Here is a 72,089-nt window from a genome sequence, read left to right as displayed (position 1 = left end):
TCTTCCATCCCTGCATTCTTTACAATAAAAGAAAATTGTACAGCAAATTAATACCTTGTTTCATATGTTTTTGTACTTTCATCCAATTATATACTCTAAATTTAAACTTTTCACAGTCATAACTTGATTTCAATCATTTTCAAATCTCAATACTGAAGCATATTTTTCCCAAAACTTAGCAAATTCTCAACTTTCATATAACTTATAATGTTTTTGTAGATAGTCCTTAAATTTTTTCCAATCCTCTTCCACTGCCTCTTCTCCCAGGTCTCGGATTCTGCCAGTCATTTCAGCTAATTCCATATAGTCCATCAGTTGCGTATGCCACTCTTCCAGCGTGGGTAACTCCTGTGCCTTCCAATATTTAGCTATAAGAATTCTTGCTGCTGTAGTTGCATACAAAAAGAAAGTTCTGTCTTTCTTTGACACTCTCTGGCCCACAATGCCCAGGAGGAAGGCCTCTGGTTTCTTATGAAAGGTATACCTAAATACCTTTTTCAACTCGTTATAAATCATTTCCCAAAAGGCCTTCACCCTCGGGCATGTCCACCAGAGGTGAAAGAATGTTCCTTCAGCCTCCTTACATTTCCAACATTTATTGTCTGACAAATGGTATATCTTTGCAAGTTTGACTGGGGTCATGTACCACCTGTACATCATTTTCATAATGTTTTCTTTTAAGGCACTACATGCCGTAAATTTCATACCTGTGGTCCATAACCTTTCCCAGTCTTCAAACATAATGTTGTACCCAATATCTTGTGCCCATTTTATCATGGCTGATTTAACCATCTCATCTTGAGTATTCCATTTTAGCAACAAGTTATACATTCTTGAAAGCACTTTCGTCTTAGGTTCAAGTAATTCCAACTCTAATTTTGATTTTTCCACCTGGAAACCAATTTTTTTGTCCTTTTTAAAAATCTCTAAAATTTGGGCATAATGAAACCAGTCTCGCACCTTTCCTTTCAATTTTTCAAAACTCTGCAACCTCCAAGTGTCACCCTCTCTTTCTATTATTTCACAATATTTTGCCCAGCCACCCCCCATATTAAGTATTTTTGTGGCCTTAGCCTCCATCGGTGATAACCACCTCGGAGTCTTGTTTTCAAGTAAGTCCTTGTATTTAGTCCAGACGGTAAACAAAGATTTCCTGACAATATGGTTTTTAAACAACTTATGAAACTTTACCTTGTCGTACCACAAATATGCATGCCACCCAAAAACATTGTTAAACCCTTCCAGATCTAGGACATCAGTGTTTTCTAACAAAAACCAATCTTTCATCCAGCAGAAGGATGCAGCTTCATAATACAACCTTAAGTCCGGCAGGGCAAATCCCCCTCTTTCCTTTGCATCTGTTAGTATTTTAAATTTTATTCTGGGCTTTTTGCCCTGCCAGACAAACTTCATAATGTCCCTCTGCCACTTTCCAAAACACTCCACTCTGTCCACGATCTGCAGGGCCTGAAACAGAAACAGCATTCTTGGCAATACATTCATCTTAACTGCAGCTATTCTTCCCAACAAGGAAAGTTTCAATCTTGACCAAATTTCTAAGTCCTTTTTGATTTCAGACCAGCATTTTTCATAATTGTCTTTAAATAGATTCAAATTTTTCCCGGTCAAGTTAACCCCCAGGTATTTCACTTTTTTAACCACATTTAATTCTGTTTCCTTTTGGAACCCATCTATTTCTGAAGGTGTCAAATTTTTTGCCAAAACCTTAGTTTTTTGTTTGTTTAACCTAAATCCCGCCACCCGACCAAACTCAGAAATTAGTTCTAAAGCTCTTTTTGTACTGGGTTCTGGCTCCTGTAATGTCAAAACCAAATCGTCTGCAAAAGCCTTCAGTTTATATTGTTTTCCTCCGACCTGTATTCCTTCCACCCGCTGGTCCTTCCTAATCAAGTTAAGTAACACCTCCAGGACAGATATAAATAGCAAGGGTGATAAGGGGCACCCCTGTCGTGTTCCTTTTTCAATTTTGAACTCCTCTGTCACCACATTGTTTACTATCAATTTAGCTTTTTGCTCTGAATAGATTACTTCAATACCATTTTGGAACGCCCTTCCCACTCCCATCCCTTCCAAATTTTTCTTCATAAATTTCCAAGATATGTTATCAAAGGCCTTCTCCGCGTCTATAAAAATCAAAGCTGCTTTTGTGTTCAAATTTGTCTGCAATAACTCCAAAACATCAACAATATTCCTGGTGTTGTCAGACAAATGCCTGCCAGGGAGAAAGCCTGCTTGGTCTTTATGAATTACTTCGTTTAAAACTTTTTTCAGTCTATTTGCCAAGATATCAGCAAAAATTTTATAATCCACGTTTAGGAGTGAGATGGGACGGTAGTTCTTAAGTTGAGTCTTTTCAGATTCCAATTTTGGTATCAAAGTGATGAATGCCTCTTTCCACGATTCTGGTGCCCCCTTCCCTTCCATAATTTGATTACATACCTCCATTAGTGGTTGAGCCAAATATTCCTTCAATGTCTTATAATATTTGGAGGTAAGTCCATCTGGGCCTGGGGATTTGCCTAATTGCATGTTCTGAATGGCACTTTCAATTTCCTGTTGTGATATTTTGTAATTCAGGGCTGTTTGTTTATCTTGTGTTAGTTTTTGCAGGCCATGACTTTTTAAGAATTTGTTTATCTCAGTCTCCACTTGGGGTCCTTGAGTAAACAATTTTTTAAAGTATCTCTGGAAACACTTTCTAATTTCTTCCGGTTTCTGAATACATTCTCCTTCAACCTCTAGATTGGTAACAAAGTTCAATTTTTGTCTCTTTTTCAGCTGCCATGCCAGCAGCTTCCCACATTTATTTGCCGATTCGAATGATCTTTGTTTCATCTGTTTAATTTTCCATTCAACTTCTTGATTTGTCAGTTTCACATATTGTGCTTGATGGAATTTTATTTCTCTTAAAACCTCTTTTGATTTTGGATTAAGTCTCAACTTTTTCTCTCCGTCTCTTATCTTCTCCAAAATCTTGTCCTTTTTACCATTCCAGAGTTTTTTCTTAATAGTATTCTGTTGTATCAGGAACCCTCTCATAACAGCTTTACTCGCGTCCCAGATTGTTTTCTTTTCCACCGAGGTGTTCAAATTTATTTCAAAGTAATCTTTCATCGTTTTTTGGGCCTTCTTCACAATCTCCTGATCTCTAAACAAAGAGTCATTCATTCTCCATCTGAAGGATCCAGCTGGTGTAAGTCTCAAGTCTATTTTCAAAGCGTTATGGTCGGAGCAAGTTTTGGGGCAGATCTCTATTTTCTTAGTCTTAGGTGCCAGTCCTCTAGATATCCAGATTTGATCGATTCTTGTCCAAGATAGGTGGGCCTCAGAAAAGAATGTTCCCTCTTTACCTAGAGGGTTCTTTGTCCTCCAAATATCAATCAAGTCCATATTGTCTGTAAGTTCAAAAAAAGTCTTTGGTAGTCTGCCATCTTTAGTCAAGTTTTGATTTTGTGACTTATCCATGTGCGTGGAGACAACCCCATTCATATCTCCCATCAGAATGATGTTAGTATAGTCAATATAGTCCAGCATTATCTCATGCAGCTTCTTATAAAATTCCGATTTCCCCTCGTTTGGTGCATAAATTCCTACTATCAGAAATTTTTCTCCTTGTGATTGTATTTCAATCGCCAAAATTCTTCCTTGTTCGTCTTTAAACACAAATTTTGGTGCTAGGCTCTCCTTTGCATATATCACTACTCCTCTTTTTTTGACTTTATCTAATGATGTGAATTCTTGGCCTAGTCTCTTGTTGGTTAATACTCTTCTGTGGAGCCTAGTCACATGAGTTTCTTGAAGGCAAATGACGTCTAATTGTTCTTTCCTCAATATATGAAAAATTCTTTTCCTTTTCTCGGGGGAATTTGCGCCATTAATATTCCAACTAAAAAGCTGCAAAGACATCCTGGATCAATTTGTCAACCGATGGGGTTGTCTCCCTTGTCGTCTATGTCCAGAGGTGGATCTGGTTTTGCACCAGGCGTGGGGGGTGGCCAAGTACCTACTGTTCCTTTCCGAAGGTCCTCCCCGTAATCGTTTAGGAACTTTTCTTGCTCCTCTGCTGTTCTGATTTTTACCTTCTTCCCTTTCACACTGAAAGATAGTCCTTGAGGAAATTCCCACCTGTAGCGGATTGAGTTGTTTCTCAGCAAGCTTGCCAGATCTTTATATGTAGTTCTTAAATCCAACAACTGTTTTGGTATATCTCTAAAGATTTCTGCTGTCTTTCCCTGTATCACCAATGGATTTTTAAAGTGTAGGCCGAGTATGTTATCTTTTTCTTGCTTATATCTCAAGATGATCAAGCAGTCTCTTGGTTTGTCCTTCTTGGCCACTCTTCCCAGTCTAAAAGCGGTGACAATTTTGAAGTCCTTCTCTTCTGCCAAGCCCCAGAACTTGGATATTTCTGCTGTCAAATAGCCAATCAGGTCTTCTTTTTCTGATTCTGGGATATTTCTAAGCCTGAGATTGCTTTCCCTGTTTTTCAGTTCTGCCATGGACAGGTACGCTTGCTGTTCAGTAACCTGTCTGCTCAGTGGTCTTACTTCCCCTCTAAGTTCCTCTATCCTTTTTTTATTTAGGTCTGCTTTTGTACTTGCTTCCTCGGCTAATTTTCGATTTTCTGTTATACTCTTTTCAAAATTTCCTATTGCCTGTGTATTTTGGGCGACTTGGTCTGTCAGTCTATTAATTGTAGCTGTCACCTGGTCAAATTTGGTCGCTTGTTCATCCGCTTTCTTGTTTAATGCCGCCAGCTGGTCCAGTATTTCTTTAGAAACAGGGTCTAGCCCTCCTGCAGCCATATCCCCAAAAGCTGGCTGTTTAGATTGGCCTTCTTGCAGACCTGTCACAATTGGAACAGATGATCTACGTGGCTGCACAGGCAGAGTTGATTGCAACAGTTCAGTTTGTTTTGCTTTCTTAGCAGCCCTTGTTTTTGCTGCACCACTCATTCCACAGCTGTCCAAGTTTCAAGGTCAAATTGTAAATCCCATGGGAAAAGCAATCCAGAAAGTAAACATCCGGGCGCAAAAAATTCCAAGACAACCAGCAGTTCTCAGAGACAAATAGTTCCACAATCCAGCAGGGGGAGCTCCCCAGAAATTAGGGAGAAGGATAGAAATTTTCCACCATTAAGTTCCCAAATGAAAAGTTAAGTAAAATCCAAAACAAGGGGGAGAACCCTCTGGATTCACTTTAAACTGCAGAGAATAAAAGTTCTTTACAAAGGTGCACACAACAGTTCCTTTCTTATAACTTACAAAGTAGCCCAATGTAACTTTATACCTCTATACAGAGTTACCGCAGTCTGATGTTACTTTGTATCCAGACAGCCCGAGAGCTGAGTTCGTAACTTTGTAATCCACAAAAAGTAGAGAGAAAAATCACAGTCTCTGTCCACTTATAATATGATTTTAACTTTTCTTTAACTTTTAATCAATCAAGTCCGAATTTGCAGGGTATATTCCAAATTCTTTTAAGCTCCTTTCAGCGCTTCTGTTTTAGAAGACTTTGCTTAATACTTTAAACAGAGCCGGAAGACTGACTTCCTTTTTAGCGTCTCCCGCTTTCAGCCGAAATTTACAAATTTAAGTTCAAATAGAGTCTCAGATTTCTTACTCACGAGTAAGTTGTTTCAAATCAAATGTAGAAAGAAGAAAGGTCAGCGCTCACCAGCAGCAGCCGCGCGGCTTCACTTCCGCGGAAAGAGCGATGGATTCACAGCACCGCTACCCCCTCCACGTTCCGGGGCCCCTTACGGGGTCCCTTCTTCGTTTCCGAGGTCGCTCCTGGTGCCCGCCGAATCCCACGGCCACGGGCTCACTCTACCCGTGGTTTTTCTGTATGGGTCGTCGCTGTGCCGCAGCGCACGACCCTTTTCCGCAGAGCCCCTCTTCAGCAGCTGAAGAGGACCGCCATTGCCGTTTCGCGCCGCCTCCGGAAGTGACCAAAAGTTTATCTAAAGCCATAGCTGTCAAGCGTCCCTTATTTGGCGGGACAGTCCCTTATCCCAGCTCCATGTCCCGCTGCTGTCCCTTATTGATGATGTCCCTTAAATTTCCCGGGTTTCAAAGGAAGCAGCTCCTCTCCCTCCCTCCCTGCAGGCTAGGGAGGAGGGAGGCTCCAACTGTTTTGCTTGGCTGTGTTGCTCACCCATTAAGGAGTCTAAGAACGACTGGGGGGGTGGAGCTTGCATGCCTTGTGCCGATCAAATCAGCCGCATTGCCTGGGGACTCGCCTTTGCTCAGCGCTTCCCAGCGGAGAGGTGACAGTGGTTTTCCTTGCTGCATCCCCTTTGCCGGGTTGCTGCACTATGGGAACCACCTGAGGCTTCGTTTGGCTGCTGGTTGACTAAAATCCCTTATTTTGGCTGCTGATCCCTTATTTTCGAGGCTGCTGGTCCCTTATTTTCAAATCTGTAAGTTGACAGCTATGTCTAAAGCATGGGGAAGAGGTGGGAGGGGGTCATCCTAAAAAAATAAATCTCAGTTATTTCAAGGGCTGATAAACGAGTTCTGATAAGATACAATAGGGAGGGTTGGTGGTTCAGTGGTAGAGCATATACTTGATCTCCACAATTAAAAGGACAAGCAGTGACCGGTGGGAAAGATTTCTGCCTAGGACTCTGGAGAACTGCCGCCACACAGAGGATACAATGTTGGCAATGGCTGGTTAATCTGAGCTGGTAAAATGCAGCTTCCAGTGTTTTCTACAAGGGATCCTAAATGTTTCTTGAAACGATCTTGGATGATAAGGTCTTTGGTGTCTTCAAGCCATGATGGTCATGTTCTACCTCCATTGTCAGAGGTAGTATGACTCTGAATACCAATTGCTGGGGAACACAAGTAGAGAACAGGGTGTGCTTGCAGCCTTCCAACAGACATCTGGTTGCACTGTGTCCTGATATTTTACATGAGGGGTGGTCTATAAAATGTATTTCATTTTATAAAAAATAAATAGCAGTTGCAATAATGAAGACCAACCTGCACCCAAAAGTGTGGGTGGAGAGATTTGCTTTATGATGTAACAACAAGGCATGACTCGGCGAATGAACTAAGATGTACGCGTAGGTTTAATATGTCTAAAAATAGATCTAAAAGCAACACAGCTCAGCATGTAATTAATTGGAAGAAACAACTCCCATAAGAGATTATTGAGTGGAACATTGGATGGGGGGGACACAAAATATTTTTGAAACTACTGGAGATGTCTGTCAGTAATAACACTGCAATTATCAGTCCTAAAATAATCATTTATTATGCTGCAGAATATAAACTGGTGATTGCAGGGAGGGTGGAATCATCGCTTTTGCATCCTCCTCCATCACTCATTGTCTAAATAGGTAGGTGTATTTCTAGAGATAGTGAGGAAATGAAAAGGCAAGCCCTCTGCAGTGTTGATCAAATCAAAGAGTACAAACCATTAATAGAACAATCCTGTGCGTGTTTACTTGGAAGCAAGTCACAGTATGCTCAGTGGAATATACTTCCGGGTGAGTGCATAGGATTGCAGCACAAATTTGTCCTCCTCCTAATCATCATCAGCGTGAAAGTATTTTACCTTTAGAAGAAGATGGTTATCGTTTGCAACTCACTGGAGGCAACAAAGATTTCACAGCTTTGAGTTTCTAGGTTCCACAGAGTATGAAGCCTCTTATCAGTGTTTCCTTGTGATATGCAATTGTTTATTTATTCATTTATTTATTATTCACTAGGAAATGTTATGAAGCTGCCGCGTTAAGACTCTGATAACTGCTAAAAGGGAGGTGTGTGTGAATGTAATTTTCTACACTTGTCTCCATCGATCTGCTCCAAAATGAAATTTTAATTTTGTAATACCTTTTTATCCCCCCCCCCCCAAAGTCCACTCACAAACTTTTCTCCATTATGACATTTGAACTTTTTTCCCCAACGGGTGTACTTGGAATCAAGAATTCTCAATAAGATAGCAAATACCCAAGGTTTCAATACCCCTCCCCCTGGAATTATATTTGTGATTCAAGGACCCGATCCCCGCTTGGGGAATAAAGACACGTGGACACAGAATGTAAGGTTAATGGGTAAGGTAAAGGCTACAACTTTATTGATTACAGCATGTGAGAAGGTATTGGCTTAGGCATTGGACCACGGAACATTAGACTCCACCCACTCGTAGAGGGGTGAGTCTGAGGAGGGGTTAACCACCAGTAGGGGAAGCCTGTTGATGCTAATCCAACTATAGGCTCTCTTCCTGATGTCACCGAGGGTCGTGCCATGGCCCCCCGCCACACGGGCATCGGACAGGATCCACGACCGCTGGATTCCTTTAGCGGAATACCCAAAATTGTTGGGGAAGGCGATGGCCACACCTTGCCCCCCGAAACACCAACAACACATTCCAATGCCTCACCGCCAAATACCACGAAAGTTCTGACAGTTGCTACGAGGTAGGCAAAAAAAACCAAGAGGCCGGGCCAATTTAGCCAATTGGAAAAAACTCCTACCAGGCCCCCTGGTTAAACAGGGCGACCAACCAGAGGTCCATAGCAAAGTCTCAGGAACAGCTAATCTAAAGGGAGAGGAGGGTGGGTGACTCGAAGAAAAATGTGTGTGCAATGGTGGGGCTGGCTGGCGCGGCTGCGTTTGAGCAGCAAGCCACACCCCTGTCGAGCTCCCCTATTGGGTGCCCAACTGGGGAGGGGCGTGGCGCCAGCCCTGGAGTTGAAGCAGGGGGCGGAGTGCCCCCTGCATGATGCAGGAATCATCTCCCGATCACAACCCCTTCCCTCCTGGGAGTAGGAAAGGCTTTGCCATATATCAGATATTTGGGAGATGTGGTCCTCCTCAATTATACTTGACCAAAAAGAGCTTTTGTTTTTGTTTTTAAAAATGTGCATGGTGGTTCTTAACTATGTTTTGCCTGTGCATCATTGTTCAGATTACGAAAAACATGAATAAAACTCATTATAAGTAGCCAGGTAAACATCAAAATGAGAACTGAATGGAATTTCTTCCCCATTCCTCCTTGGAAGTCAGCTCCATAGTTTATGTCTCTGTAAACATAAGATGTGTCTCGCTTTTTAAAATGCCATTTATGGCACAATAAGATGCAAATCCACTTAAGAAATCAATTCCCCTGAGATGGATGGGACTTGCTCCCAGGTAAGTGTATATAGGATGGTAGATTTAGCAAAGAATGCACAGCCCCGGCGGAATTTCTAAAAGAGCTATTTTCAGTTAATTTTAGCTCCTCGGTTAATTAACCTTTTTACTTGCAAATTATCAGAAAATCCATTTGGCAAACAGAAATGGAGCATTACAAATGGAGCATGGAATATTATTCAACAAAACATCCCATAATTAAGGAAGAGTACAAAAACTCAACTTTAACTGAAGACAACATTAAATGAAGACAGTGCATTCGTAGTGTCTGCTTTAAGAAACAGTCTGTTTATTTCTTCCTGGGACGCCTTCAAAGCACTTATCTATTGACCGAGCACAGAATCTTATATTTCCTTAAGTACAACATTTTCAAAATAAAAATAACTGATTTTGAAGTTTTTAAAAGCAGGCCTTAATGAAATTCCTACTTGTGGTAGCATGCCAAAACCTACTGAGTTTCAATAAAAGTGGAGGTTTTTCAGTTACTTTATTTTAATGTGAATAGCTGAATAGTGCTGCAGCAGAAACAATGGCACATTTCCTCTTAATTACTTGAATAGGAATAATAAACAGATCAAGGTTCGCTAGCAATGCTTTCGTTACTGAGGGTGATAACACATTCACCAAGGACCCGGCACATTCTTCACTGATTTGCTTTTTCATTCTTGCTCTCGCTCAGCTTTTATTGCATCAAACTTCAACTAGGAGCACGCGGCCAAAGCTTTGTTTGTCTCATTTATTTCTGTTGAAGATTGACACCCTCATCTTTCAATCAAATGGTGCTCAAGGCAGCTTCCAAGCAACAGTGAATTACGCCGCCACACACCAAAAAGGACACCTACACACAAAGACATACACAAACTCTGGCAGAACATCTGATTGGCATATAGAAGGTCGCAGTTTCAATCACTGCTGTCTCCAGGTAGGGCTGGCAGAGAGTCCCTGTCTGAATTCCTGGAGAGCCACTGCCAGTCTGTGTAGATCAGGCATAGGCAAACTCCGGCCCTCCAGATGTTTGGGACTACAATTCCCATCACCCCTGACCACTGGTCCTGCTAGCTAGGGATGATGGGAATTGTAGTCCCAAACATCTGGAGGGCCGGCGTTTGCCTATGCCTGATGTAGATGATACCAAGCTAGAAGGACCAATAGTGTGACTCTGTACAAGGCAACTTCCTTGTATGCTTCCCTTCAGCCCTCCCGTCCCAGGAAGGGATGGACAAATTTTTCAGTTTCGGTTTTTTCTCTGTTTCTAATTTTGCCAGCTTTAAGTTCTCCACATTTCCATTTTTCAATTTTTTTAAAAAAAATAATTCACCAGCATTTCAGTTGAAATTTCTGCTAATATACACATTACCACATGCAATTTTGCCTAATATACACATTTCTGCAAAGCAGGTTTCTCACATATAATGCATTTTTTTCTGTGCTATTTTCACTAGTCAGAGGCCAGTGCTCTCCAGTCCTCATTCAGTTCATTTTGTGATGTTCAGCTTTTTGACCTCTCGGGGTTGCTCAGTGAATTATGATAAAACACAAATAATGAGAGAAGAAATAGTTATACACACATACACACATTCATACTTGACTTTACCTTGGTGTGGCATGTTTTTCTGCTGCTGCTGACCTCATGGAAATCATGGCAGGAGTGCATCTGCAGTTAGCCATTTCACTCAATCCACTTTTCTAAGGGAGAAATTGCATAGGGGACACATGAAACGACTCTTGAAATCAAGCTTTTATAAGCCTCATGCCTATAGTGGATCTTCAGCTGAGAGACACCAGAGGGAAGGCCTTCAGCCTACAAGCCACCATAGCTATTGTCCAGCCAGCCAAATGTCTGAACTGCAGACAAACTTGTCATGCCAGCTTGGGAACCCTCCTTGGGCAAATAGGCCCGAGTACTTGAGCCAAGCCCTACAAGAGCTTGAGAGTCCAGCCCATTCATTGCTCCAAGCAACTGGACATTTTCTCCTTACAACTACAGACTTCCACCGCCCTCTGCCTTGAGAGGCTAACTAGCTGTGCATCTACAAGACTACCCCACAGCAAAGGAGCTTGGATTCGTGTGGCCACTTACACATCACCAAAAAGACTAGGATACAGATATGCATAGCACTTTCATATGCTAAGTTAGATGTATATATTCTAATTTAGAAATAAGTGCTACAAATGAGAAAGCAATACATCTCACTGCAGTGGGAAAAACTGCAGACTTGTGTGCCTTCCAGCTTGGTCTGCTATACAGCTGACAGCTCCTGATCACCATTATTACCGTATTTTTCCATGTATAAGACTAGGGTTTTTTAACCAAAAAATTAGGTTTAAAATTGGGGCTCGTCTTATACATGGGTAGTGCTGAGGGGTGTTTTCTTAATTTGGAGTCCCCCCAAATAGTCGGCGTCTTATACAAGGGAGGTGTCTTATACACTCATACCGTCCAACATTTCTCTGATGAAAATAGGGACATCCTATTCAATTGTTGTTGTTGTTGCTGTATTCAACATTAAAAATCATACAGGCCAGCCTTCAGATGTCTTCTAAAGGTTGTACAGTGGTACCTCGGGTGAAGAACTTAATTCGTTCTAGAGGTCCGTTCTTAACTTGAAACTGTTCTTAACCTGAGGTACCACTTTAGATAATGGGGCCTCCCGCTGCTGCTGCGCCGCCAGAGCATGATTTCTGTTCTCATCCTGAAGCAAAGTTCTTAACCCGAGGTAATATTTCTGGGCTAGCGGAGTCTGTAACCTGAAGCGTCTGTAACCCGAGGTACCACTTATCTCCTTGGCTCAGGGGTCGCACAACTCCATGTCATCCAACATTTCTCCAATTAAAATAGGGGCATCCTAAGGAAAAGCAGGACATTCTGGGATCAAATCAGAAAGTGGGGCAGCTTCTGTAAATCCAGGACTTTCCCTGGACTTGGAACAAGCAGTCCTTCAAGAAGGGGGCCGTCTTCCTTAAAGGCTGGGTGCAGATTCTGAGATGGAGAGGAGCTGCTGCCACACAATTCCTGCCTAAAGCCTCCATCTCAGCATCACGTTATTTAACTCCATGTCTGTAAAAGAAAGACATTGAAACGGAATACCTACATTCAGTCCCCGCTGATGCAGCTAGATTTGTGCACATCAGATTCAAGGTGGTGTATGTTCCTTTAATGTTTCGGCTAACAAAATAATATATATGTTCCTGTCTCAATTGTATTATTTTATTAAAGAAGCATTTAGAGGGAGGGAGCGGGGGGAGAAAAATCTCGGCCAAAGCACATCCCCAGGTGAATCTGCTTTGGAACTGGTTTGACTCGATTTTTCATGCAAAATTTTTGTGCTTGAGGGGAGGACTACAACATTTAAATGAATGATAATCTATTCTCAATAATGTCAAAATGACATTGAAAACTCGGAAAGACCTTGAGCTTGTAGGAAAACTAAAGTTACGTTTGAAAGGATAGGCATAAGTACACTAAAATTGTGTGTCATGGTTGGTGCCTGTCTGGATTTCCGACTCAATTTTTTTCTCCCTCTAGCAACCTCTATCAGTCCCTTTCATACTTAAGTCTCCTAATTAGAATATTTGTTTTTACTGGATAGCGTGAGCCAATCATTTGAAATGATGGTAGAATGATAAGAGAGAGGTCCTCATCTTACCTTTGTGAGAGCTCCAGTGCATGGTGGAGAAGATATTTGACTTTTGGGGGTGGAGTGATTTCTCATTAAACTTACAATACAGCTGGCCCAAAGGATTTTTTTCCTCCATTATTAATTCCTAAAACACACACACACCATATCAAGTAACTAGAAAGTCTGGTTCCCACCTCATTCTTTCTAAATGAGACTGGGTGTTCTGTTATTTCTGGATGTTCTGTTATCACGTAATGCTGTTTCTAGTGATATAATGTGGAAGAAAAGATGGCTGCCAACATGAGCCCATGGCTCCAGCCACCTTTGTTTGCTCAGTAACTCTGAAAGCAATGCTACCTGATCAGGTAGCATCAGGTTTTATTGTAAGTGACTAATGTTGATAACTTTGTGGTGACACGGAGGTGGGTTTTGTCAGTGATGGCATCAGTGTTACGGAAGGTATTCCCTGCTGAAATAAGACAGGCCCCATCTGTATTGACATTCTGCTGACTTTTAAAGACACACCTGCTTACACAAGGCATTCCCTTGATCTCTCCGTTTGGGTCTCAGTTTTAATTACTGTGTTGGTTTAATAGGAATGTTTTACTGCATATTTTAATTGCCGATGTTCAATTTTTTTAAATAGGATAGTTCTGTTCTGTATTTTAATTACAGATGTTTGTATTTTGATTTCTCACCACCCGCTGAGAAACGTTTCGGTTTTTGCAAAGCGTATTTAGACAATTTGTTTGAATCAAAGTTGGCCATTTCTACAGGATAATAGGTTTTTTTTCCCTTGTAAACTGCTTAGAAACCTATTTTGTCATGAGAAGCAAATAAATAAATAAATAAATAAATATCCAAGTACTGCATTCTTCTGGTACCATTTAGAAAGGGTGAGGTATAAATGATAAAGGTGATTTATAAATGATACAGATACACCAAACTTTCAGGACTCGTTGGCACTACCAAATATGGGAAATATGGACCTCTTAATGTTTCTCTTAACAGTTGTATCCTTCTCTCTTCTAGTTTTGTTGATTGAGAAAACGGATATCACACACAGCTTTACTGCAGTCCATAGATCGAAAATACACAGTGCAACAATAGTAAATAGCAACAATTATTAAGGCGTAAAATCGGCCTTGCTAGGAAATGTAGTCTATTCTGTCATTTCTGATATTTGTGTATTTTTAAATTCTTTTTGTTTGTGTTTGTATCTTAAAAATGTAAAAAACTCATACTAAAAAAAGAAGTGGGAGGTGGGAGCTGCTAAAAGTGACTTTTACGGAAGTTTGTAAAAGGAGGAAATAGATATTCCTAGGTCGTTTGCATCCAAGAATACAAAGCAAGGGCTTTGGAAGCCTAAATTGCAGTTTTACTCCAAGCAGTGATGAACAGCCGCCCAATATCCAGTGATATCTGCCACCCCACAGGAATGCAGATCACTACAAGAGAAACATAACTAATATTCAATTGTACCAAAGGAATGAAGGAAGTAAACAAAAGGGGAAAAGGTTCTAAAGAGTAGACATTTTGCAATATATATGCAAAATGGGAAGAGCAAATTGAAAATATAACTGTAATCAAGGATTCTTGGGTGCATTTGCAAACCAATTATTTCTCTGTGTTATGGGGATGTATCAAGGAGTGCTGGTATCTAAGCAAAATGAGATGCCTATTTCAAATAAAGAACAAAGTCAATGAAAGGTGCAGAAATTGCTGCAACGCACATGGGGGCCTTGCTGAATGCTGATTCAGATGAAACAATACAGAATGTAACCTATAAGGGAATTTAGAAGTAGACAAGTTTCACATTCAAGATTCTGACCCTGCTCTCTTTCACTTACATCGTGACCTCCAAATAAAACTGCCAGTGTCACTAGGGCTAAAATGTCTCTTATTCTTCTTCTTCCCACTGAGACCATATAACGCCAGTCCTGAAAGGCATACATTGGCTGCCAGTACTTTTCCGAACACAATTCAAAGTGTTGCTGACATTCAAAGCCCTAAATGGCATCGACACAGTATACCTGAAGGAGCGTCTCCACCCTCATCTTTCAGTCTGGACACTGAGGTCCAGCTCTGAGGGCCTTCTGGCGGTTCCCTCACTGTGAGAAGTGAGGTTACAGAGAACCAGGCAGATGGCCTTCTCAGTAGTGGCACCTGCCCTGTGGAACGCCCTCCCATCAGATGTCAAGGAAATAAACAACTATCTGACTTTTAGAAGACATCTGAAGGCAGCCCTGTTTAGGGAAGTTTTTACTGTCTGATGTTTTATTGTATTTTTAATATTTTGTTGGAAGCTGCCCAGAATGGCTGAGGAAACCCAGCCAGATGGGATGAGTGGGGTATAAATAATAAATTTTTCTTCTTCTTCTTCTTCTTCTTCTTCTTCTTCTTCTTCTTCTTCTTCTTCTTCTCCTCCTCCTCCTCCTCCTCCTCCTCCTCCTCCTCCTTTTTCTTCTTCTTCCACTCATAGCTGAGTAAGATTGTCTTCCATGAATGTAGTCTTAACAATGTGTCCTTAAGTGACTGTGGAGGCCAATTCTGGATCTGCACATCCTTCCATAATGGGGGCATAGGTTTCCAGGTGGAAATTGATCACAGTGAGGATTTGCCAAAAGTGCCTTCCTCTTAACTCATTTCTCCCTTTCTTCCTCAGTTCATGCTTCTTCAAAGTCCATGACACTTTTGGTGAAGGCGTTTGAACTCAAACTTTCTAGGCTGGAGGGTGTGCCTCCAAGGCAGGCCCAAAAGACCAGGAATCCACTGGAAACTTAGTGTGCTATGCTTAGTTTGAAAAGCTGCTAAGATCCAATCCTATCTGGACACGATGGCACCAAGATACCAGGTATTGGATACACGGGCAGCTGGAGACTACTAGACCCCTGGCAAGGTAGCTGGCTTCACCGCCCCCCCCCCCCAAGCTGGATACCTGGAGGTTCCCACCTAGCCTTGTCAATTAGCCAATCCTGGATGGAGGGGGCATTGCCAAGGGAGTTGGCCAGGTAGAGTTAGGACCGCCCACATGCACAATAGAGGGTGTAATTTACCTGTTGGCCTCAGTCGGCTGTCCGCACACTGCTACCTGACATTACTACTTCCAAAGACCACACAACACAACTTCCCAGAATATGCTGGTAAAATTCTTAGTGTATAAAAAATATTGTGTGTAAAAAAGATTTTTAATCCAATTTCATACCATTGTCCACTTTTTATTGGGGGTGGGTGGGTTCCTCAAGTTTCATACATCATGCTTTTTTCATGCACAGATCCCAGACCTATGTCAGATCAATAGCTTCTTGAAAAAAGTCTTTCATTCTTCTGTTTTTGATGGAATTTAAAATGGGTTTAAAATTAATACGATGACTTCTGCAAAGGCCTCTCAGCATAGATCTACAACATTATCTGTATTCTTAAATAGGTACATTTCAGCTGGTTGATTTTAATATTCTTTCCCTCACCATGGAAATGGCCGCATATTCTGAACTCGCATATTGTGGTTTCTGCCATGATATCATTGTTGTTGTTATTTTAGTTCAATAAAGAAATAATCATGTATATAATTATCCCCTTTCAACCTCTTTGCATTTCCCTATCTTGTATTATGAAACTCAATAAAAACGGGTTGAACTGAAAGGGAGCAACCAATTTAAATTAAGTTTATAAATTAGATCTCTAGTCCTGATAGATTTTCTTCTCTTCAAACACAAAACTTGGCAGGAAAAAAATGTGAGAAATGCAAATGATTTTTCTTTCTATGGAAATATTTGATGGCACAATACTCTCGCCGCCCCCACAGTGCTGTAGGCATTGTGGTCTTTTAAGCAATAATAATAATAATAATAAAGAAAAAGCCCTACGAGTCAGTTAATTTATTCAGTCTGGATCTGTTCAAACTGATATTAAATGCATTTGAATTTTTAATATCGCAGCATTCAGATTGCTCAGTTCATTGATTTTCAGAGGAAAATGGAAGTAACTATCGCTGATAAGAGTCCTCCAGACTCTTCATCTGACTCCTTTATCCTCCAAAGGTTCTAAAGCACTTTTTAAACACTAACAAACAGCCTGATGATTCCAAACATTATTTTTTTCCCTCTGAAATCCTACTGAACTGAATTTTTTTACTTCCTAGTAAACACGGTTGCCATTAAACGCCAATGCAGTTTTCATATTAGCACCAGTGGGGCCACAATTATGTTGCGACTATTTCAGTTTCTTCAAATCAGGTACCAAGATATCAGATGTTTGTTTTTAAAGACATTTAAGAGTACCACGCCACTGAATCCATCTTAAATAGGGCAGCCATGTACAGAGAAGGGAAGGATACCTCACCCTTTTATCATTTTTGCAGATGAGTGAATACTTTCCCCTGCATGATGAACTGTACCTTGCAAGATTCAAAACTCCTGCCTTCCTTTGCATCTGCTTATGCTAACATTTTAGAACATTTTAGAACACAAAAGTCCTTTGGAGCTTGTCAGAAAGAAGACAGATATGTGCACACATCAGGGCTGCGCATGCGCACAAATACACCAATCTGACCTATGACCCTGATCTGTGACTCCATGCCATGCCACCCCAGGCGCCACCCATGGATCTGTCCCTGAAGCAATGGGGAGGTCTTTCAGGATTTTTTTTTAGTTCAAGAATGGGTGCAGTGACCCACATTGTGCAGGTTCTGATCCCGAGTAGTGCTGCATCCGGAGGCCAGAACAGGAAAGAGGAGAAACCTGGCAGTGATGGGAAGGAGGAAGAGCCTGGCATGAAAGCACCCTCCCCCAACCTTCTTCTGTTGCCTGCTAGGTCTCTCCTTTTTGCAGTTTCTCAGCCTTGTTCTTACCCACACCTGCCCCTCTTTCCTTCCTGTTGCCCCACATCCTGACAGTCCCAGATGACTCTGGGCCACTCAGCTTGGCCTGCAGCGATCCAGCGCTGTTTCAACCTGACTCAAATGAGGTCCGAATCACTCCAGTAGGCCTTTTTTGGCTCAGCACTCATGTCTCAGCCAAATCCGGTGTAAAATCCTAGTGCACACATGCACCAGTATTTCTGAGTTCTTAAGATTTTGAACTTGCAACCCAAAGCAGATGTTGCTGAACCAAATGATTAAGTTCAAACCCCTTACTCTTCCTTTCAACTTTATTTGGACACCTTCTGGAGGGAATGGTTTGTAATTTGCAGCCACAATGTTTCGATCCTTCCACTGTGATGCAGATGTAAAATTACACCTTAACTTCCATACGATCCTCAAAGTCAAGTTATGGTTGGATCCACAGTCCCAAAAGAATTTATCCATTGCTTCCATTATTATCGTTGGAAGGCCAGCAACTGAGAATTAGCTAACACTTATGGGTATACGATCATCTGACATCAAGTGATGTCAACATTTGGTACAGAAAGTTGTGGTTCCATCAGGTATTACTTTGCAAAGCTTTTAGAGATAAGTCTGTTGATGGGGTAAAAAGGTAAAGGTAAAGGGACCCCTGATCATTAGGCCCAGTCGTGACTGACTCTGGGGTTGCGACGCTCATCTCGCTTTATTGGCCGAGGGAGCCAGCGTACAGCTTCCGGGTCATGTGGCCAGCGTGACTAAGCCGCTTCTGGCGAACCAGAGCAGCACACGGAAACGCTGTTTACCTTCCCGCTGGAGCGGTACCTATTTATCTACTTGCACTTTGACGTGCTTTAGAACTGCTAGGTTGGCAGGAGCAGGGACCGAGCAATGGGAGCTCACCCCGTTGCGGGGATTCGAACCGCCGACCTTCTGATCGGCAAGTCCTAGGCTCTGTGGTTTAACCCACAGCGCCACCCACGTCCCTTTGTTGATGGGGTATGTTTCTCCACATCTAGGTATGTGTTTCATTTCTGCACAAAAGAGCTTCATCATGGATTGATCTGTGTGACAGCGTGGGAGATGTGTTAAGAAAAGCTAAAATTAAGCAAGGAGGCATCTGTATCATCTCAACACAACAATATCATTATTCAGACTGGAAGAGAACTTATTAAGGTCCTATCTTGGTATGGCCCTAAGTCAGCCTTTCCGAACCTACGGTCCCAGCCACCATGGCCAACCATCAGAGATAGTAGGAGTTGCTGTCTAAAAGATCTGTAGGGTACCAGGTTGGGGAATGCCATCTTAGGCAAACTGTTAATCTATTTCTTTGGCTGCCATAAAATAAAGAAAAAAGTGGGAAGCAACCTGTTCCTAGCAAGAGGCTTGCTGAAAGCAGCCTGAATAAAATGGCTCAGCCAGGTCTCCCTGTACTATTCAACATCTAATTTGTTTTTCAAAGGAGTAATGTTTATTTAACACTAACATTTTACTATATGCAGTGCTAATGGAGGTTAAGTAAAGACACAAGGGCAACGCAATTGCTCGCTCGCTCTTAGCACAAGGACAACCCCGCTATGTGAACAAAATGCAGACTGTCTTCTCAATCCTCACAGTGCTATTTGACACTGGGACCTTAAGGGATGTGCTTCAGTGTTTGAAGGTTTTTGGCAGTGCTGGCTCATTTGCATTTGGAAAGATTTAAATCATACTTGTCAATGTGCTATTAATTTTTAACCAAAGTCATTTTTTTCCTGGGGCCTATTAATATGCCAGACAGTTTCAGGCAGCGTCAAACTTTGGCCCACACTGCCCAATATTTGCATATGGTACATACTCTCAGCACTTTTGTTTAAGAGTCTTGATTCCAGCTCTTCACTCAGCGGCACAAAGGGAGAAGCATCAATGGACCCACACAGAGCTTCCTCCAACCTGGTTAGATGACTATTAGATGTGCACTCTTTTGAGGTGTGCTGTCCTTGTCATGTTTAATTGAAAGAAAGTGTGATAGTCTTTCATGGACTCTGCAGCACAATGAGAAGTGCTTCTTCTCCAGTGGTGAAGATGTGTGGAACCTGATTTTCACCTTGTAATATCCCAATTACTTCAACGTATCTTCATGACCTTGAGGGGACACAACACCAGTCACTGAAATCCAGTGTGTCTGAGATCATGGCCCTATCAGCTGGGTGAAACCATTTGACGTGTGTATATGTCTGTTTCATCAAGCAGAAACATTCTATCTTTCAGCTTTCTGAAACAGTTCCTTGCTGATGGGTGTGTTTAAGCTGAGTGAAGTTCTGAAGAGAATTGGGGGCGGGGGGAGACCAAATCTTGTTCTAGTGACTTCCAATTTGCTTTTGGTTCAGTGATGAATGGATTGCAAAACGCACCAAATACACTTTCAGACTTCAGATGAAAACAGTTTTGTGATTGACGTTACATTATTTCAGGACTCCACTTCCTGAAATATATTGAGTTTATGTTGAAGAAGGACCAGAGTTCAGTGGGTGGGCATCTGCTTTCCATGAAGAAGGCCTCACATTTAATCCCTGGAATTCCCACGGAGGGCTGGGAGAGGACACTGTCTGAAGCCTTGTAGAGCATTGTCTCTGGCCTTGGGGGAGAGGGAGATCCAATCTGTCCTGTGGCCCCCAGGACACCCCTCCCTCATGGACCATAGGATTGCATCCTTCATGGATATCATGTTATCAAATGTATGAGACCTGTAGTTCAGCAACATTTGGAGGACCAAAGGTTCCCTACCCTGTTCTAGAAGCTGGCTATGCAAGCTACCTTCCCCACAAAGGACATTAATGTGATATTTGGCCTGTTCAATAAGCTTGACATTTTGCTGTTTCAGACCTGCAGGAGAGAAGATGAGAAAGCAGCTGAAGACCAGTGACCCAGAACTGCACTCTGCCAGTTTAGACTCTTTCAGAAACTAGAACTGTAAACAATATCACCACCTTGGAGATTACTCTGGGCCAACGGACGGAAGACATTGCTGAGAGCTGTATCTTACTGTGCCATGAGCCCTCTGATATAATTATCAGAGAATCCCTGTTACTGTTGAAGGGTTAATGTCTGCTATTTGTTCAGCTGATGGCTTGATAACAAGAAAGAGGAGTAATAGTAAAAAGAAATCAAAAGGTCTGCTCATGCTGTTTATCTGCCTATCCACCTGAACAAGAAGGAATGTTGTGTCAACCCTACATCTGAGGGAGAGAAGAATAGAAGGAAAGATGTTATGATATGACCTGGACGCACCATCATTTGCTGCAGCAACATTTAAGGACTTAGCTGTTTTTCCCTGTCCTTTGGCATTATTTTATTTAAAGTATTTATGTCCTTGTTTCCCTCACAAGATGGTTTGCTTAAAATTTATTTTAGCAATGCACACCAACAAATGCAATAAAACAGAGAAGACAAGCAATGGTTTGCCATTGAAAGAGCTGTTTTCCCTCCCCTCCTCTCAGGCAAGATGGCTCTTCAGAGCACTCTCCAGTGGCAACTGGAGAAAGGAAGGACCACTCTTTGTACCTGGATGGTGGCAGCTAACAGACTTCTGTTTCTTCTGGTTCTCTCCCCTCAGGGCAAGATGATTTGTCTGAAGTCCCTGCAGTGGAAGTTCTTTCACCACAATGGTGGTGGTTCCAAAAGAGGTTGATAAGCATGTTACTAAATTTGAGATTGTTGTGAACTTCACCACAATTTTCTTTTCCCCCAGTTGCACTCTCACAACAAGCTGCAGATTTCTGGGACAGAAATAAACCCCTGAAATTCCTGCCATTTTGCAAATGTTTGCTAATGCACTTCTCTTTCCAATAATTGCTCAGAAACCTCAGAACAACAACCACAACAAAAATGGCACTGTGATTTTGCAAGGTCAAAGTACCCTTTTAAGTATCCAGAATGAATTCATTATCATTCATTGCGCTGCAAAGCTTAATGTCAGTTCTAAGGATCAAATAAACTGTGTGTAATTACCGGAAGTATGAAAGTGATATAATTGGGGGCCTGTTGGTGCTCTTGGGCGGGGGAGCTCATAAGCACATCTAGAGTATTTAAAAATTAAATCTTGTGGACAGCAAAATTGGTCACATTATCTTCCATTCCCCTGACAGAACAGAACAATGCACTGAAGGGATGAGTAATGTATCTTTATAGAGAATGTTAGGTTCTAGGCGGTTAGTAAAAATGTAATAGGATCTTGCTTATCCTGCATAAAATATCTGAATAAACTGAAACTGAAGCTCACTTTCATTTGGATGGACAAAAATTCACTGGTTGCTTTCAAAGCTCTCTAATGGAGCCAGGGAGATGAAGATCCCATTCAAGTGACCATTTACCAAACATTTTATCACATTTCTTAGCACTTGGCAAGATAATACGCAAGGGAAGACGTTACTTCTGAATGAGAGTGCTCATAATGGAATAGTTTTATTGTTTAAATGAGCTTAATAGTAGTATTCTAAGCTGTACTTTGGAATGAGAAGATCTGAAATTTTCATCATCATTAGAAACCTTGGACTTAAACATCTAAACTTTCACCAGCTATGCTTTTACAATTTTTCAGTGGCTGAACTATTGGATCAATGTCCAGCCTTTTTCTTTTTTCTTTTTGCATTTATTATAGGTTATTTGCAGTATCTTGGGGTTGCCTTCAGGCTGTCACTATTTTGAGGAAGGGATTCAAGGGCATTCCATAAATTTAGCCTTGTGGATTAAAGTTCCCAGTCACCCTAGTGCAACAAATCCACCTTTAAAAAAAGTATTGGACCTTTTGAAGTTAAGAAAGTAATGGGGAAATGCATGGAGTATGGTATGAATGAATAACAGGATAGTGTATAAACAATCTGTAGACAAATCCAAATGAATGTTGGATGGATGATAGTTGTCATATTTGCCCCACAAAAAAAATCAGAACAAATGCTCAATAAAGAGGGATATAATCTAATCCCTGCATAAACTTTGTGTAAGAAATTCAGAATGAATGCTCAATAAACAGGTTATCTGGAGGTGCTATATCCTAACTATTACATTGCTCAAATGAGGTTGGGTGTTGTTGTTGTTTTGGTGGATGAAGGAATATTTTTCTCAAAGCAGCTGTTATGGCTATTCAGCTGGTCTGAAACCAAGGAAAGCAAATGATCAAGTAGTGAATGCCTCATGAAACATTCATGAACAAAAATTGCTTTTATATGGAGGAGAGACTTAACTGAGTCTGAAACCCTTAGAAAAATATGTTCCATTGATGCTAGGGTTTCCACCAACATTTTGTGTCAATCAAAATTTGAAGCGAATTTGGGGACGCCCCAAATATGACAAAGCACCTGAGAAATTTTGAGGGCACGTTAAGTGATCCTACGAGCCTAAAACTGGGGTGGAGTATCCTGATTGTTGCTAGGTTGCCATGGAAAATTCTCTAGAGCAATATCCAAATTAATGGTTCCACTGCTGGTGAAATGTATATATCTCCCTATATCTTCCTTTTTTCCCTCAAAGTAGCAAGAGGTATGTGCCTGGCAATACCCACTTTGGGCCACACTCACTGCTGGTATGTGGCCCCCAAAAGGTTGATCAAGAGGGAATTTGGCCCTCAGGCTGACAAAAGTTCAGGTCCTTTAGGATCCCCCCCCCTGTTTTCTATAAACTGTGGCTGCGTATGCCAAAAGAACTTTCCAGCAATAACAAAAGAGATTTGATATTTTAAAAGAATAAACACGTTAACTAATTGATGTTGCTAGCCATACTTGCCTCTGTATGAAGAAGGATGAGACACAAGAAATAATAATAATAAAACTGTCTTCATTCTGGTGTGGTGAGGCGAACAAAAAGTCATGGGGAACATATATGATATATTGTGGCTGAGGTGGTTTACTTTTCAAGTTCTCCTTACACCTGAGGGTTTTGTTTCCTTAAAGAAAGCTGCAAAAGTCTTGTATGCATGATATACAGTGGTGCCTCGGGTTAAGAACTTAATTAGTTCCAGAGGTCCGTTCTTAACCTGAAACTGTTCTTAACCTGAAGCACCACTTTAGCTAATGGGGCCTCCTGCTGCCGCCGCGCTGTCAGAGCACGATTTCTGTTCTCATCCTGAAGCAAAGTTCTTAACCCGAGGTACTATTTCTGGGTTAGAGGAGTCTGTAACCTGAAGAGTCTGTAACCTGAAGCGTATGTAACCCGAGGTAGCACTGTATATTTATTTAAGCTTCTGTTTCCCAAGTGGGGTGCATGCACACACACATAGTGTATTCTCTCTCATTTTTTTAATGTAATGAGGTCTTCTTTGTTCTCATTCTGCTCAAGAACAACCAGCACAGCTTCTGCCTTTCAATGTGAGTATGTTGCCATTCAACTAAGTCTTGATAACAGCTGCTCTTCCAGTAAATATCATTAAGCTAATCCTGAAACAACTATCTTTACATGCTTAAATATACAAATATGATTTGTCAAACAATATCCTCTTCTCCAAACAATGCACTCATGAAGGTCTGACCGGACTGTGTGTGAACAAACCAAAGTGATGTTGTTCATAAGGCACCATCTGCTCAGCTTGTGGTATAAAAATGACTGCCATTTAGGGTATGGAGGTTTTTTTCACCGAAAGGGAAAAAAAATCTATACAGTGAAGATGAAAATGACTCAATGACATTTCGTGTTAATTAACTCATAGTGCGGTGACACTTATCCTCTAAAAAGGGAAAGTTAATGGCTTTTGAGAGGCCTCAGACAAAATGGCTGTTCAGATCAACGTTAGGCATACGCCGCCACACCCCCCCCACATTTTGAGAGGGAAATTTAGGGGCACCCCACCATCTCACCAAACTCCTACTCAACCCGCCCACTCACAACACACTGGCTCACCCACTTCCTCCCCCCTCCCTCCTACCTTTGTCTGCTGCCTTCCACCTCCTCCTCTGCAGCCTTGGGAAATGTTGCACGACCTGGCATGGCCTGGAGGGAGGTCAACCTGAGTAGTTCTGGGAACGGAGTGTTGGGGGAAGATTTGGGAAGGCTTTTGATCTAGTAGATCCTGCCACTCTACTTAAATTACTCCATAATTTTGGGAGGGGGGAAACAGCAGCCCTTTTGTAGTCATTCTTATTTTCCCATTGGCAGTGCTATTTTTCTAAAAAAAGAGGTGCTGGAACTTACCACGAACACCTCCCTTGTTCTCTTAGAATGGCAATGGCACCCACCTGAGAGGTGCTGGAACTGAGTTTTGGTGAGCCCTTTGGGATCAATGGGAGGGGAAACCTTTAGAAAGAAAAAAGAAAAAGCACTGACTTAGGGGTGAAGAAAAAGGAAGAACGGCTCTATCAGTTCAAGCCCAGCAGAGTTGTGGATTTTATTGATTCATCCTCCCTACCTACTGTTAGAATTCCCGCTCCATGATTGCAGTCACGGGGTTTTTGTCTATCACATGACGGTGTATGTTTTGACTCCACAGAGTGGGAAGTGACGGAGACAGGATGTTTGTGTTACTGTGTTCCGTGAAGTAGGACTATTGTCCTTTGTTTTCATTCTTTGCTGTCTGATGCTAGAGAGAGAGGGAACCATGTTGCAGTCCTCCGTGTGTGTTTATATGTAAATAAAGTAGATTAGCCAAAATGCTGAGTTGCTGAGGTCTGTTACGCAAACTGAACACTCTGCAGATCCCTAAGTGTGCCGTTGTCTGTTGGCATCAGTCGCTGTGATGTTCGGGCTGAAGAAAGCTTTTGAAGCTCCTGAACGAATGACCAGGAGGGAGAGAACATGCTAGTCGGGCATGTGTCTCTGCCAGGGTCCTACTCGAGTGTAGGACGAGCTCCTGACAGCTACTCCCTCCCCTGGCCTGTTAGGATTACTCTGTATATACCTCTAACCTAAATGGGACATGTGGCTGAGAACTGAATGGGACTTTCCAACACAGATTGAACCCATACTGGCATAGTTCATTGAGGCCCAACTCATTTTCCATTCTGGATGAATGTATTATAATGTCAAGAAGTCGCTAGATAACTTCATGTGAAACATTTTGTCATTAGAAATCTCTATTTCATCTTAAATTCTCAGTCTGTGTGTGTAATCATGTATCTCTGCTCTCATTAGATGAACTGTCTGCTTGGGATTCTGCTGCTTTCAATGATCATAGAGGCTGCCTGCCAGCCTGCCTACCTGCCAAGCAGCAATGAAGCAAAAAAACATTTCCAAGGCCCCAAAGAGTTCTTTTTCTACACCTCATTTAAAGCTTAATGTGGTACTTTTAAAAGGCACCAAACTGGCAGTAGATTGTCTCTTTGCCTATGGGCTAACCCGATGAAAGCTTGACTTGTTTAGACAGAGAGTTGCTTAAGTTAATGCAAAGTTAGTTGTTATGTCTTTCATTTCACCATATTTAAGTTTGAAAATCCTACTCTTTATAAAATTAAAACAATTTGTCCTGTCCATCTTAACACCTGGTGTGCAGAATCTACACAAGACACTGTACAGTTTGGCCAAATTTCATGGCCAAGTTACAGCAGTTGAAAAACTCTTCCTTTAACTTTCTGGCATCTCTTAGATTACAGGAAAGTCTTTAGCAAGGGAAAACAAACTTTCACATTTCATCCCCTTCATATACGTGGGGGGGGGGGGGAAATCCTAATTGAAAAAGGAATACAGATCCCCCGTTCTCTGGATGGTTTAATAAATATGGAGTATAGCTATTTTATCTAAATTGGCATGTTGGAGAAGACTGTATGAAGATCAACAATCAAATAAATTCAAAAAATGTTTATTTGTAATGTTCTGGAATCACAAATTTCAGGACCCTAGCCAGCCATGTACTCCAGATGTTACAATGTAATTATCCAGCCAAGCTATACATACAAAAATGCATATACTAGGGTAATGTGTGCTTAAAAACACACATATCGGGGGGGAAACAGCATACAAACACACACACACACACACACACACACAGGCATGTGTATGTTAAGTAGGATTTCCATATTTCAAAAAGTAAAAACCAGAACACCCCCAAAATTGTTGAGCTTTTTTGTTAAGAGAACGCCACACTGAAATGCTGATGAACTTTGATGAATTTTCACTTTTTTAAAAAAAATCCACATACGATTCTGGTAATGTGAGAAACTGAACTTAAGAATGGAATATGAGAATCCGAAACTGACAGATTTTCCCACCCAGAGTCATACCGTAATTCTGAGAATTTTGGAGCGGAAGCACGGAAAATTGTTTTCTAGAGGAATGGTGCCTACAGTGACATCTGGTGGAAGGGGGTTCCTTTCCATACATTCTGCAGAAAACTCAAATACATGGAAAGATGAGATTCATTTTTAATCATCTCTTATTTTTATGAAGCGCAGGAGCTGAAACATTTGGATAATATTCACGTTGAATCTGCTTCTCTCACCCCCCCCCCATTTATTTTTTTTTTTTTTTACAACCAATGGCATATTAACATTCAAATAAAGGAAGGGAGTGAATGAAGGAGGGGAATAATTCTAATGGAACTGTGAGGGGAAACGGCTTTCAAAATCAAAATTTCTTGTTCGGTTATAATAAGACGGGTGTGCGTGTGCGGAGGAGAGATAGGGGCGGAGTAATGTCAATCAATTTTATTCATAAACACACATTAGAGACAGGCTAGGCATCATTTAGATTCTCTCCTGGTCTGTGGAGTCTGCAGGCACCCCCGCTTTATGTAGCATTACCATTTTGATTGAATGAACAGGGTCAATACTGTCACTTTTGCCTCCCCCACCCCTATCTTGGGATAGAAAATTATTCTGAAGCCAATCATCAATCAATGTATGTAATCAACCTCTTTAAAGTTCCTTGCTGCTTTCACGTAACCAGTCTTTGGTGTAACAAAAATCTAAATATCAACATGTTTTAAGTCTCACTTGGTAGTCCTCCTGCATTCCCTCTAATATGGCAAAAGGCCAACCAGGATTTAAAATGTGTTTCGCTATTAAAAAAGATTATTGCAATAGATTTATTCCAGAGGTTACATCATTCCCACTCCAGGACCTTTTGCTATGTGAATTCATTTACATATAATTGTTTATCCATTATTGCTACACATCATATAGTCCCACTAACTTTATTTCCATTCTAGAGGTTAATAGCTTTCTGAATAAATTTAATAAAGCCACACTAAAAAGTGACACTAAAAATCAAGCAAATAAGCTTTGAATATAATGTAAGAGCTGCTGACAATCAATATGTCATAAATATATAACACAAATCCAGTCAGGCAAGTAACTCTTTTTCAGTAATATGCCGAAATCACCCATAATCCTTTGGACTACAGCTACCATAGCAGTCTTAGTAATGGTTCACCGATAGATATCAGAGTAACAACCAATCAAGATGGCCGGGAGTGTTACTTACTGTTTCTGTTGATGGACAGCTACCCTTTCAACTGCAAGTGGTAGAGGAATGTTTGCTTCTCCAGAAACAAAATCAAAGTCACCGTATGAGGCTGTTGACTGCATGTTTTGTCTCTAATTTGCATTTATATCTGATTAGATGCTTTGGGAAACTGATGAACACATACTGTATGTTCTATGCTTGCCTATAGTTCTAGCACCAAACCCTCATTTAAATGTTCACATGTGTGTTCCATCCCAACTTAAGTAGCTTCAGCATTCAGGACACTTGCTGCATTTTGAAATGCCCATCTCCTTGGTTATCAGAAGCGACTTCTGCTCTGCTGTCAAGGAGTTGTCAGGCAAGCACAGGCCATCCACAGGGCAGGAAAGAACTTAAGACGCCAAATGCAATCAGCTTTTATTCCCAGAGAGTAACAACACAGCAGAGTTCCTCTGGCTTGTCTCCTCTAGCTGGAGACGTTGCTGAAACTGACCACTGCCCCTACCTTTCTCCTCTTGCCACTCACGCTGGATCTCTCTCAAGCAAACAGAGATTGTGGGAAGGGGGTGGGGCTCCTTTTCTGGGCTTGTCTGGCCTGTTGCTCAGCAATGTGCAGGACTCTCCTTGACTGTGCAGGATTCAGAGGGGAGGGGAGCCAGCAGGACTGGGACTGTCATGGGGCAGCCCCTGACCCCTCAGCCTCCAGCCCTGTCCTGGAAGGGTCTCCTTCTTCTGACCCTCCCTTGATAACTCAAACCACCTGCTTCTAGCACCTCCCAGCTTGTCCCTTCCTCAGACTGCTCCCCAGTGTCCCACCACAATGAACCGGGGTCTAAGCCTTCTTCTTCTGTGTCCTTCCTGGGGGGCTCTTGGGAAGGTGGCCAGTCCCTGACAACTGGGGAGCCAGGTCAACAACCCACCAGCCACTACTGAGGCAGGTGCCCAGTAGTGACTCAAGGGAGAAAACACGAGAGAGAGAGAGAGAGAGAGAGAGAGAGAGAGAACATCTGAGAAGTATTCAGGGTGAAATAAAAGTTTTGACCAGGCATCTGAAACTCAGTAGGCACTTCCTGTAGGAGTTCCATAGAGCAGGGCCCACAATACCGAAGACAAGACATGTTTTTTACAAAGTTGTGCTTCTGCCCATGGGGAGTCACTAACAGTATTTATAATAATAACAATAATAATAATTTATACCCTGCCCACCTGGCTGAGTTTCCCCAGCCACTCTGGGCGGCTCCCAATCAAGTGTTAAAAACAATACAGCATTAAATATTAAAAACTGAAGTTCCCTTCAGATGTCTTTTAAAGATAGGATAGCTGCTTATTTCCTTCACATTTGAAGGGAGGGCGTTCCACAGGATGGGCGCCACTACCGAGAAGGCCCTCTGTCTGGTTCCCTGTAACCTCACTTCCCGCAATGAGGGAACCGCCAGAAGGCCCTCGGCGCTGAATCTCAGTGTCCGGGCTGAACGATGAGGTTAGAGACGCTCCTTCAGGTATACAGGACCGAGGCCGTTTAGGGCTTTAAATGTCAGCACCAACACTTTGAATTGTGCTCGGAAACACCAATATTTCCCATTGGTGATCTTAGAGATCGAATTAGGGAGTACAGGATAAGGCGATCCTGGACCTAAGCTATTCGGGACTTTGTACATCACTACAAGAACCTTGAAGCTGTTCCTGTGAAAATGTTTGTAAGGCTGGGGAAGGTTCACTGCTAGGGAAGGCCCCCCACACATTTTAAGTCTTCATCGGTTCCACCACCCACCCTCCTTCTTCTGTGCCAGCCTGTTATCTTTGTCAGGTGTATATCCACTGCCTCTGAAAACTGGCAGAGCTATTATTTATCCATTCATGCAGTAATCAGATTTCTCCCAAGCATCACTCAGCAATCACAATGCCGCACAAATTTGATCATGAAGCCAGGAATGCAGCTGATTTTCATAAGTGAATCTGCAGGCATCAAATAGACAATCAGTTTAATTAGTAGCTTACATTTGCATGGCCCTCACAACTGCCAAACCTAGACAAGAGACTTCATTAGTAATAATAGTAATATTCAAGAACTCCAGTTTTCAAAAGTTATTACCGGACAAGAATGCTCCCTATCGAAGAGATACAACATCTTTGCTTTTATTGATGGCAGAGAATTTGCTCTGTATAAAGGGAATGGGTATATTTCTTTTGATGCACCCCCAGTCCATGAATATATTTTTTCCCTTCAAATAATCCAATACTACCTTTCCCCCTATTCTTTCAATGCAGTTGGACCATTTAATCTCTTTTTTTGTTTATGGTTGATTTTAATTATCGATTGAATATTTTCAAATACCTCTTTTTAACTGTGTTTCATTGATAATTTTGATAGTTTGATCATTTTTGTTTTAATTTTGAGATTTTATTACAATCAAGTGGGATATACGTAAATGTTGCAAAATAAATAAATTATCAAAGGATCGGCTCCTATGCACACAATAAAATTATTTTTTCCACCTTGCTACATAGCACTCTGCCTTTGGTTATTATTTTTCTTCTTGTTATTCTTTATTACATCTCTTTCATCTGGAATCCATTCCAGAAGTCTGTTTGACTTCCAAAACATTTGGAAACCAAGGCACAGCTTCCGATTGGCTGCAGGAATCTCCTGCAGCCAATTGGAAGCCCCAGAAGCCCCATCGGACGTTTGGGTTCCAGAGAACGTTTGCAAACCAGAACTCTCACTTCCAAGTTTGTGGCATTTGGGAGCCAAAACATTTGACTCATGAACTTGACTCAGTAACTTCAGCTTATGCACATTTAATATATATCATTATTGAGGGGAAGTGTGTGGAACAGGTCTCGGTGTTTCAATTTCTGGGAATGTAGTTGAGAGACGACCTAACCTGGGGAGAAAACAGTAAAGACCTGATGAAGAGAGCACAGCAGAGGTTATATTTTTTGAGAATGCTCCAGAAAAATAATCTCTCAAAGGACCTGTTGATGGCATTTTACCATTGTACTGTTGAGTGTATTAACTTATGGTCTGTGTGTGTGGTTTGGGAGCTGCACAGTCAGGGGGAAAACAATGCTGTCCAGGGTTGTAAAGACTGTGGAGAGAATAATTGGGTGCACTCTTCCCACCTTGGAACAAATCTATGCTTCCAGGTGACATAAGAAAGCTGCAGAGATAGTGCAGGATAGTGCATACCCCTGAAATGATCTCTTTCAGCTTCTGCCTTCAGTTGTTGTTTAGTCGTTTAGTCATGTCCGACTCTTCGTGACCCCATGGACCAGAGCACGCCAGTCCTGTCTTCCACTGCCTCCCGCAGTTGGGTCAAACTCATGCTGGTAGCTTCGAGAACACTATCCAACCATCTCGTCCTCTGTCGTCCCCTTCTCCTTGTGCCCTCCATCTTTCCCAACATCAGGGTCTTTTCCAGGGAGTCTGAGGTGGCCAAAGTATTGGAGTCTCAGCTTCAGGATCTGTCCTTCCAGTGAGCACTCAGGGCTGATTCCCTTAAGAATGGATAGGCTTGATCTTCTTGCAGTCCATGGGACTCTCAAGAGTCTCCTCCAGCACCATAATTCAAAAGCATCAATTCGTCAGCGATCAGCCTTCTTTATGGTCCAGCTCTCACTTCCGTACATCGCTACTAGGAAAACCATAGCTTTAACTATACGGACCTATGTTGGCAACATGATGTCTCTCCTTTTTAAGATGCTATCTAGGTTTGTCATTGCTTTTCTCCCAAGAAGCAGGGGTCTTTAGGGTTATAAAGACTAGGACTAGCCGCCTGAGAAACAGTTTCTATCCAAATGTGATTTTGGTTTTAAACGCAATGTAAGGTAATCTCTATGGGAGTATATTGTATTTAATTATGGGGTATCAGAGTTTTTAGGGGGCTAACCAGGCTGGGATAGCTGGGATAGCAGGCTTGTTGGTTTTTGAATGTCCGATGTAGATTTTTTCAGTTTCGTTGTTCTGTATGGGACGATGACAATAAAGATCATTGTATTGTATTGTATTGTATTGTATGATCGCAACTTTGTGTGGCTGGGGTGGAGGGATCAAATGAATAAATAGAAACCAAAGGAAACCTATTCTCCATTTATTTATTTCTACACCCCACCACCACAAAGGTGTTTTCGTGGGCATAATGGCTTAGGGAAGGTGGTATGAGGGCTCTAGCAGCATACCTAAAGCACCCTCAGCTTTCACGTCAAGGAGTGGCTCTTGCCAGGTTGTAACACAGGGGCAGGGAAACGGTAGCCCTCCAAGTGAAGCTGGACTCCAAGTCCCATCACCCCTGACAGTTGGCCTTACTGGCTGGGGCTGACAGGATTTGGTATTTATTTATTTATTTTAGAAATAATTTTTATTGGTTTTACAACTACAAAGTACAAATAAACACGAACTAATAAAAACATATCTATATAAAGAGATTCTCCGAATCTTGGGACTCCCCCCCCCCCATCCCCTCCGTAGGGTCTCATTTTAAACCTCTACAACTGCATATTCATCTGTACTCCAGTTCTTATATCAAACCTTATCGTCCATAATAATTTTTACACTACAAGTGAGTCAAACTCCTGCTCTTGTTTCCATCTGCTTATGAATTTTTCCCATTCTTTTATAAAGTTTTTATCCTCTTGGTTTCTGAGTTTTTCAGTCAGCTTTGCCATCTCGGCATAGTCCATCATCTTGATTTGCCATTTTTCTCTTTGACTTTGTCTTTTTTCCAACTCTGGGCTAATAACATCCGGGTGGCTGTTGTTCCATACATAAAAAGTCTTTTCTGCTCCTCTGGTATATCAGTACCTGTAATTCCTAATAAAAAAGCTTCTGGTTTGTTAACAAAAGTTATTTTATGCATTTTTTTTATTTCATTATATATCATCTCCCAGTAAGCTTTTATTACCTTACAAGTCCACCACATATGATAGAAAGTACCTTCTTTTTCTTTACATTTCCAGCAGATATTTGAACTTGTCCTATACATTTTTGCTAGCTTTGTGGCAGTCCAATACCACTGGTATGTCATTTTCATATAATTTTCTTTCAATGTATAGCATGCCATAAATTTCTAATCTGATTTCCACAATCTTTCCCAATCTGCCATCTGAATATTATGTCTCAAATCCTTTTCCCATTGTATCATTGACCTGTTAACCGGGGCTGATGGGATTTGGAGTCTAACAACCTCCGAAGGAACATAGGTCCCCTACTCTGGGTGTAAGAAACTTACGATCCGGTATGGCACAGATTAGGTAAAGGTAAAGGGACCCCTGACTGTTAAGTCCAGTTGCGGATGACTCTGGGGTTGTGGCGCTCATCTCGCTTTACTGGCCGAGGGAGCCGACGTTTGTCTGCAGACATCTTCCGGGTCATGTAGCCAGCATGACTAAGCCACTTCTGGTGAACCAGAGCAGCACACAGAAACACCGTTTACCTTCCTGCTGGGGTGGTACCTATTTATCTACTCACACTGGCGTGCTTTCGAACTGCTAGGTGGGCAGGAGCTGGGACCGAACAACGGGAGCTCACCCCGTTGTGGGGATTTGAACTGCCGACCTTCCAATCAGCAAGCGCAAGGCTCTGTGGTTTAGACCACAGTGCCACCCACGTCCACAAGGCACAGATTAGTGGATGCCAAATAAATCCTCCAACTGCCCGTCCCTATCAGAGACTGTCCCGAGGCTGACACAACTCTGCAGTAGGGATGTCTTGCCTAAAAGAGAACAGAGTAGTTTCTGTTTTGCTTCGCCAGGAAGGGATGCTATTTTAACTGCCTTTGCACTGCCTTGATGCAGAATATTGCTGCTATCACTTCTCTGATGAGCCCATTGCTGTCATTCTTCCCATTGCTTTAAAGCGAGCAGGAAGGGTTTGGTGCTCTAATTTAATCAGATGCCTTTTAAAAGCGTAATTATAATGCAGGGAGTCAGATTTTCATGTTAGCAATATCCAAACATTAAAAATGAGGTCTGTATTTAAATCAGGTTTAAATGGATGGAGACAACGGAGAGCCCTGGGGAACTGAGCTCATCCAGGCTTTCCTTGGAAAATTCAAGATAAGTCTTGAACCATTAACTTTCATTCGCACGCCCACTCCTGCTCTCTCTCACACACACTTTTTCTTATAGTTTAATGTATTTTGACATCAGGTGGCAAAGCTCCTTTTCTATCCAGATCGCATTGTATAATGGGCAGAAGAGTGTTTTATTTTATTTTATTAAGAAAAAGAAAAAAGTAGGGAAAACCTGTGAGAACTGATCTTTTTTAAAAAAAAAATATGAACAAGCTTTTATTTATTTATTTTTAAATCAAAGCTAGGAATTGCCATATGAATAGGGCACAGTCACAGAGGAGCACCATTTCAAACGAACAGTTAAAATTAATAGCTACTCTAGCTCACACTGAGAGGGTTCGCGAAGTGCCAAGGATTTCATACCTTCCAGAATGGAAGTCCTTTTTGGACTATCTAAGGAAATAGTTTGCTGAACTAGTGAGCAGGATTTGAAATACAATCAATGGAAAGAATGAAAGAATAAGGTATTGATGTGATGGTTTAAAATAATAATAATACAAATTTATTTATATCCTGCCTTCCCCAGCCGAAGCCGGGCTCAGAGCGGCTAACAACAGTAAAAATAACACAGTTTACATAAAATCACGATCAATGAATTGAAATACATTCTAAAATCAATTCGTTCTAAAATCAATTCAGAGTCAAATTAATGGCAACCATTGGGCTAGAGTTCTATGAGGATTACAGAAGGAGGGGGTCAGACTGTGCCTTGGCCAATAGAAGATATTGTGCAGCAGAGGGGGGGGATAAAATGAGGTGGAAAATGAGGTGGGAACTCGAAAAAAGACAAATTTATTATGTATTGAAGTATATATGTAAAATTTTTGAAAATTTAATAAACATTTGTGTGTGTTTTTTAAAAAAATGCATACCATCCACAATACTTTCTCTGTCAATTGTTAAAGGAACTGTGATGAAAAGGTAACAGGTCTGTTTATTTAAAATGGATAAATAGCTGTGCTTAAGATCTAGTCTAGAGATTGATGGAGAAAGAACAAAAAAATGAATGGGGTGAATCCATGAGATGAAAGTTAACTCGTTTCTCTGTGACTGACCCTTAAGGCCAGCTCTACCATTAGGCAGAGTGCAGCCGCTGCTTCAGACGGCAGATGCTAGTGGGGGTTGCTATACAGGGGCAGTGTTAGCAGACCACAGACAGTCCTCCTGAACCATCAGACATTCCTCTGTGTTGGAAGATAGACTCATTATTGTCCACACTGACTGGCAGACGCTCTCCAGCGTTACAGACTGGGGACATTCCCGGTCCAACCTGGCTATGTCAGGGATTGAACCTAGAACTTTGTATGGGTGGAATGCAACCTATTATACAAAGGTAAAAGCCAGATCCATTGCCACACCCACATTGGCCTTTGGCCCCGCCCATCACTCCAGCTCCGAGGCCCTTCTGGCAGTTCTCTCCCTGCGAGAAGCAAGGTTACAGGGAACCAGGCAAAGGGCCTTCTTGGTAGTGGTGCCAGCCCTGTGGAACGCCCTCCCATCAGATGTTGAGGAAATAAACAACTATCTGACTTTTAGAAGACATCTGAAGGCAGCCATGTTTAGGGAAGTTTTTAATGTTTGATTTTGTATCGTGTTTTTAATATTCTGTTGGAAGCTGCCCAGAGTTGCTGGGGATACCCAGCCAGATGGGTGGGGTATAAATAATGAATTATTTTATTATTATTATTATTATTATTATTATTATTATTATTATTATCACTGTCATGTGACTCCCAAAAGGCTGTTAGCAGAGTAGCTAAATTGCATCTAGGAAACCAACATTCTATGCAATGCTGACTCTTGAAAGTAAAACAGTGTCGGAAGGCTTGTTAGAATATTCAGAAACCTTTTACTTGCAGAACATAGAGCTAAAGAATAATATATGCAAAGTATTTACATTCACAGTTTTATCCAGCCATGGGCTTATTTTTTTCTTAGTTGAATAATACAGCTTCTTCCTTGAACATTCAAAGAAACTGTGTATTTCTCTTTTTCCAGTATTTGTACTCAGTCTTCTGGACATTACCCAGCTAGGCCATGCAGTTCCTTCTGAGAGGTTTCCACTTTCTCTTTCCAGCAGACTTCTCCTATAATAATAATAATAATAATAATAATAATAATAATAATATATTTATACCCCGCCCATCTGGCTGGGTCCCCCCAGCCACTCTGGGCGGCTTCCAACAAAACACTGAAATACAATAACCTATTAAACATTAAAAGCGTCCCTAAACAGGGCTGCCTTTAGATATCTTCTAAAAGTTTGGTAGTTATTTTCTCTTCGACATCTGGTGGGAGGGCGTTCCACAGGGCGGGCGCCACTACCGAGAAGGCCCTCTGCCTGGTTCCCTGTAACCTCACTTCTCACAGCGAGGGAACCACCAGAAGACCCTTGGCGCTGGACCTCAGTGTCCAGGCAGAACGATGGAGGTGGAGACGCTCCTTCAGGTATACTGGACCGAGGCCGCTTAGGGCTATAAAGGTCAGCACCAACACTTTGAATTGTGCTCGGAAACGTACTGGGAGCCAGTGTAGGTCTTTCAAGACCGGTGTTATATGGTCCTTACTGCTTCTTTTGGAGAACATCAACTTCTGTACTTCTTTCTGTCATGCCCATTCACACAGAAATATTAGCACTCCTCTCTTCTATTGTGTCTAGAGACAGTTATCTAACATGCAGCCCTTACAGTCAAGTCACTCGCGTACAAAACAAAATGCAGGATGTAAAAATATACCTCCCATGTGACCAGAGTTAACCAATCACACGAGAGTTACTGGGAAACATTTCGAGAATTAAACACACAGTAATGCATTTAACCATTACCAATTTCAGTAAATTAAATCACTGTACTTAGCAAAAGCTGCTTTCAGAGGATTGTGTCCCTTGGGCTTAAAGGTTTCCCACCCCATGCTAAATATTTACGGATGGTGGCTGATTGTATGGAAGCATGGGTTCTATCTGTTCCTCATACTCTTGAGCAGACCCATCAAAATTCATGAAGATGACTAACCCAGGGCTAATATTCCATTGAGTTTACTCTGAGTCGACCTTAAATGGATACAACTCCATGAGATGAGATCATTTAAAAACCAGTCACTTGAGACACACAACTTTTAGAAGAACTAAGAAATTTTAAATGCATACCTACAAGTGTATAGTTTGACTATGGTGAACCTGTTTGGATATGGCACACTAGTTTGGGAGCTCCCAGTTGAGTGGGCATTCACTGGCAAACCCAGACTTGCCTCTGCATAGTCCACAAAATAGCTTAGTTTTGCTGGACATTTTTAAGAAAGAGATCTGAGATACAGGCACTCACATTTGTTAGCATGGGTCAAGACATCAGAGCACTCCTAGTTCCTGTCAAAATCAAAAGAGGTAGAAGAGAGATTTAACCTGTGGCTAAGCGAAGCTATTTCCATATGTTACGGACCATAATCACATGCACATTAATTGCCTTCTGTCTAATTAATGTTCCTAAAAGCAATGAATTCGGAGCACAGAGGATATATCTTGGGAGGAAGGGGTGACCCAAGTTAAAGCATAACATTAAGTATACTATTCTGAGCCATTTCTACAGGAGGTCTGCTGTCAGGTTATGTATGACAAACAGCATAAGCAGATATAAGAAAAAACATCAGAATCTTGGTCAGAAATATACCCCTTACCCTTGTGCTGCCCAGGGAGAGCCACAAATATATTCTGCCTCACAAATGGAAGGCATATCGAAAACATCCTAAGTGTTACCAGAGGACTCCCAAATTAGTCACAGCTGGGTAGCTTTGTGCTGTCTGCTTCCTTCCTTCCTGAAAAAAAAGAAAGGGGGAAAGTGGTAATTAGATTTTACTTAGAGGGTACAAACACTCCTGCTTTCCCTCTACTGTTTATCTATAAATTATACATGTTCTAAAATATCAGATTTTTCTCCCTCTCTCTCGTTTTATTTTCATTCCCCCCCCCCCCAGGTTTGGATTAATACCCTATGTTTTGCACAGTAGGGGGACATCATGCTGTTCCACGGCCATGCCAGTCCCAAAGAATGAAAGGCACAAAGGAAGGAAGTCAATACCTTTCGCTGGACTGACATCTGTCGGTGAAAGAGAGAGAGGAAGCTTTGGAGTCTTGAGGGCTGGAGAAAAGCCTTCTAAAGGTCGCTTGGCAGATTTCTTGAATGCTTGGTTGCTGCCTCCCTCCCCCCCCCCCATGTGGTACATCCAATCCATGCAGAGAACTGTATAAGTAAGGCATGTTAGCATTTGTTCCCCAAGTAAGACACTTAGAGATACCAGTGCTAGAGTGTCGCTTTCAATGGCACGTGATGCACTTACGTCAGAGGTTGGCAACCTAAGGCCTGGGGGCCAGATACGGCCCGTGGGGATCGTTTAACTAGCCCCCGAGCTGCCCCCGAACCCTGCAGCCCACTCGGCAAGTCCCCGCCCACTGTGCTAAACCGGTGCAGCGCAGCTTGGGGACTTACTTCTGCGGTGCTGGTGGGGCTTCCTATTGGCTGCAGGAAGCTCCTGCAGCCAATAGGAAGCTGAAGACACCTCCTCCATGTTGGAAATAGCATCTGCACATGTGTGCACGCATGCAGACACCTCCTCCGCGCCGGAACGCACGTACAATCCGGCCCATGGAGAGATCTCCAGGGAAGTGAAGTGGCCCAAGCTGCTTAAGCCTTGCTGACCCCTGACTTAGGTGGTGCAATTTGCACAGCCCTTGCAGTGACGTTCTAGGCAAGCAGCATTCAGAGTGGTCATGAGCAATGGGAACCACCAATCTCATAGCATTCGGTGAGCCAGAAAGGGCTGCTTATGTGGAGAAGCATTCAGGGTCCTCTGCAGACTCCAGAGGGCGTGTGGGGATTTTCCTGATTCCACCATCCTCACATGGTTCTGTAGCGTGCAACTTCTCTCTCGCAAGGTGCTGGCTTTGTCCAAATCCTTTCAGCAAAGTCCTCGTACGGGTCTCAGGTCTGAGAGAATGAGACAGATCCCACTGAAGTACAGTCGTACCTTAGTTGATGAATGCTTTGCGACTCAAATGTTTTGGCTCCTGAATGCCACAAATCTGGAAGTGAGTGTCCCAGTTTGTGAACATTCTTTGGAACCTGAACATACGACGCAGCTTTGGATTGGCTGCAGGAGTTTCCTGTTCGAGTTCTGAGGTACCACTGTATAAGTGGTCCCAAAGAGAGTGCTAGAAAAATGTTTTGCTATAGCCCTCTCCAGTGAGGAACTGCTTAGTTTGGGGTATTTGGCTGAGGAGTTAAGGGCAGCAACTGAACATCCAGAAGGTGACTAACAATTTGCAGAGGACACAGACCACTGGTGAAATTACATGCATGCAAACACGCAAGTAGAGACATATGGAGAACCAAAAGGTGAAAATGTTCCAGAAGGCCTATAAGCACCATCTTGGTAGTCAAGGTAACCCTGGGGCTAAGTGTTATTTGCAAGAATAAGCTCACATTTGCCTATCTGCTTGCTTGAAGGTTTTAATTTAGCTTGTTGGAAGAGGGAGGGCTTCTCACAACGGCTGCCTTATCTGAGAGATGGATGATTGCTGGGAAGGGGCCTCTAAGCTAGAGGTGAGTTAATTGGGCTATTGATGCCAGCTTCCATAGCTTGTTTTTTTGTATATGCAATGCTTATCATATTATCTTTTCGCACAAAAGGCATGGTGGACACTTGCTGTTTTGGCATCCACCCTGAGTCTGTAACAGCAGCAAGGTTCTGCAGGCTTCCTTGTAAGTTTCCATCTTCTTCCAATAAAGCACTAGAACTGATCAATCTGGTGTTTTTTGGCATCCTTTTTTCAGTATCCCTGCATCAAACCTCTCACCAGGAAATTCCTTTGGGCCTGTGGATCAGGACAACGTGTCAGCAATGTTTTCATTGAGCATTGCCCTGCACTTCACTTATAAGGAGAAATAGCAATAGAGACTCCGATCTGGAGACCGGGTAATAGAGGTTGCATGGTTACAAAACATGGAAACAGTTCTGCACAGAGTTATAATGCATCTCGTTGCCTGGACCAATGTCCTGTGAGTTTCTGAGTGACAGGGGGAGACAGGGAGGACAGAAGCATACGGTTGTCAAATAAAGGGTGAGGGAGAGGCACTAAGGGAGAAGCTTCTATTTACCACAGCCGATTCACCAAGTGCTTGGAGGGCTTCCCATTTTTGTCCCTCTCTCTCCATTGCACTTATATTTCAAAGCCTTCTAACCACTGCCATAAGAAGACCATTCTCCACCGTTGCAATGTTAAGCACACTTACTTACAAGTAAATTCAATTTTTAAAATCCACGGGAGTCTTTCTGAGTGGTTCAGAGCCCTTTCTTAGCCATGTAGCCATGTAAGTGCATTGCTATGAAAGAAAAACAAACCCACAATGAGTATTGTGGTACCTTAAAGATTGACATGTGTGATTGTGCCATGCACTTTTGCAGACCAGAGTCTGCTTCAACCAGTGCATAAAAGATTATTACCCTCAGTTGGCAGGCATATAGATTCATGGTTGTATAGGGTGGCAAGGGGAGGGAGCTGTGAGCAGCAGGGTCAGAGAGAAATTGAATACCAGTCAGACGGATAGTGACTATATGAGTCAGAGGAAATGTATGTAAAATAAGCAAAGGGGCCGTTTACAGCAGTGGTGACAGATGACAGTTCAGAAAGATCAGGCTCTAAAGGACAATCTATACATCACAGGGCAGGGGCACCCACTGAAATGCAAGGTTTGGTGATGCTGCCTGCAGCAGATGTTTCCACAAAGGTCCCCTTCCCCGCAAGCTAATTTCACCTTTTTGTTTCTGACCTTTGAGTTGACGGCAGTTACAGTTTACCCTTGTAAAATAAGCAATATATAACATCTCCCAGTATTGACAAAGGTGCTTCGATGTTCAGAAACTATTCATGGCGAATCACAGCTGTGTCTCATTGTATTGCAAAACCCAACCACCCTGGGTTCTCTCTCTCTCTCTCTTGAACAGGGTAATTAAATTCTGAAAGCAATGCCATTTTTCTCTCCTCCGGGCTTTGTGCATAAATTATACATCTTCTTAAATATCCGCGTTTTCTATTTCAGGGCTGAATTGATAACCTGTGTTTTGCACAGTAGGAAGACCGCATGCTGTCAAATGCAAGAGCAAAGATAAACCTCACATTTCCACTCCTTCCTAGAAGCCCTTCAGCAGCACGCCACCGAAAGGTAATGCAGCGCCTGGCGTCAAAGCATATTCCTACAGCAGCAAGGCATGTCAGACCTCCCTCCCTTCCTAATGTAGTCGCACCATGCAGCCTACCAGGTTATGCTAGCTCTAGCTAACAGGGGTCATTAATTTCCATAGAGGACAATGACAAGCATCAGCATTAGTTCTAGTTATATTGCGGGGACAATATGGTTATCTTCCGGAAAGATGAAAATTAACATGAGTCAGCATGGCATAGACGCTTCAGGCCATTAAAATTCATTATCACTTACCCCTCTCCCTATAATAGCTGCATTTACAAATGGATTGGAGTGGACTGAGGAAGGGAACAAAGTTGACATGTAGATTTTTCACTTAGCTCAAGGGCTGGATCCAGACGTGACCTCCAGTGAATGGAAGGGCTATTTGCATTTGTGGAAGGGACCAGGATCCAGCAGAGGCCCCCTCTGGAGGAAGGACACATTTTTGCACAGAACTAATTTGCACATTGATGAGTGGGTATGCAATGGGGTTCATACCATACTATACCTAACCAGTGTGGTGTAGTGGTTAGAGTATAGGGATGCGGGTAGCACTGTGGTCTAAACCACAGAGCCTCTTGGACTTGCCGATTGGAAGGTTGGCGGTTCGAATCTGCATGATGGGGTGAGCTCCCGTTGTTCTGTTCCAGCTCCTGCCAACCTAGCATTTCGAAACCTACCAGTAGATAAATAGGTACAGCTGCGGCAGGAAGGTAAACGGTGTTTCCGTGCGCTCTGGTTTCCATCACAGTGTCCCGTTGCACCAGAAGTGGTATAGTCATGACCCAGAAAGCTGTCTGTGGAAAAACGCTGGCTCCCTTGGCCTGAAAAGCGAGGTGAGCACCGCAACTCCATAGTCACCTGTGACTGGACTTAACCATCCAGGGGTCCTTACCCCCCTACACACACACACCTTTTTTAGTGGTTAGAGTACTGGACTGGGGCCTGGAACACCAGGGTTCAAATCCCCTCTCAAACATGAAGCCCACTGGATGACTTTGGGCCAGTCACTGTCACTCGGCCTGACCCATCTCACAGGGTTGTGGTGAGGATAAAATGGAGAGGAGAAATATGGCTGCCATCTTGAGCTCTTTGGAGAAAAGGTGGGATAAATAAAATGAGCCAGACTTTTAAAAAATATATATAATAAAAAGAAACAAGCGCTCTGAATTTTAAAAGGCTACCTGAAAAGTTGTTTTATGAAGAAACAGCTATAGCAAGGGCTGAGAAAAGTCACCATCCAACAACATTTGTGGAGCGCTAGGTTAGGGAAGTTGGAATAGCAGTGTGTCTTGTCATCAGTGATATACACTGTCCAAACCTCATTCATGAATTCATGAGAGCAGCCATATTCTCTTATACCCATAATATGTGAATTCCCTTAGATTTACCCTCGGTCACTTCTGTCATGGCAGCTTGTTGCTTACGTACGAAATCTATACTTTCTTCCATGAGTTACTACTGTGAAAGGGCAACATGGGTGCAAAGGGACTGCAGGGCCTCTGATTCCCAAAGTCAAGGAGCTCCTTCCAGCCCTTCAGGAGGGGTAACGTCTGAAGTTGGGAGCCTTTTCTATTCAAGTAGGTTCCCCACATGGTTTAGGATTCCAGAAGGACCAGGGGCCCTGGAAGTCTGTCTGTCAGGGTTACTCCATCCTGCACTGAGCAGGTAGTTAAAGTCAACGACTTCCTGCTCCATCATTCTATGATTCTATAAAGGGAGAGCCACATTTCTCCTACAGAGTTTTTGCATCAGAAAATTGAAAAAACCATGCAAGAATTTATCCCAGGAGTTTTTCTGCATCATAATCCTTGGTATATCTGGCCACCCAACTCCCCCTTGAGTAGTGGTTCCCTTGGTTTCCATTACTTTAGCTCCCTGGTGCAATTAAATCCAATATGTATGCCGGTGTTGACTATATTCTTATGTACAAAACATAAGACCTAATGAGGAGCAAGCTGTAATGAGGCAGAGGTATTATGCATTGCATGTATATAGAACTTAATTGAATACATCACTTTACAGTTTCATAAAACATTTCCCACTATAGCTATTGTTGAAATTACTCATAAGAGATGTGTTTCTTCCACAAATCCCACACAGAAATATCCATACTTCTTTATATGCTGTCACTTACTGTAGCTGCCCCTATGCGTAGGAAGTAGTAATTAACTTAAAGAGGGCTATATTTCATTGCCAAATGCTAAAATGTCAGCATTATAAATATCTTAATACAAACAAGTTTAGGAAAAAGTTGGAGAGATAGAGATGGAGTAAGATTGGGGTGTGTGTGGAAAGACTATTGAGAGATTAACTAGTTTACAATGATGTAAAAGCGTCTTTGGATATTTCCCACTCTTATGAATCTTTGTTTTTTTTTTTGTTTGTTTTTTTTTGCAAGTAAATTTTTATTCAGAATTTGTACAAGAAAAAAGAAAAAAGAACTAACAAATACAAAAATAAACATTTTAACATAAATTATTCATCCTATTTTCATACTATACAAAAAGAAAGCATACAATCATACAAAAAATAATAATATAACCATTAGGCTCTCCTTAGCCTTTGACTTCCCTTCACCCTTTTGGTAAGTATCAAATAAATCCCGGGTTGCGTAATTAGTTTATTAAAGTTTATAATTATAAGCTGATAAAGTTTTTCTAATACCGCCAGTTCCTCCTATATATCCGTTCCAATATATTTCCAAAATTTACTCCAATTTTTTGAAATTTCTGGTCTTCTTGGTCTCGTATTCTGCCTGTTAATCTATCTAGCTCGGCATAGTTGATCATTTTGACCTGCCAGTCACTTATGTTAGGTATAGTTTCTGTTTTCCAGTTTTGTGCCAGCATAATTCTTGCGGCTGTGGTGGCATAGAGAAATATTTTTTTATCTTCATTTTTTATTTCCTTACCCATAATTCCCAGCAAAAAGGCCTCAGATCTTTTGGGGAAAGTATATTTAAATACTTTTTTAAGTTCATTATAAATTGCTTCCCAAAAAACCTTCACCTTGTTGCATTGCCACCACATATGGTAGAGGTCTCCCTCCACTTCACCACATTTCCAGCATGTCTTATTTTCTGATCTATAGATTTTAGCCAATTTTGCCGGCGTAAGATACCATCTATAGAGCATTTTCCAAACATTTTCTCTCAAACTCGTACAGGCCGTAAATTTAATATCTCTATTCCACAGTTTCAACCACTTTTCAAACTCGATGTTATAGCCGAAGTCAGTTGCCCATTTAATCATTGCCTCTTTGACTTCCTCGTCTTTTGTATGCCATTCCAGTAATATGTCATATAATTTAGACAATGTTTTGTTTTTTCCTTCTATTATTTCTATATTGAATTTTGATTTCTTGTCCTCAAAGCCCATTTTTCTTTTATCTTGCTTTAACATATCATTCACCTGATGATATTGTAGCCAACCGGTGAATTGATCCTTTATTTCCTCATACGGTTTAAGTTTAAGCCCTTGTTCTGATTTTCTTACCAAATCTTCGTAAGTGGCTGTCTTCCCTTCCATGTTGGTTTTTTTTATTGTTAAGACCTCTACTGGTGAAATCCACCATGGTGTTTTTCTTTCGAGAAGGTTCTTATTTCTTTCCCAGACCTGATATATTGGTCCCCTGAAAATATGATTTAAGAAAGCCCTGTGGACTTTCACCTTCTCGTACCAGAGATATGCGTGCCACCCATACCGATTATTGAAACCTTCTAAATCCAGTAGGTCTCTGTTCTCCAATTTTATCCAATCTTTTAGCCAAAGTAGGCACGCTGCTTCATAATATAGGCTCAAATCTGGGAGAGCGAAACCTCCTCTTTCCTTTTTATCAGTTAGTATTTTCATTTTAATCCTTGGTCTTTTCCCCTGCCAGATGAATTTCATCAGGGTTCTCTGCCATTCTTTACATTGTTTTAAACCTTTAATAACTGGAAGAGTTTGAAATAGAAACAACATCCTCGGCAAAACATTCATTTTAACCACTGCTATCCTCCCTAAAAAGGAAAATTTCATCCTCCCCCATATTTCCAAATCTTTCTTTATTTTTTTCCATGTAACTTCATAATTATCTTTGTATAGGTTTATGTTTTTTGCCGTGATCCACACTCCCAAATATTTCACTTTTTTCACCACCATGATTTCCACTTTTTGTTCTAGATCTTTCGTTTCTTCCTTAGTTAGATTTTTAACCAGCATTTTAGTTTTATTCTTATTTACCTTAAAACCTGCCACCTCTCCAAATTCCTCAATTTTTTGTAATGCTTCTTTTACACTATCTTGTGGATCTTCCAAAGTCAGAACAATATCGTCGGCAAAGGCTTTAATTTTGAATTCCTTCTTTCCTACTCTAATTCCTTTCACTTCTGTTGCCTCCCTCAGTCTCTTATTAAGTACTTCCAAAATTATGATAAATAATAAGGGGGACAGGGGGCAACCTTGTCTGGTCCCTTTATAAATGTTAAAATATTCTGTTGTATTATTATTTATCACCAGCTTTGCTTTCTGTTCTTTGTATATTGCTTCTATGCCTCTTCTAAATTTTTCGCCAATTCCCATCCTTTCCAAAACCTTCTTTAGGAAGTTCCAGGAAACATTGTCAAATGCCTTTTCGGCATCTATGAAAACCAGTGCGGCTTTTCTGTCTATTTTCATGTCCAAGTATTCAATAATGTCAATCAAATTCCTTACATTATCCCGTAATTGTCTCCCTGGGAGAAATCCTGTTTGATCACCATGAATTCTATTAATCAAGACCTTCTTTAATCTTTCCGCCATTATGTCTGCAAATAGCTTATAATCATTATTTAATAATGAGATTGGCCTATAGTTCTTTACTTCCATAGTGTCCACCTCTTTTTTCTTATGAATCTTTGTTTCTCCAGTGCCGTTTCTTTTTGTGGGTGTGGGTAATCTATGCATATTTCATTGGTTTTTGTTTTTATTTTTCATAAAGAGAAGAGGAATAAACATGCTGACCATAGGAAAAAAGAAAACATCCATAAAGTTTTTTTCAATTTGTAATGCCAGTCTACCGAAAATAATAAATAAGGGAAGGGGGAAGTTCTGGCAGCCTTTTAATTTCCTACAATGACTGAAAGGTCCTCCAGCCAATAAGCTACTGAGGAAGCTGTCCAGTTCTTCCTGTGTTGTAAATCCCATCACTTAGCCACTAATAAAGGGAACAGAGTCTAGCTGATCTGACCCTCCTTTAAATTCCAGGACACTGGGAAATAATGGACTACAACATGAGCTTTCCAAAATTCCAAAGATGTTCCCCGGACCAAATTAATTTGAACAAGGACTTCCATCAATTCCTGTCTGTGACTACAGGGCGAAAAGTAGGTAATTAACTACCTCGATAAATAACTACCTGACATTTAGAAGACATCTTAAGGCAGCCCTGTTCAGGGAAGTTTTTAATCTGTAATATTTTACTGTAATTTTGGTTTCTATGGAAGCCGCCCAGAGTGGCTGGGGAAACCCAGCCAGATGGGCGGGGTACAAATAATAAATAATTATTATTATTATTATTATTATTATTATTATTAATAATAATAATCCTGCTTCCTTCTGAAATCTAAAATGGTGCTTTAAACAACAGCAAGAATAAGAATAAGATTAATCTTCCATGTATCTGATACATCTGGAGTGAGCTTTCCTCAAAGTGTGAGGCTGAGGGAGGTAAGAGCTAGGAAGGCTCGCTACTTTGTATGTAGATAGAGAATTAAGGTATAATTATGATGGTGGGCAAGATATATATAATCTTATGCTTTATTATGATTATTACTGGTGTTAGTCTCAATGTTCCTTACCTCTCCACTTCCTCCCTTCTTCTCTTTACGCTTTCTCTATCTTTTCTTGTTATTTCTCCTTTCCTTTCCTTTTTGTCTTTTTGATTTTATTTGTTCTAGATATTATTTTCCAAAAAAATAATAATGGGGGGAAAGGATCTGCCATAATCCATCTAGTAGAGTCTCTTTGTACAGTAATTTCCCGAGGGGTAACCATGTAAGTCTACAAAGCAAAAAACCAAAAAACTTAGGTAGAATAAAATAGTCCAACTAATGAATATTTGCTTACTGCAATGTGTTAATTCGCACACGTCAGAGCAGTACTGAAATTATTATGGCTTAAACTTCTGTAGACTAGAGTGGAAAGTGGACTCTAGTCTGCCATAGTTTACACCATAATCAATTGGCTAGTCTTTAAGGTGCCACAAGACTCATGCTTATCCTTTTATAGTACTGCATGGTCCTACACTAAATCCATTGCTGTTGATCTATCTTCTGTGCAAATTAACACACTATAGTAAACAAATATCCATTAGTTAGAATATTTTATCTAGCAAGAGAAAGCAGCAGTGTATGGTAAGTGCTTAGTAAAATACTGGCAGCTTCCAATTTCAATAGCTGCATGGAAATTATTCACATTAAAAAAAAGATGCATTTGGAGAGTATTTTTAATTGCAAAATAAAATGATATCATTTGAGCGGGCCCCTTACAGATATTCATTGGTAGGATAATTGGGAGTAAATCACTTAAAGCACATTAACTCATATATTTAAGTAAAACAAATAATTCCAGGCTTCACTGAAGCCCTATGCAGACAGTTAATATATTCTGGCCTGACTCTGAACTGTTTTGCCTCCTTTCTCACATAAATATTTTTTATGTGTGCTCTTACCATTTGAAATGGACTCTAAACAAGAGAGAATGCATTGTCTTTTCAATGCAACACCCAGCTTCTGCTAGGTTCTTCTGGTAGATCCTGAATTATATCATTCCCAAGGACATTACTGAAGTATATTTGAGAACCTTCTGAGTTGTATTTAGTCCTGTGCCAAAATCTGTCCCTTAATTGCTTGAAAGTTTTTCCTCCCACTGTGACAGAGGCTTCCATTTCACCATCTTATTCTCAGGGCAATTGTGAGGCACCCAAGGGTGGCATGTGTTTTTGATCGTGTAAGCCTTGTTCTACTCCCAATATATGCCTGGCAGCACTGTGACCCATAGATTGCAGCAAAATAGTGGACAAGGTTTTGCCCAATATCTTGTCCATGCAATGGGCTCACAGGAAAAAGCTGTCCCATGAGCCCTTGCCAAGAGGAGGGGGAAGCCTATACAGTGGTACCTCGGGTTACATACGCTTCAGGTTACATAAACTTCAGGTTACACACTCCACTAACCCAGAAATAGTACCTCGGGTTAAGAACTTTGCTTCAGGATGAGAACAGAAATCACACATTGGGGGCCCAGCAGCAGCGGGAGGCCCCATTAGCTAAAGTGGTGCTTCAGGTTAAGAACAGTTTCAGGTTAAGAACGGACCTCCAGAACGAATTAAGTTCTTAACCCATGGTACCACTGTATTAGCAACAAGTACAGGAAATGAGGTGGCTCTGTACTCTGATAAAAAATTGCCTTTCTTCCCTCTCTTGTCCTATTAGCACCATTCAGAGCTGGTGGAGAAATGGATATTGAAGTGGTAGAGATGGATGGATGGAACAATAGATTGATAGACAGAGCTCAAGGCCATTTTGCCTCAAGAGTTTCCTGCCCGCCCACCCTTGGTTTAGAGCTTTCACTGAGCAATTCTGAGTCACAGGTTGACAGGGACCAGAAATTTACTTTTCCTCTCAACCTGATTGCCACTTGTCTGCGTTTTTTTCATCTTTCCCTCAGAGAAATTATCATTGAAGAACATTGTTTGCATTAGGGCAGAAATGGCATTGGGCATGATCAACATAGTATGGGAGGCCCATAAGGGGCCTGAGGGAAGGATTGACTATGGCACCCCCAAGTTTGGGTTGGGGTATCTGCCTGGTTAGAATTTGCACCCTGGTTGCCCAATGAGACCTTGCTTACTTGCACCACGGCAGCCATTTATATGAATTTGGTATGGCCCAATTTGAGACACAGGGCAGTTATACTTGGTTTGGAACAATGCTCTAGTCCCTCCCATCTACCTTGAACCATCATTGCTCTTTACCTAACATCCTCAATCTCTCCACAGCTAAACTACACTATCTGGTTGGCTTATTTGAAACACATCTCTATGCTGCCCTTCAATTTGAAATGTCCAGGACAGTTTACAATAACTTATCAAAACACTGCTCCCGAAAGGAGCTGGAGGTCTAATGGAGTGTTGTCCAATAAACTGCATATGCTTGCTGGAGCTGCCCAGATCACACCCCTTCCTGTCTGTGCCAATAGGCCTGGCGTTAGGACCTGGCACCCTTGGGCAACTGCTGGGGTGCAATCATATCAGCAGAACACACAGCTGACAGCTGCCCTACCCTGCTACACACTCCCTCACACACACAAAAATCTAGCCTAGTTTTCTATTTGCAGATTCGGTCAGCTGCCATAACAAATTTCCCACAGTGCCTCTGCTACAGCACTTAGGGACACAATGGGACATCAACATGCATTGAGACTCCAGTTGCCAACCATTGGTTCTTGTGGGGTTGCTCCCTGGGCTGCCGAGTAAGCCCAAGGGAGTCCACCAACAGAGGCTAGGCCACCAGAAGCTACATTGCCCAAGCCCTCCACAAACCTAAAGCCAGCCCAAAGTTGGAGGCAACAGAGAGAAGGATGAGTACAGGAGATGGCTCTGTGCTCTGAAAGTAATTGCCTTGCTTTCCTCTCTTGTCTTGTTAGCACCATTCAGAGTTTGTGGGGAAATAGATATATGAGTTGTAGAGATGGATGGATGGAACAGTAGCTGGAGAGAGAGAGAGAGAGAGAGAGAGAGAGAGAGAGAGAGAGAGATGAGAGATGAGAGATACTGTAGAGATAGATGATAGATAGATGATAGATAGATAGATAGATAGATAGATAGATAGATAGATGATAGACAGATAAATAGATGATAGATAGATAGATAGATTGATAGATAGATAGATAGATAGATAGATGATAGATAGATAGATAGATAGATAGATGATAGATAGATAGATAGATAGATAGATAGATAGATAGATAGATGATAGATAGAGTAGTACCTCAGGTTAAGTACTTAATTCATTCCGGAGGTCCGTTCTTAACCTGAAACTGTTCTTAACCTGAAGCACCACTTTAGCTAATGGGCCTCCTGCTGCCACCGCGCCGCCGGAGCACAATTTCTGTTCTTATCCTGAAGCAAAGTTCTTAACCTGAAGCACTATTTCTGGGTTAGCGGAGTCTGTAACCTGAAGCGTATGTAACCTGAGGTACCACTGTAGATAGATAGATATAGATAGATAGATAGATGATAGATAGATAGATAGATAGATAGATAGATAGATAGATGATAGATAGATGATAGATAGATATTGTTTTTAATGTTCCAATATCCACCGAACCTTAGTCACACTGAAGCCCCATTGCAATCCATAGTACTTCTGTAAGTCACAACTAACTTGCCCCATTGATTTCCAATAGACTTTCAGCATGACTGATTTCTTTTTTAATCCTGGACTGGAACACATACATAATTGGGGCGGGGGGGGGGAGTTGCTTAATCAAACAGTTCTACTTTATGCTGCATTATAAAATGAGACAGGGAGCTCTGTGTTTGTGTCGAAAATATGCACAGCTCTTGCCAATGCTCTGTAGGTGTCTTCTCCAAAGGTTAGACTGTGCTTTTCAATTCACACATATGATCAAAAATATTAAAAACTGCTGCCTTGGGGAATGAGCTGAAGGAGAAATAGTTCAAACTCCCTGCTGTTTCCAGAATAGGCTAGGATACTGTCTCTTTACCCACTTTCATTAACATTGCAAGCATAAAAAGAAATAGACATTGTTGTAACGACATCTTGGATGCTCCTGGAAATTATACAATGTCCTAGGTTTTGTTTAAGGGGGAGATAATGGTACATATAATGCGTGACAGCAAATATTTCAATGGACTTGTATTGCAAGTCTGAGGAATATTGCAACTTTAAAGTCAGTCACTACAGCCTTCTTTCCCCTCTCTCTTTTGTTCTAATCTTCCTTTCCAATTTTCTCCTTTCAGTGTTACTTTCTTACTCTTTACCAATACGGGTAACAGAGACGACATGGGGAGATGAAATATTTGATTCTGTATAAAGGAACTGTTGCCACTATTCACTGTTATTTGCAAATAAAACTTGCAAATGGAAGGGAAGGGAAAACATCAATAGGACTGTTGCTATTATTTTTTAACCAAGTTGTGGGTAAGGATCTCACAAAATCCTGAGAGCCACCCAAATCAAGTCATTTTTCAGGCTTGGAAGCAATGACTAGAAAACATGATGGCCGTGTATGCCGTTCGTATACGAGACTGATGCACACTCCCCACTATCTCAAATGGTGAGAAGTGCCAGACACTGGACCTCTTGGTTTTGGCTCCCTTGGAGGAAACAGCCTACCATGTCTGCAGAGATGGGGCCACCTCTGATTCTGTGTCTCCTTCTCCTGGGGCCTGTGAACTGTCTGCTACATCCTCCAATGTCCTGAGCTGCTAATGGAGTTTTATCTTTGTTTTGGAGCTACCTCAGGATCTCTCCTGCTAACCCTATTCTTCGTTGGAGTCCTCCACCCTCTGGACCCCACGTCATCTGCAGTGTTCCCCTTCCTTTGCTCTCTTGATGCCATGAACAATGAACATTTTTGGTTCCAGTATTCCTGAGTGACAAACAGGGCAATCAAGGTAGGAATGACAATCAGTTAGGAAAGCAAGACAACCAATTAGGAAAGCAAGAAACCAGTTAGGAAAGCAAGACAAGTCTACTGGAATACACACGATGGGAACATGAGAGGACGACTCCCCTGCCGAGCACCTGAAGGCCCCTGTCCTGCCGCTCACCACCTGGCCTAGGGCGGGGCCTGTCAGGCTCCACAAAGGACTGCCACTGCTGCCGCCGCCAAACAAGGAGGGCTCCATTTTTGTTTTTGTTTAATTACTGTTATTTTTTACCTATGTCATTTTTAAACTGTGATACTAATGCTGTATTCTTAGTTTTAGATTTTGATTTATGTGGAAATTGTTTTCCATTTGGTTGTGTATTTTTTTGATGTGGTTTATTTACTGTTTATGACTTTTGTAATTATATAAATCTTGTCATGTTATAAGCTGCCTTGAGCATTGTTTTTAACTGTGGAAAGGCGGCGTACAAATAAAAATGATGGTGGTGGTTCCCCACGCACCCAGAATATCTACTGTTGATTGGGTGCTAGCCAACTAAGTCTTACTCAGAGTGGGCCCCTTAAAATCAAGTTGCTTAAGTCTAGGGTTGGGGGGGGGGATTTGATTCAGCTCACGTTTAAAGTGCAGCATGTCAAATTTGCACTTTCTGAAACAATATGAGAAGTGAAACACAGTCATCCTTTGAAATTTGCACTCATCTGACAATGCTGTTCTCCAAAGACAGTGAATATTTCAGATAGAACTGAGCATACAAATGAACCTATTAGCTACAATAACACACAAAAGGCATTATTATATTAGGAGAAATTGCTTGCAAAAATGTGTTTATTGGTAGAAATTCACGCAAAAATGTTGGAAGAGTTTTCGTGGGAATGTTCTTGTAACCACAAATCACTGCAGAAATGTGGAGAACTAGAAAAACCCAGAGAACCAACATTGACAGGTCCTCCCATCCCTTCTTAATTTCACTGATTTCAGTGGATGTATGACTTAGTCATACATTATCCATTATTTCCAAATATTCATGTAGTGTGTACAAGTAGTGCGTAAAGTGGAGGCAGGCAGTATTTACTCCTACCAGGCAGTAAACCTTCCCCCTTTCTGACATTCTTTCACCCGTCTCAGATTCCAAATAATGCCTATTGAATACCTGGCTGGGAGATATACTAACATATCTGTAAAAGAGTGCCTTTGCATTTGTGGATCAGGGTCTATTGAGGATCTGGTGTGTTATATTTTATATTGCCCATTGTATGATTCCCCCAGAGTTAAACTGATCTCCCCTTTTCAGATCTACCTTAGAAGGTCAACCAGATGATTTGAAAATTAAATGGTTGTTGGCAACCTTTCTGGATGGTGCATATGCTAAACCCAAGGGATGCTTACTAGAAAGAGCATTCCTAAATTTTTGGACATTGTAGATTTTCCTTGTTCTGGTGTGTTTTTTGCAGCCACCCTCCTGCTGACCATTGAGTTACCAATTTTTGAGGAGAGTCTCTAGCTATCTCCATTCCAAAAACTGCTGTTTCTTTCAAGATGCTTGGGGATAGCAAATCAGTTTGACTTGGTTTGCACTTTAATGTGGAACTATCTAACCCACACTTCCTAAAACCACAAGGAAACTGAAACACATGTATCTTTCAAAATGTGCACTTTTCGATTGGAGTGTATTCCTTCATTGCAGCGAAAGGTTTCAATGTGATGGCACTTGCTTCCTATCAGCAACCTTTTGTACTAATAAAAAGGTTCTTGCCATGAGTTCTGGGAGTCTGGTAACCGTATCTTGAATATTTCCTCTTTGAGGAGTCAGTCGGCAAAGTCATAAAAAAGGGAAAGAAGATGCAGTTTTGATGAACTATAATATCCCAAAATGTTCTAGAAACAATTACGCTGTCAAGTCTCAAATTATTTGTTGAAGAGCAATATAATGTAAAGCAGCAAGCCAGCAGTGTGTGCGCTCAAAAATAAATTGGATTTTAAAATATGTTGATGTACAGCTAGCCTACTATAAGATGATGTTACAGTTAATTCATAGCACAGGTAAAGCATGATAACATTGTCCTCATTATATATAATGGCACTTTTGCTAATGGAACTGTAAGTTGTTGCTGTGATCCAGAAAAGTGAAGCATGTATAGAAACACATATATCTATCTCTATCTCTATCTATATCATCTATATCTATATCTATATCTATATCTATATCTATATCTATATCTATATCTATATCTATATCTATATCTATATCTATATCTATCACACACAATTGCACTGTTGCCCCAACCAGCAAGCTATCTACCCACTGCAGTTTACAAAAGGGTTGGGTGCAGGAAGAAATACTGCTATACCTTCAAGTTTGTTAGCACTGGTTGTACTTGTGGCCATAGGCAGCAAGGAATTTTAAGCAGGCAGGTGCATATACAGTGGTACCTCGGGTTAAGAACTTAATTCGTTCTGGAGGTCCGTTCTTAACTTGAAACTGTTCTTAACCTGAAGCACCACTTTAGCTAATGGGGCCTCCCGCTGCCGCCACGCCACCGCCGTGTGATTTCTGTTCTCATCCTGAAGCAAAGTTCTTAACCCGAGGTACTATTTCTGGGGTAGCGGAGTCTGTAATCTGAAGCGTCTGTAACCTGAAGCATCTGTAACCTGAGGTACCACTGTATTTCAATGCAAGGTGAGTAAATGGCCAAGCAGTGGAGGCAGGGACATAGCACTCTCTGCAAATGCCTGGGACAACGCTCCCCCCAAAGCGGGGATGGAGCATGCTACCCCAACCCTTGCCGCTGCCTGGTGGGATCAGGGTGAAGAGGGTGAAGAGCACCCTCTATGCTCTGTCACTGCCAGGTGGACCTTGCACACCAGCAACCAGGGTGTGAAAGGGCTCTTCACCCTCTGTGCCCTTCCCCCACCCAGTACACGGGGGTTCACTCATCAGCTGGTGGGTGGGAGCCCGGCAGGTTGCGGAGGGTGAAGAATATCCTCTAAGCTCACCCAACACCCATCAGCTGATGGGGGGGGGGACTCAGCCAGGCACATTCGGGGGCACCTGATTCACACACCCCCAAAATCTTCACCCATGGCCCCGGCCCTACGCCCCCCCCCATCCTACACTACTGAGTGGAAGGATGGGTTTCTCTGCCCCTCCTGACATTCCACTGGCCAGCTCTGTCCCTTCTCCACTAACTCACTTAATAGAAGACTTCTAAAAATTACTTTCCTTGTACTAGGCTGGCATTCTATGTTTCCATACTGACTGCCTAAATTCTGGATATGGAGCTTATTGATTCAAAGGGAGGCATAAAATTTGCATGTGGGGTAACAAGCAATCCAGCATTTGCCCATCCCTTTGAAATGCAGACCAAACCACGCAGAAGCAGTTTTCACAGGGGAAGTCCTGTGTGATGGTAACAATTCTATCATGCCTAACCTTCAATGGATTGTGTCCTCTCTCTCTCTCGGCCTGTCTCTGCACCACAAATTTATATTGCTTTTGTACCAGCTTCATTGTCATGGCCTCTCCCAAAGGTTCCACATAAATGTAGTTAGGGATGACATATTCCGAAGAGCAAAAACCCGGACACATTTGGGACACCCGGGATGGCCATCCCAAGCCTGGCGGTCACCAGAGACAACACAAAACCTATAGTGGCCCCAGGAGGACTGTGCAAGGCCTGGCGGCTGCCAGAAATATCTCATGGCCAAGTGCGGCCCTAGAACAGCCCCCCCCCCCATAATAATAATGATAAATATAATAATAATAATAATAATAATAATAATAATAATAATAATAATAATAATTTATTACACCACGCCCATCTAGCTGGGTTTCCCCCGCCACTCTGGGTGGATTCCAACATAACACTAAAATACAATAACCTATTAAACATTAAAAGCTTCCCTAAACCCAAACCCTGACAATTCATGTAAAATGCAAAAATCATCCTGAATGGGTCTGCTGGCCCCCCAAAAGAGGATATGTCCAGGAAAACAGTATCCTACAGTAGTTCAGTGCAGGTGTTAGAACTGTGCTTCATAGGTTCCCTGGGATGAGTAAATAAAGTCTTTAATATGGATTTGTGTTTCAGCAGCAAGCAACGCCTCTGTTATTCTTGCCACTCCCCCAAAATCTTTTTTCTTTGCTTTCATTACAGATACATCAACCCGTCTCAGATCTCAAACTGACAAACTTTTAAAAAGCCTTAACCTCTATTTTTGAGCAGTTACGACTTAGAAATAGCCGAGGGCATTTTTCTTTCCATTTTGTATTTTCTGCAAACTGTGCAGTTTAACAAGGCCACACAGCTTTGATAGCTCACAATTGCAAGTCTGCTTCCCTGATCCAATTTTGGCAGGCTACTCCTCCAATAGATCATAACACACATACGCAACACGTACAAAAACCCCTAGCAATCACTGGCGAGAGATTCAGCATAATTCTGATATTTAGGATGGCTCCGAGAGACAGCGAAAATACTAAAAGAAGAAAAAGGAGTATTCTTAAACCCACATTTCCTTATCAAGTCTAAAAGTATGTTTCGGAAAGGTTGATAGCAATTCTCTGTTCCCTCCCTTACCTGCAGCTGGAAAGAAAATGGCTGGTGTCCAAGATTGCATGCAAAGTTTGAGTTGGCAGGGGTGCCAACTGGAATAAAATGGGGGGGCAGGTAAGCCCCACCCCACATAATCCATCACATGACATGGCATGGCAGACACACACCATCTGAAGGGCAATGCCCATAGAATCATCGTCAGCACTAGAAAAATGAACCACCACCAAATATTATTTTTGCTGAAAAATGTGTGAGATTACAATATTGTATTTATTTGCATTACCTAGAGCCTGTACTACGATGAAGCCTAGGATGGCGAAACAAGGCTAATATTCCAGAAATCCTTGTCTTAGACTCTGTGAAAGGATTCTTTTGAACTGTAACAACCCTTCATGTGGATTATTGGACTCTATGAACAGACAGGTGGAATAGACACTTATACATGTATGGACCTTATGCATGAACGGAATATAGAATGAACTGATCCACTGGGTCTTCTGCTTTCTTCATTGAACTTTATGAGACTTCTGCTGAGATCTACAATTTGATACAATGAATAGTATATCTTATTTATTCAAAAGTACAGCCTGTTACGTCTTGTGTGTTTATTGAGTATGTTTCACGTAATCATAGGTTTGTTGTTGTTTTGCATAAAATTGGGGGGCAGCCCCCTCAAATATTTTATTGGGGGGCCAAGGGACCTCAGCTCCTAGGAGTTGGCTTATCACTTAATATAGGGTAATTTCTTCTGTTTTTATTGAAGAGAGATAAGATGTACCACATAGTGTGTGCATCCACAATCTCAAAGAGGTCCCACAATTCCACAGGAACAGTGGTTGCCAACTTATAGCCCTCTGGGAGACGGGTGCCCCCTCTTGCCCTCTGCAGAATCCTTCTGGGAATGTATTCTTCTTCCTTATCATGTGTGTGCGCATTTCTGTGTACAGTGGTACCTCAGATTGCAGACCCTTCAGGTTACATACGCTTCAGATTACAGACTCCGCTAACCCAGAAATAGTGCTTCAGGTTAAGAACTTTGCTTTAGGATGAGAACAGAAATTGTGCTCCGGCAGCGCGGCAGCAGCGGGAGGCCCCATTAGCTAAAGTGGTGCTTCAGGTTAAGAACAGTTTCAGGTTCAGAACGGACCTCCAGAACAAATTAAGTTCTTAACCCGAGGTACCGCTGTATTATCTCTGTGTGTTTGAAAGAGAGATTTGGAGAGGGGGGGGAAGCATGCTGTGCAATTAAGTAATGTTGGAAAATCTGCACACTTTTGGATCTGTCCCTCCACCCCATGGGCAAGTGGTTCCTTGAAAGATTATCCCCAAAGTAACACAGTCCTCGGGAGAAAAGGTTCTCCTTCCCTGCATGGGAACTTAACTGACCCTGCAGAAAACCAGTGTGGTATGGTGGCTAGAGAGTTGGACTGAGGCCAGAGACCCAGGTTCAAATGCCCAGTTGTCCATGAAGCTTACTGAGTAACTGGAGTCAGTCACCATCTAGAATCATGGTCAGTGCAGTGGTACCTCGGGTTACAGACGTTTCAGGTTACAGACGTTTCAGGTTACAGACTCTGCTAACTTAGAAATAGTACCTCGGGTTAAGAAGTTTGCTTCAGGATGAGAACAGAAATTGCGTGGCGGCGGCATGGTGGCAGCGGGAGGCCCCATTAGCTAAAGTGGTACCTCAGGTTAAGAACAGTTTCAGTTTAAGAACAGACCTCGTAAACTAATTAAGTTCTTAACCAGAGGTACCACTGTATTAGAAACATGAACCATCACCAAATATGAAAAAGAATGAAGCTTTATACTTTACTGCTGAAAACTCGGGGTAGAATCTGTCCTTTGAATGAAAGGAGCCATTATGCAGCCTAGCGCTCTCTATAGAATATTTACACAAAAGTTTAATGAGCTACAGCTAAATCTCAGATTATTTAAAGAAAGAGAAAGAGACAAGAGAGAGATTCAGCATCCAGGGTGTGCTATTTTAGGTGTGGTTTCCAGATTTATTGTCTGCCCTGAGGATTTGTCCTATAATCTTTATAACCAAAGCATCTCAGGTTGTTCTTTTTGGACCTGGGAGTGGGGGGGGGGGGGAGAGAAAAAGCCTCCTAGCCATTTGCAGACCACTTTGCCCTTGTTCTTTTCATTTCCCTCAAAGTAGAAGGAAAGAGGATAAATTCCAAAGACTGAGGCTGTGTTTTCCTTACCCTCCAGAGGATGAAGCTGTTTCTTGCATCGATTTTTGTTTCTGCAATGCCTACGGGGCTCTTCTGGTCTGGCACAGTTTGCCATCCCTACCAGGGCTCGTTTCGAAGATGCCCCATGCTAGGCTTGCCAAGGGGCAGATTCTGCTGCTAAAGAACATATTCATGGAGGAGCAGGAAAAGTCGCACACATAAGAACACATATTTTTGTTGTCAAGAGTATTAAAGGAACAAAGCACCACACTAGAGGAAATCTTTCTAGCATTGATCATTTGCTCATTCGATCTCTTTATGCTGAAAAGGATACATAGGTCTCCCTTGGTAGTATATTCCTCATTTCGGGAGGAGGGCCATGGCTTCAGGCAAGCACGTGCTGTGAATGAGAAGGTCCTGCAAACGTGATGATGGCAGATCTGGTTTTTTAATTAACATAGACAGAGATGGCACGTAGAAAGGGGACTGACTTGACGACCAAAGAGGTGTTCAGTTGAGGAGTACAGCACCTTTGCCTGACTGCAATGTGCATCCCCACAGTTTTGTTCCTTGATTGTTGCATGCCAGCTGAGCTCCATTACAGAGAATGACATTGTGTAAAACTGAGTAAAAATGCCCTCCACAATCTGTTGTTCTGTTTGGCATAGGCAACTTTAGGAGGGGCATTTTAGCAGTGGTGTGGGTGTGGGTGTGTGGGTGTGGGTGGGTGTGTGTGTGTGTGTGTGAGAGAGAGAGAGAGAGAGAGAGAGAGAGAGAGAGAGAATGAACTTGTTTTCAGGGTGGCTGTGTTTTTTGAGGTGCAGCTTCTTCAGTAGTGAATGCAAAGGTTTATTGTTGTTGTTGTTGTTTGTTGTTGTTGTTGTTTCCTTGGAGAACTGTATCATATTACAGTGGTACCTTGTTTTGAGTCTGAGATCCGTTCTGGAGCCCCGGACGCTCAACAAAAGGGACGCTCGAAAAAGCGCTGCTCTGTGCACACATAAGGAGTGGTTTGTGTTATGTACTGAAGTTCTCACCCTGGGCCAGCAGGGGGATACTGTGGATAGTTATGCAAATGAAGGATCGAAAGTGATGTTCAGTGATTGGATAGTTTGTATGCAAATGAAGGATCGAAAGTGACGTTCAGTGATTGGATAGTTTTAGAAAATGGCAACAGTTACATTGTTCTGGGGCTTTATATAAGCAGGCTGACTGAGCTCCTCAGTCAGTTCTGTTCCAGCTTACAAATAAAGAGCTGCTTTGGAAGAATCGCTGTGTCGTCTGCTATGTCTACCCACAACTTAACAGTTTGCACTTCTGTGCATGCGCGAGCAGCAAACCTGGAAGTAACCTGTTCCAGTACTTCTGGGTTTGCCGCGGTCGTTCGCCAGAATGGACGGTTGACGGGGTGGACGTTTACAGAGGTATTACTGTATATCACAGATACCATAAAGACATATATATATATATATATATATATATATATATATATATATATAATAGGCATGCTATGCATATGCATTTATTCTAAATCATCAGCATTGAACTGTAGCTACTTGACGCATTCCAGGCTAGTGTTTACAGAGAACATCCAATGGACTAGAGTGAAATTTAACCTTCCAGAAATGGCAAAGCTCCTGTGATTCACAAAAGGCTTTTGATCCCAGAGCAATCCCACCTGTGTGATTCTTGCTGATTCCCCTGCTTCCCCGCACACACACACTGTGCTAAAGGTCCCCCCCTGACCCCGCCTGATTTTCAGAAGATAGAAGGGCTGAAAAGGGAAGGCGCTTTTGACAAAAATAGACTCCTCCCCCTTCTGCCACTGAGAGCATCTTCTGAGCAGGACTCCACACATCACATCATCATCAGCAAAGTCTGGATTCAATGCACTGGAGGGCCAAGCAAAAGTAAGTCAGAAAAAATAAATCCTGCTCATATTAAAATAAAGCAAACCAAGTGAATGAATCCAGCACAGCCCTTAGAAACCATTTATGAAAGATTTGACTACATTAGTTTGGAGAATGCATAAGAAATGCAGATAGCTACATCCCTTTCCTGGAATGTGCTATTATTGTATTTGATTCATCTTGTCTAGACTTTGCGATAGACCCGGGGGATTAAGCTGTATTCATTCTTTCATCAATATAGATTTATTGCAATGAAGGGCACTGAAGCATGATTTCCACATTTATTCTTTCTTGCAATTTGCTGCAGAACAATATGTATTTTAAGCAACATTACTAAAAGACAATTGTAGATCAATACGATCATGTTAATTTTTAAGAAGCAATTGTAAGGTCAGCAGGACACATTCTCATAACCTATTATCGTCCACTAATGATTGCATTGCTCAAAGGCGCATTACTTTTCATTTCTCAGGCACTTTGCAGATAACTGCACATCACACAAACAAAATAGCCTCCATCCTGTATGGTACAGTCCAATAAAACACTCAAAAAGGAAGCACATTGGAAAGTCCTTTATTGCCAACACATCCACAAAAAAGACTCGCAACACATAATATGGAGAAAAGGCTGTATTTATTAAAAATGTAACATGGAGGACCTGCAAAATAAATCCAAGGGACAAAGCCAGTCAAAATATAGACTGAGGAGGAATTTTGCTATGGCAAGAGGAAAGATTCCCTTCCCTACTCCTGGGCATGTCTATGGACCCAAAGGATTGAGAGTAAACTGTCCTCCTTGCCTCAAGGACCTTCAGTGTATGACTTGACAAGAATGATGTAGTCCTGCCAGTTTAGCATTCACCCTATTAAACCTAAATCTCCCCACCCCAGGGTCCCCAAGCCAAGCTGGCACTAGGAAATCACAAGTGTCCTTAACCTTATAATGCCTCAAGTTTAAAATAGATCTCATATTTTACATTTCTGACTGGACTCAATAGCCCATTGAACCAATATAAAAAACACCACTCCAACAATACTCTCAACAGTATGGAACAGGGAAGTAGCAGGAGGGGGTGGGGTCACTGGGGCAGTCACCCCAGGCGCAAAATTGTTAGGGGAGCAAAATTTAAACACCTCAATACGGCTGCGTGCTTCTGTCGCTGGGCTCCATTGAAAATGGCTTCTCCATGCAATCTCCTGGGTGATGCAGACACCGTTAGGCAGTTCAATGTGCCCTCTGCGCGGCCTCAGAGGCTGACAACCCACGCTACACCACTAGTATTGAGCAGGAGAATAAAGAGGGTCTCAAAGGCCTATCAGAGCTCCCCCACCCCGCTAATCCTACTAATCCCTTCCAACAGGCAGCTAGAAAAGTCCATGCTCCAAATGAAGGGATGCAGTTGTGCAGAGTATAACTGTGATGAGTTTAGGCAGGTGCCAACTTAAATAGCCGGGCACCTCTGCAGCTCTGCAGACAAAGCTTCCTCAACCCCTCCCCAGGGTAAACCACCCCCCGAGTCTCCTTTGAGGGAAGTTGGGGCGTGGCAAAGATTCTTCTCACCTAAGTGTAAGAGTGGTGACATGGTCAACACGGTTGTTGCAGAGCTTCATGTTCAATTATTAACAGGGATTCGGGGGGGGGGGATGTATGAAATAGGTCAGGGGTTGGCAATCTAAGGCCCATGGGCTACAAGCTGCCCATGCGGTTTGTTTAAAATGGGCCCATGGACCCCCGCAGCCTGCTCAGTCGGCTCCCATGCACTGCGCTAAACCGGCGCAGAGCAGAGCGGGGACCACATTCCGCGATGCTGGCTGGCTTCCCATTGGCTGCAGGAAGCTCCTGCAGCCAATGGGAAGCTGCACACGCCTCTTCCGCGCCAGAAGGAGAGCCGGAAATAGCGTCTGTGGCCCACTGCGGTGTCTGTGGGACCATGAACCGGCCCAAGCCACAAAAACTTTGCCGACCCCTGAAATAGGTCTTTTGTGTCCATGACTCAGATCAGGATGTGCATTGGCTTGTGTAACTAATCGAATTTGTAGCAAGCAGGATCTCCAAAATCCCTCTCATAAATAATTCTTTTTCACATCAAATTATGCTTCTTTGAACTGAAATTAATGCCAAACAAATAATTGAACTTGGATTGAAAGAAGGTATTTCTTACAGCAGAACAAGTTCCAGGTTTAAGGGGAAAGCTTTGTTCGGTGTCCCCTCACCTACAATGGTCGTCATCACAATGACCCTAGGACAATGCTCTGTCATTTGGGGAAATCTGACATGGTGGTAGTTTCTGGATCTAGCTAACCCACTGGGGATGGAGAGCAGGTGGATTTTGCTCAGACACTCAGACTCGGCAGCTGCCTGTGCTGATTTCAGCCCTGTCTTGATGAAAATCAACTTTCCCTGTTGACTAAAAGCAGGGTCTCCTATCTTCTCTGCTGAGTAGCCTGGATCTCTTTGCTGTTAGGAAGGAGTTCTTGACTGGTTTCTATTGCTTACCCACCTATATATAACCTCAGTCTTTGACCTAGTGGATCCGCCTACTGTTGCAGCCAGGATTCTTGGGCTGCCTTTCCTTGGTCTTCCTGATGCTCAACAAAGACCAGGAAGTTCAGGCAAATAATCGCAAGAGTCCTAACAGCAGCAGGAGCACCCATATCCCTTCCCCTTTCATCTGTTGCTTCAGCAGGATTGCTGAGGGCCCCACCCATGTATTCTGGCTGCATTTGTGCAACGTGAATTCCATGCACACAAAGTCTTGCCCTACGATGCCATCTAGTGCTGCATGACTTTCTGATTTCAGTTCCCCTTCCCGTTTTGTTTAAGCCTTGCCCTTGAAGCACGGGGAGGAGTTGCGTGTGGAACCGTGGGGTTCAATGTGGACATTCCAAACACAATGATTCCTGCGGAAGAAGATCTTTAAGACTGTCGTACAGATGACAGAGGAGATTGCTAACAACACAGAAGGACGTGAAATGAAAATAACACCTCGCCGTCAGGAGTGGAGGTTCCAGCAAATGATAGAAGCTACACTAGTAATCAATAATCGTGGGGTAGCCTCTCCTGAAGGGGCAGGCAGGCAACCCTAATTCCACTGGTGGTCTCTCTCTGCTGGGCTGTGTGAGGGGAGTAATTTTCATTGTAAACAAATCTTTACCATGCCAGAGCCTTAATGCCAGTTTCAGCAGCGCATCTCGCTCCCACCGCTATTTTCCTCAGCAGCAGAAACCTGAGCCCTGCCATTAGCAACTGCTGAGCCGGGCCTTTGAAGAGCCTGGTATCTCTTCGCTTGACAATTTACAGACAAGAAAGGTGCTAATCACAGGGCTGAAGACAAACCGCCTTGCTCCAAAGAGGTTTTGGGGAGCTTTCCTACATTCACAGATCCCAGGGTTTGGTTTCGTTTTCATCTTTTCCCCCAAGTGGAAGAAAAGCTGGAATTATTAAGCGATGAATCAAGCTTCCAAAAAGGAGACAGCATGTAATACAACCAGAACTGAGATTTGATATCAGTTGGTTAGAGCATGGTGCTGATAACACTAAGGCTGCAGGTTTGATCCTCATATGGGACAGCTGCATTTTCCTGCATTGCAGAGGGTTTGGACGAGATGATCCTCAGGGTCCCTTCCAACTCTATAATTCTATGCTGGTCTACCTGTAAACACAGAGTGCCAGTAAGCAAAATAGCTGCTAGAGAAGCTGATTTTAAAAGGGTCAACCTGTTGGTGTCAGTCACAAAATGGCTGCCACGGGAGCATGGCATCAGTCACAAAATGGCTGCCACGGGAGCATGGCATTGCACGAAACGCTTGCTACATCTAAAGAGCATAAAAAGAGGCAGGACCACAACATGGTTTAGATGTGACAGTGTCTATTGTCAGCCAATGAATTGTGGGCATAGGTTTTGGTTTTTTTGAATATTTTTTATTAGGAATTTCAACATAACAATTTATCAAAAACATATCATCCTCATTTCCCCCTTTTTTCCCCTCCCCCCAAAAGAAAAAAAACTCCTCCCCCCCGCCCCCCAATTTCCCTCAGCTCCTCTCTCTGGTTTTTTAACACATGTTATTCTCTGCATGTTATAAAATTGTAAAGATCCTTAATTTATCTATCTATATGTTGCCAATAAAAAAAAATTGTGTATGTTTATTCAAAACCTGCCAAGGAGTCCAGTTCATTTTGTTGTTTCTTTAAGTACTTTGTAAAAGGTCCCCATTCTTCTTTAAAGTCACAGTTGTCCTTATCACATAGTTTGTATGTCAATTTCGCCAGTTCTGCATAGCCCATCAGTTTCTCTTGCCACTGTTCTTTGGTCGGGATTTCTTCATTCTTCCATCCTTGTGCTATTTCTTGCCGCAGTTGTCACATACATGAAGATGTTTTTCAATTTCCTTGGCAGGTCTTTTCCTACAATCCCTGACAAAAATGCTTCAGGCTTTTTTACAAATGTTAATTGGAACATTTTCTTCAACTCATTATATATCATTTCCCATAATTTTTTAATTTCACTACAATCACACCACATATGATAACAAGTCCCTTCTTTTTCCTTACATTTCCAACACATATTTGAACTGGTTTTATACATTCTTCCTAACTGCACTGGTGTTATATACAGTTGTGGGCATAGATAAGTGGGCACGTTGGGTATAAGAGAGTCCAGGTGGGTGCAGACGGGAACTGTGCAAGACGAGCAAACAATCTCTCAAACACCGAGAGATTCTACAAAATTCAGATATCTTGCGGGCATCATAGGGGTGGAATCTAGACACATCTAAAAAATGCTGTGAATTTATTATTTTCATAAAGACGTTTTGAAAAATATATTGAATTTGCCATAAGCACACCATCGCCATCTAGTGCCACATTTGTATAATGCTCTTAAAATGTTATATTTGCAGCTGTATAGCTGACTCCATGATCACACTCGCAGGCCCAGTGGCACCCCAAAATGGTGTGTTGCATGAACCAGACAAGCAAAACTGCAATGTAGTAGAAATACAGTTCCCAGCTAGAAGCTATGTGATGGCGGGAAATGGGGATACATTTCTTTCTATTCTGGCCAAAGTAAAACCCACTGGAAACTGTAATTTATTAATCATACACAGATGAAATATAGAAATGTGAAATTATCCACATAAATAAATAGCTGCGATGATTAATACATAACCTTTAAGCTCCCACAGATTCAGAGCAAATTTCCCCCATCACTTGAAAGCAAATGCTATTTTTGTCTTAAAATTAGCAAGAAGTAAATAGCTAAAAGGATCTGACCTTTCACGGCCCACTGGCAATCTCCAGACTTTGCAAACTTCTCGCAGTCACATATTGTACTAAGAAATTATGAATTAACCCTGGGAGAGTGAGGGCGGCGGTAATTCTCCACCTCTAGTCTTTTCATTGTCTCGTTATTCTTATTTATAGTTTGTTGAGTCTGTAAAGTCTTCTGCCAAGGCTCAGTAAAGTCTCCAGCTTTTACAAGACTGGGAGACAAAACATCCAGCTTGGTCCTCAGTATTATAGCCTTAAATAAAACTATTAAGGCTCTCCTTGGGGAATACAGCGCTCCCTCCCTTCCATACCCTATTAAGCTTTACAGAAACAGTTTGGGGGCAGATAAACTGTTCCCTGCTGCCCTTTTCCTCTGACTGGGCACAATCTTAAAAGTTCATGAATTATTCTGCTGGAAATACCTTTTTTTTTTTAAGCCTATAATGTTTTTTTAAAAAAAAAAAAAAAGTTATATAAAATGGAAAGTAAGCACAATGTGCATTTTTGGAAAGACTTCTGAACTATGCAATTTTGTGATTCTATGTTGGTTCTATTTCACTGCACTCTTTTAAGTTTGTTCGTCTTCATCCCTGTAAAACAGCCAGAAGGACTTCGGTTGTGAGGCAGCTAAATTAGATAATTCAATAAAAGTAAATAATAATAATAAAAAAGATCATGCTTGTTTTCAACAAGCATGAATTACACTATTCAGCTCCAGCTTTTGGACAACCCATTGGAACATCCCGTTGGCCACTGTGAGAACATGATACTAGACTAGATGGGCCTTCTTTTGTTCTTCTGTTTCCTTGCACCAGTGTGGTGTAGTGGTTAAGAGCGGTAGACTTGTAATCTAGTGAACCGGGTTCGCTTCCCCGCTCCTCCACATGCAGCTGCTGGGTGACCTTGGGCTTGTCACACTTCTTTGCAGTCTCTCAGCCTCACTCACCTCACATAGTGTTTGTTGTAGGGGAGGAAGGGAAAGGAGATTGTTAGCCACTTTGAGACTCCTTAGGGTAGTGATAAAGCGGGATGCCAAATCCAAACTCTTCTTCTTCTATATTAAAGTTTTGGCTGCACTTTCCTCAAGCCTTTCCCACTGAACCCAGTGGGACTTACCTAAATAAATAGGCAAATAATTACTTTACCACCACCGCCCTCTCACTCCCTAGTATACTTTAAGAACAATATATTTGGGGTATTATATTTTTAATATGTTTCCCACCTATTACCATAATGTTATCAACACAGTACAAACAAGCACACTTTTCTGCAGGGTTGCCATATATCCTCTTTTTCCTGGACATGTCCTCTTTTTCAGGCGTAAGATTTCTGTCCAGGTGGATTTTTTTTAAAATTTGCCAAAACATCTCTTCTGGCTATTATTTCTGGATGAGAAGTAGACATAACTGGTGGCTGAAGACTTGTTCTTCTCTTCTCCTGCCCCCCTCAGCAATATATCACAGCTTCTATAGCCTACATATAGTAGGGGTATTTAAAATGAGAGTCTTCATAGGATCCTCTTTTTTGCTCATCAAAATATGGCAACCCTATTCGAGATAAAGGATTTGTGCTTTTGTCATGTGCACACACATTTTGCATATCAATATGATTATAACTGGAGCTGAGACAAAACACTTCAGAAGACACCTATTCTGAGAAAAATTGTGAGATTTTTGTTTTCCTTAACACCCTAGAAAAATAATTTTCTCCAAATGCTTTCTTTCTCTCTGTGTGTGTAATGGCTGCCAGTTTTTATTTCTATATACACACACTGCCCTACAAAAATGCTAGGCCCAGGAGAATGCAAAATGGCTGCCAGGCTGCCAACACAGTTGCTATTGTCGCCATTGCAGCTGCAGCAAAATATCACAACGCTAGCTACACTCAGCGGCTAGAAACACACAACTTCCAAGCGTCCTGATTTTCCAGGCACAGTCCCAGAATTATGAAAGCCATCCCAGCTTCTGATTTGATCCTGAAATGTCCCCATTTTCCCTGCCAGCGTTGCTAGCACTGAGTTCTGAGAGGAGAATGAGCCAGCACTGGTCCTGAGCGACAATGATGGCAGTGGCAGTGGGTGCGGCTGCGAAAGAACAGTTGCCTCCCCATGGCCACAGTTGCTGGCCTCCTTCCTTGGGCAGCTTGTAGCAGCTGCTGGAGAGAGGGCGAGAAGAAGAAGAGGCTGCTGTCACTGAGCTCCAACCTTACATGACATGCTGGCTCCCAGGGCAGGAAGAAAGGGAGGAATAGAGCAGAGCGCAAGAGCTCTTGATTTTTTTTTTTAAATGATATTTATTAAGGTTTCAAAGAAAAAATTACATAAATAAAAAGAAAAGAAAAAAATGAAAAAAATGAAAATGAAAAAAAAACAAATACAGAAAAAAGATAAAAGACACTTAAAAAAAAAACACATCCATCTTTCCATGCCTTACATTCATTTCCTTGCTTCCCTGACCTCCTCACACCTCCCTTTTTTTGTATTCCAGTTCTATTGGTTAATTCAGCAATTTCTTTCCCTCTTTGTTTTAGTCTTAATCCTTTAACTTAATATATTATAACTTTGGATTTTCACCTGTTAACAATCCATTTTTACATACACCTTTATAACATTGCTGCTAAAACCCCTTAGCTTCATTCCGACATCATTCTAACATTCATTAATTTTGCAGTATTTCTGTAAATAGTCTTTAAATTTCTTCCAATCTTCTTCCACTGACTCTTCTCCCTGGTCTCGGATTCTGCCAGTCATTTCCGCCAATTCCATATAGTCCATCACCTTCATCTGCCATTCTTCCAGAGTGGGTAAATCTTGTGTCTTCCAATACTTTGCTATAAGTATTCTTGCTGCTGTTGTAGCATACATAAAGAAAGTTCTGTCCTTCTTTGGCACCAATTGGCCGACCATGCCCAGGAGAAAAGCCTCTGGTTTCTTCAGAAAGGTATATTTAAATACCCTTTTCATTTCATTATAAATCATCTCCCAAAAATCCTTAATCCTTGGGCATGTCCACCAAAGGCGAAAGAATGTACCTTCGGTTTCTTTACATTTCCAACATTTATTATCGGGCAAATGATAAATTTTTGCAAGCTTGACTGGTGTCATGTACCACCTGTATATCATTTTCATAATATTCTCTCTTAAGGCATTACATGCCGTAAACTTCATACCTGTGGTCCATAACTGTTCCCAGTCAGCCATCATTATGTTATGTCCAATGTCTTGTGCCCATTTAATCATAACAGATTTCACCGTTTCATCCTGAGTATTCCATTTCAACAGCAAGTTATACATCTTTGACAAAATCTTAGTTTTGGGTTCTACCAGTTCTGTTTCTAATTTTGATTTTTCCACCTGGAAGCCAATTTTCTTGTCCAAATTGTATGCCTCCATTATCTGATAATAATGGAGCCAGTCTCGCACTTTGTTTTTTAGTTTCTCAAAACTCTGCAATTTCAGTCTATCTCCCTCTTGTTCCAAAATTTCCCAATATTTTGGCCATTTGACCTCCATATTGAGCTTTTCTGAGCTTTCGCTTCCATCGGTGACAGCCACCTTGGGGCTTTGTTTTCCAGTAGGTCCTTATACCTTATCCAGACATTAAACAATGCTTTCCTGACAATATGGTTTTTAAATGCTTTATGTGCTTTGACCTTATCATACCACAAGTATGCATGCCATCCAAATACATTATTAAAACCTTCTAAATCCAAAATGTCTGTGTTTTCAAGAAGCAGCCATTCTTTCAGCCAGCAAAAAGCTGCTGATTCATAATAAAGTTTAAGGTCTGGCAGGGCAAATCCACCTCTTTCCTTTGCATCTGTTAGTATTTTAAATTTTATTCTAGGCTTCTTGCCCTGCCAGACAAATCTAGAGATATCTCTCTGCCACTTCTTGAAGCAGTCCATTTTGTCCAGAATTTGCAGTGTTTGAAACAGAAACAACATTCTAGGCAATACATTCATTTTTATTGCAGCAATACGGCCTAGCAGTGAAAGCTTCAAATTTGACCAAATTTCTAAATCTTTTTTCACTTCAGCCCAGCGTTTTTCGTAATTGTCTTTGAATAGATTCCCATTTTTTGCTGTCATGTTAATCCCCAGGTATTTCACTTTCTTAACCACTGTTAAACCTGTCTCATTCTGAAACCTCTCTCTCTCAATCGGTGTTAGATTTTTCTCTAAGACCTTTGCTTTTAACTTGTTCAGTTTAAATCCTGCAGCCTGACCAAATTCTTGAATCAGTTCCAAAACCCTTTTAGTACTAGATTCTGGCTCCTGTAATGTCAATACTAAGTCATCTGCAAATGCTCTCAATTTGTACTGTTTAGCTCCAACCTGTACACCTTTAACCAATTGGTCCCTTCTAATCATATTCAGCAGGACCTCCAGGACCGATATGAAAAGCAATGGGGAAATTGGGCAACCTTGTCGTGTCCCTTTTTCTATCTTAAATTCTTCCGTCACCACGTTATTTACAATTAGTTTAGCCTTTTGTTCTGAATAAATTGCACTTATACCGTTTTCAAAGCCTTGGCCTACCCCCATCCCCTGTAGGTTCTTCTTCATAAAACTCCAAGAAATGTTGTCAAAAGCTTTCTCCGCGTCCACAAATATCAAAACTGCCTTAGTATTTATTTTCACTTGTAATTTTTCTAAAATATTAATTATGTTTCTCATATTGTCAGACAAATGTCTACCCGGGAGAAAGCCTGCTTGGTCTTTATGAATCTCTTCCATTAACACTTTTTTTAGTCTTTTAGCCAAAATGTCTGCAAAGATTTTATAATCCACATTGAGCAATGATATGGGGCGGTAGTTCTTAAGCTGCGTCTTTTCAGTCTCTGTTTTCGGTACAAGTGTAATATACGCTTCTTTCCACGACTCTGGTGCCCTTTTCCCACCCACTATTTCGTTACAGACTTCCTTTAAAGGTTGTACTAACCATTCTTTTAAAGATCTGTAGTATCTAGAAGTCAGTCCATCCGGTCCTGGAGATTTACCTAGTTGCATATTCTGAATGGCACCTTCTACCTCCTGTTCAGTTATTTTATAGTTCAGCATTAATTTATTTTCCTGAGAGATTTTTTGTAATCCATTTGTTTTCAAAAATCGATCTAGATCAGTTTATTTCTGTGGTCCTTGTGTATATAGTTGTTTAAAGTACCTCTGGAAGCAATTTCTAATCTCAGCCGGGATCTGTATGTTCCTTCCTTCCACTTCTAAATTTGTAACCGTATTTAGTTTTTGTCTTTTTTTCATTTGCCAAGCCAACAATTTCCCACATTTATTAGCCGACTCAAATGTCCTTTGTCTCATTTGTCTGATTTTCCATTCTATCTCCTGATTCATCATTTTCATGTATTGCACTTGATGTAACTTTATTTCTCTCAAAATCTCTTGCAACTTTGGTTTTGCTCTCAATTTCTTTTCACTTTCTTTTATTTTCTCCAGTATTTTATCCTTCTTCTCATTTTGGATTCTCTTCTTTAATGCATTCTGTTGTATCAAGAACCCTCTCATAACAGCTTTGCTTGCGTCCCAGATTACTCTTTTTTCCACATTGGTGTTCATATTTATCTCAAAATAATCTCTCAAGGTTTTTGGGCCTTCTTAATCACTTCTTCATCTCTGAATAAGGTGTCATTCATCCTCCATCTGAAGGAACCAGTTGGTGTTAGTTTCATCGCCATCTTCACAGCATTATGGTCGGAGCAGGTTTTTGGGCAAATTTCCACTTTTCTTGTCTTTGGAGCCAGTCCTCTAGTTACCCATATTTGGTCAATTCTTGTCCATGTCAGTTTGGCTTCAGAGAAGAAGGTTCCCTCTCTGGCCAAGGGATTCTTTGTTCTCCAAATATCAACTAAGTCCAAGTTGTCTGTCATGTCAAAAAAGGTTTTCGGTAGTCTGCCGTCCTTAGTGACTACCTGTCTTTGTGCCTTGTCCATATATGTAGATACCACTCCGTTCATGTCTCCCATCAAAATCACATTATAGTCCAAAAAGTCCATCAAGGTCTCATGCAACTTTTTAAAGAATTCAGATTTCCCCTCATTTGGTGCATAAACTCCTACTATCAAAAATTTCTCTCCTTGTGTTTGAATTTCAATTGCCACAAATCTTCCTTGGTCATCTTTGAAGATAAATTTCGGTAATAGTCTCTCCTTTGCATAAATCACTACCCCTCTTTTTTTAACTTTGTCTGAAGAAACAAACTCCTGGCCCAG

This window comes from Podarcis pityusensis (genome assembly GCF_964106645.2).
Source record: "Podarcis pityusensis genome assembly, chromosome: 3".
Taxonomy (NCBI): Eukaryota; Metazoa; Chordata; class Lepidosauria; order Squamata; family Lacertidae; genus Podarcis; species Podarcis pityusensis.
Note: the sequence above shows the minus strand (reverse complement) of the source record.